We start from the raw sequence: 72,089 nt of genomic DNA, 5'->3' as shown, positions 1-72,089 counted from the left end.
GAAGAAATTCTTTATGGATGTAAAATATTTCATCTAGGACGAACCATTCTTACATAAGATGTGCAGACTACATCTATAAATGATGGTTGAACTTTTTGAAGTATTGGCGGGGGCGGGGGCAGGGGCAGGGGCAGGGGGGCGGGTGTAGATTTCATGGGCTCCTTGGTAAGTCCAAATTGAATGTCACAAATGAACTCCAAATTCATACAATGTTTGAAAACCCTCAACTACCCAAAGAAATGATATAACATATGGCCCAAGTCGAATCTCTCAAGGAAATTAATAGTAGGATGTTTGTTCAAGATTAAGGACAATTTTTGGTGTTTTCTTAATAGAAATGGGGTTGTTGAATTTTTGGTTTTAATTCTAATTTAAAGAAATGGATTGAACACTAGTAAGAAAAGTCTAATCTAAAGGAATGAAATGAAGGGATACACGAATTTGACAACTAACCAAGATTGAAACTACCTTAAATTTAAATCTAAGCTAGAAAAGACAATTGCAATTAATTAAAAATTATACTACAATGCTAAACAAAAATGAAATTCTTACCAAAGGCAAAGTTAAGAACTAATTGAACTAAATGGCAAACTCATTGAAACTAAATTACCAACTACAAGATTCAAAACAATTCAGTAAGGAAGAAACTAATCTACTTAATCCAAACATTAACACAATAAGATCTAATCCTATCCTACAAGTATGAAATGCAGAAATAAAGCTAAACTAATCCCAATTGCAACCAATTATGAACTCACAACTCTTGCCATCACACAAGAGCCCTCACTTGAAACCTCAAGGTTGAAATCCAAGGAAGAGGAAGAAGACTGTCACTCAACTTAGTTTAGGTCGGAAACTTGCAGATCTTGCCCGAAGAAAAACTCTCTAGCAGAACGCAAGCTTGGATCTGAAACTGAAATGGTGAAAATCTGGATATGAGATTCTTGTTGGATCGAAAGCGCTAGAAGGGGGGGGGGTGAATAGTGCTCGTGGCTTTCACTCGTTTCAGAATCGTAAAACGTTGGAGAGTTAGCAGCGGAAATAAAAAGAAATCACAAAGACACACAAGGGCACAGGGTATTTACTTGGTTTGGAGCCTTGTGCGACTCCTACTCCAAGGCCCACGTTCGTTGAACGTTTACTTTGGGCAACACCTACTATTTCGTAAAATGATTACAAATGAAGTACAATTGAATACAGAAAAATATACCGACAACAATAGAAATCGCAGATTCAGAGCTTCGGGTTGTCGGTGTCAAGTCGTAGCTTCGTCGAAAGGTCTCTTTAGCAGCTCGTAGCAGAAGGGTTGCTTGTTATGTGTTGTTTTGAGTTGTTGCCTCGACCCCCTTTTTATACTGTGCTGGAGGCGCCTCCAAGCCTGTCCAAGGCGCCTCCAGGCCGCCGAGTCGCATGGGTGGATCAGCGCAAACCTGGTCGCACCTTATCAGGTTTAAGGTGCCTTCAAGCCTCCTCAAGGCGCCTTCAAGCCCTGGTCCAAGGCGCCTCCAGCTCCTCTGGACAGCTGGCTTCGACTTGCACCCGAGGCGCCTCCAAGCCCCATGGAGGCGCCTCGGACACTGTTCATCCGAGGTCAAATGTGCTTCTTTGTTCCTGCAAAATGTGTTAGTCTCAAACACAAACCCTGCAAAACAAAGTTAGCACAGAAATATGATAAATGATATAATCGGCAGTCATCGAACTGTTCGGGTCTGACTTCGGATTTCCAACCGGAAACCCTAGGTCGGCCCGACGCCTACTGTTCCCTCTACGGGGAACGCGTCCTCACCTACTCCACTCAGGAGATTTACCTGATGCCAGTGCGATTCTCCAGATCGACTAGACTTTTGCTCAGCGTTTGAAGCTTCCGGACTTTCTACTGGACTTCCGCTTCCCGGCTGGTCCAGTCTTTCACCTGGTTCATGACACCATGACTTTCCACCTAGGGTTACCCCCTATGACTTTTGCCTTAAGCTCTCGACCTGCCAAGACTTTCCGCATAGGGTTACCACCCCCTATGACCTAGGGTTACCACCCCTTAGGGTTTTTCACCTGCCTAACCGCAGCTAGGACTTTTTCCTAAGTACACTTAGGACTTTTCCTACAAGCTCATTCCTACACATTAGATAACAATTAAACTTAACTTTGAATCCTTTTACCATTATCAAAACTTGAGTTCGATCGTCGGATGCTTCCGCACCAACAATCTCCCCCTTTTTGATTATGACAACCAAGATTTAAAGTTAAGAAAAAAAAATGCAATAATAGAAAAGCATAAATTTGCACAAGCATAATTAAAATACAGGCACATTAAAACTCCCCCTTAATAGAAGATCCCCCTTAAAATAATTTCTTTTAATTTTAAATTTTCTTTAATTTATTTTGAATTTCCTTATACTCTCCCCCTTTGCCATATATCAAAAATAAATAAGAGAGTAAAATTAGTATGGACATAAACACTTAGCTCTTTAAAATAAGTTTTCTTATAAATGTTTAGCTAAGTTAGAAAATTTGCCATAAGTTTGGAACCATAATTTTTTTTCTAAGGATTTTAAAATTTAAGTTTGAGAAATAATGTTTAATTTTTCAAATAATTTCCAAAGTATGCTTTTAAAAGATTTTTAAAATGATTTTTCAAAGCATTTTGAAAGATTTAAGTGAAATTAAGTTTTAAAAGATTTTTTAAAATGATTTTAAAAGATTTTTCAAATAATTTTGAAATTAAGTTTTAAAAGATTTTTAAATAATTTTAAAAGATTTTTCAAATAATTTTTCAATTAAGTTTTAAAATATTTTTCAAATAATTTTGAAATTAAGTTTTAAAAGATTTTTAAAATGATTTTTAAAAGATTTTTCAAATAATTTTGAAACTAAGTTTTAAAAGATTTTTAAAATGATTTTTAAAAGTTTTTTCAAATAATTTTGAAATTAAGTTTTAAAAGATTTTTAAAATGATTTTTAAAAGATTTTTCAAATTAAGTTTTAAAAGATTTTTAAAATGATTTAAAAAGATTTTTCAAATAATTTTGAAATTAAGTTTTAAAAGATTTTTAAAATAATTTTTAAAAGATTTTTCAAAGAATTTTGAAATTAAGTTTTAAAATATTTTTAAAATGATTTTAAAAGATTTTTCAAATAATTTTTAAAGAATTTTTAAAAGATTTTTCAAATAATTTTTAAAGAATTTTTAAAATGATTTTTCAAATAATTTTTAAAAGATTTTTCAAATAATTTTTAAAGAATTCTTAAAAGATTTTTCAAAGAATCTTTAAAGATTTTTTAAAATATTTTTTGAATAATTTTTAAAGAATTTTAAGATAAAGGTTGATTGGGTTTAGTTGATTTTAATTAAATTTGCTTAAATTTTGAACCATTTGAATTTATTTGAACCTAGATCCATCTCACCCGATTCTAAATTATCAATCAGATAATCTTAAGTAATTTTGTGAGATGGTTATCTTTAATTTAGTTATTTCTAAGGATTAATTTACATTTGAGTTAAACTTAGGTTTTCCAATTAGTCAATTAAATATGTCTTTCCATGATTGATTCCCAGGTCAGGGCGAGGCTTTAGGTATGAGATCATCCACCCCTTTCTAGACAGAATCGCTCAAAGAAATATATATTTAATTTTCTTTTTGAAACTCCTAGATTTAACTAGCAAGTGTAAATTACGCCTAGATCCTTAAGCTATCCTAGTCTAAGCATGTATATTACAAGGAAAATAAATAAACAAGCATCAATCAATTTTAGCTATTTATTGAGCTAGTTTTTCTATTTGCTCCCCCTGGATCATAGCCTCGATATGGTCTATCAAGGAAATGGATCTGATCCTTGGGGACCCAATAGTGACCAGGTCCAACTTGATTAACCAAGTTTGACTTGGGGACCCATGCTTGAATTATGTTTCTATTATTCCTATTTACTAACGACAAATATGATTTATACTTTGTTTTGGTCTTAAATCCAAGTCCGGATTTGTTGTAAACGGCTCGCTGTTTTCCAAGAATCAGATCCAGATTCTTGGAACCCAAGGTGAACTGTTCCAACGTGTCCTTGAGTTCTTTAATTTGAGTTTTCAAATTGAAATTTTCTTTCTCAAGTTGTTGGACTTGAGTTGAACTTCCAATTTGAACTGACTCAGTTAAAGAACTCAAGTCAGTCGCTCCCTTAAGGGCTGTTACCTTCTTTTGGAGCGACTTAACCCGGACGTTGGATTTAACCAACTTTTTAAGCAAGTACGGAATTAAATTTTCTGAGTCATCTAAGTTAATACTGGACATTAAAGCACTTACTGTGGGTTTTGGTTCTTCGAAAACGGATGCAGATTCGTGGCTTCGCTCGGACTCAGTGTCTGATTCACTTTCGGTTTCATCAAGGTTTACTTGTACTGGCAATGCGAGGAGGCCTGTCGATTCTTCTTCGTCGAACCCGGATTCATCTGAAGACTCGGACCATGTCACCTTTAACATCTGTTCCTCTGTCTTACTTGTACCTGCAACCATCATAATACCTTCCTCGGCCGAAGTAGTATCATTCTGCTAATCTAATTCAAATAAATCATTTATTAACTTATGCTTACTTACTTGAGCATCGAAAGTGCCCTCGTGTAGTTCAATCGACTTTTGCCACAACTCTTTTGTACTTGTGAAGGGGCCAATGCGGTTCAGTTCTTCATTGGTTAGGCTACATTGTAGCATGCAGGTCGCTTTGGCATTGACTTCAACTTTTTTCATTGTGCTAGAATCCCAGTTGATGCATGAGATAAGTTTTCCGGTGTCGTCACGTGGAAGTTCGAGTCCGGTCTGGATAATGATCCACATCTCGACTTGAGTCTTGAGGTGGTATTCCATCCGGTTCTTTCAATATCCAAAGTTCTCGCCAGAAAAGAGTGGTGGTCGGACGGTGCAAAATCCTTCTTGGAATGTCATTTTAAAAGAACCTTGCACACAAAAAATAGCAAAAATGTACCAGGACTTGATCCTGGATTAGTAGTGCGGTATGGAAGGATAGAAATAGAAATTCACGAATTTCGAAAAAAATAATAAAAAAATATTATTAAAAAAATTAAAAAATTATTATTTCAAATTTTTAAAATTGCGATATTTCGCTAATGCTGACTAATGGTGAAAAGATGAGAATGAGTTTTTTGAAAATAGTTTTGGAGGGAAAAAACGAAAGACGTAAGATTTTATTTTTACCCTATATGAATGAGAAAGCGACGAAAAAAAAATGCTCGAACGGTAGTTGTACCAATTCAGAGCAACCCCGCTCTGATACCAATTGTTGGATCGAAAGCGCTAGAGGGGGGGGGTCAATAGCGCTCGTGGCTTTCACTTGTTTCGGAATCGTAAAACGTTCGAGAGTTAGCAGCGGAAATAATAAAGAAATCACAAACACACACAAGGGCACAGAGTATTTATTTGGTTCGGAGCCTTGTGCGACTCCTACTCCAAGGCCTACGTTCGTTGAACGTTTACTTTGGGCAACACCTACTATTTCGTAAAATGATTACAAATGAAGTACAATTGAATACAGAAAAATATATCGACAACAATAGAAATCGCAGATTCAGAGCTTCGGGTTGTCGGTGTCAAGTCGTAGCTTCGTCGGAAGGTCTCTTTAGTAGCTCGTAGCAGAAGGGTTGGTTGTTATGTGTTGTTTTGAGCTGCTGCCTTGACCCCCTTTTTATACTGTGCTGGAGGTGCCTCCAAGCCTGTCCAAGGCGCCTCCAGGCCGCCGAGTCGCACGGGTGGATCAGCGCAAACCTGGTCGCACCTTATCAGGTTTAAGGCGCCTTCAAGCCTCCTCAAGGCGCCTTCAAGCCCTGGTCCAAGGCGCCTCTAGCTCCATCGGAGGTGCCTCCAGCTCCTCTGGACAGCTGGCTTCGACTTGCACCCGAGGCGCCTCCAAGCCCCATGGAAGCGCCTCGGACACTGTTCATCCGAGGTCAAATGTGCTTATTTGTTCCTGCAAAATGTGTTAGTCCCAAACACAAACCCTGCAAAACAAAATTAGCACAGAAATATGATAAATGATATAATCGACAGTCATCGAACTGTCCGGGTCTGACTTCGGATTTCCAACCGGAAACCCTAGGCCTACCCAACGCCTATTGTTCCCTCTACGGGGAACGCGTACTCACCTACTCCACTCAGGAGATTTACCTGATGCCAGTGCGATCCTCCAGATCGACTGGACTTTTGCTCAACATTCGAAGCTTCCGGACTTTCTGCTAGACTTTCGCTTCCCGACTGGTCCAGTCTTTCACTTGGTTCGCGACACCAGGACTTTCCACCTAGGGTTACCCCCTAGGACTTTTGCCTTAAGCTCTCGACCCGCTAAGACTTTCTGCATAGGGTTACCACCCCCTATGACCTAGGGTTACCACCCCCTAGGGTTTTCCACCTGCCTAACCGCAGGTAGGACTTTTGACTAAGTACACTTAGGACTTTTCCTACAAGCTCATTCATATACATTAGATAACAATTAAACTTAACTTTGAATCCCTTTGCCATTATCAAAACTTGAGTTCGATCGTCGGATGCTTCCGCACCAACAATTCCAATCTATGGGCAGCAATTATATGCTGATGGATTGTGGCTGGCGATCAGAACAGAGTCAAGAACCGCCAAGGAAACCTCCCTGATGTTCCCCAATGATGATCGAAGATCCCCTGCTATTAGCATCATTTAAACAGGGGCAGAAGTGAAGATTAGAATCACCAGCAGAACTCACCATCGAGACCTCTCCAATGAGTTTCCAGCTTCGGGAAGGTAGTTCAGAAGCTTCCATGGACTTCCTCCATGGTTTTGTCACTCAAGAAACAGTTACATCTAGGATCAGGGGTGCGCGTTTGTGAGAAGAAGAAGCCACGGAATGGCACGATGAAGAGTAGGCACAACCATTGTTCATATGCAATCTCTTTGGCCTTTATACCTTGGCTTGAACCAGAATTTTGAATTGGGTTTAGGTTTGGTTTAGGGAGAAATTAGGGATTTGGTTAGAGGGCTTGACTTGGGTTAATCTTAAGAAGTAGACTCGACTTTGATGGATTGGACCCAATTCAGATTCATTTGGTTCAATAAACCAACCTCCCTACAAATCAACGTGCAATTATTAGATAAAACTCCACAAAATATAAAGGAAATGCATCAAAGCCTTCCATGAATCTCAACTCATAAAATATAAGATAAAACATTGCTCATCGAAAGCCCTCTTGACGATTGATTAGTGATTGCCCATCGACAACACTGTCATTTGCGGGCCTTGTAGTAGGAGTCGCCGCATGCTCCGAACCAAGTAAATCTTGGAGTGTTAGCATTTCTCTTATTTTTCTTATTCTACCGCTTTCTCTCGATTGTTCTTCGATTGTTTTAAAACGAATGTGAAAGCCACGAGTGCTATTCACCTCTCCTCTAGCACACATCAATCCTACAATTGATATCAGAACTAGGTTGCTCTGAATTAGTGAAACAACCACTCGAGTAGGGGGTTCCTTTATTTTTTAAATTAGTAAAACACTCTTATTTTATTTTTCTCCAGCACTACTAATCCAAGACCAAGTCTTGGGACATTTGTCAATTTTTTTTGTGTGCACAAGATTTTTCTAAATGGCCCAATAAGAAAGCTATAGCACTGCTCATCCACCTTTCTTCTTCGATGAGGATTTTGGCTACTGGTAGAACCGAATGGAGTACCACCTCAAGACCTAAGTGGAAATATGGATTATAATTCAAACCGGATTCATATTTTCCATCGAAGATGGAGTACTCGTCCCTTGCGACAGATGGGACGTATGAACTTGTGAGAAGATCAAAGCTGATGCAAAGGCAACCCAGACCCTCTAGTGTGGCTTAACTAAAGAAGAATTGAACCGGGTCAACCCCTTCAACAGCGCCAAAGAACTATGGGAAACACTAATGGAGTTGCACGAGGGCACTCCGACACTAAGGTAAGCAAACGAGACTTAATTTTGAATAAACTATATAATATTAAAATACAGGATGTTGAGTCGGCGAGTCAACTCCATGCTTGGATCCAAGACCTACTCAACAGTCTCCACACAATCAGTCAGAAGGTAGAAAATCATGATATTATAAGGTATGCTCTCAATGCTTTTCCAAGGAACACTTTTTGAGCATCAATGGTGGATGCTTACAAAGTTTCCAAAGATCTCTCTCAAATTAGGTTAGATGAATTATTTTCAAAATTTGAATTACATGAGCATATTAATGCACTTCTGGCCGAGAAAGGTATTACGTTGGTTACAGGTACAAGCAAGATGAAGGAGACTAAGAAAAAGTACATGATCGAACCTGAGTTCAAAGATGAATCAGACTCAGAAGAAGATGATGAAATTACTGCTAAACTCATGAACCTAGTTCGGAAGCTATACAAGAAGAAGAAGAGATTCACCAAAAGAGAGATCAAGAAGGTGATCTAGTCAAAGACAACGCAACCAAATCCAAAAACCAAGTTTGAAGTCATTTTCTATGGCTGCAACAAAAGGGACATATCAAGGCAAATTGTGCAAACCAGAAGGAAACAAAGAAGCAATGGAAAAAGAAGGCGCTACAAGCAACGTGGGAGGAGTCTTCATCAGAATACTCCGACGAAGATCTTAGACAGACAATCCTCCTTGAACTTCCAGCTTGAGAACAAGTCATCGAGTTCAAATTTGAGACAGAATTGGAAGATGAGTCTGTGCCAAGCCACGGATCCATATCCAGTTCAAAAGGCTCCCAATCCACTATAAGAATTTCCTTAATTAGATTTCAAAACCTGATTTTGTACTTGTCCAGAAAACTAGCTAAATCCAACCTCTGGGTCAAATCACTCCAAGAGGAGGTCAAAGCCCTCAAGAAAATAACTAACTCAAGCTCCTTAATCGAATCGGCGCAAGTTGGAACTTCAACTCAAGTTCAACAACTTGAGGAAGAAAATTCTAACTTGAAAACTCAAGTCAAGGAACTTAGTGACTCGTTGGAATGATTCACTTTGAGTTTCAAGAACCTTGACCTAATTTTTGAGAAACAAAGGGCAGTATACAACCAATCTAGACTTGGATATAAGGCCAAACATAAATTTAAATCCTACCCATCTCTTGTTAATCGAACGAATAAAAAGGTAGTCCAAGCATGGGTCCCCAAGTCTAACTTGGTTAATCAAGTTGGACTCGATCAATATTGGATCCCCAATGATCAAATCCACTACCTTAGTTGACCTTATCAAGGATATGATCTATGGGGAGTCGATAGAAAGACCATCTTTATTATTAAATTAATTTGTTTGATGTTAGATTTAACTCTTTCCTTATACATGCTTAGATTAGGATAAATAAGGACTTAGGCTTGATCGACACTTGATTGTTATACCAAGGACTTTCAGAAAGAAAATTAAATATTTATTTTTTTTAAAGGCTTTGTTTAGAATTGGTTGTTGTTTTAATATCCAAGAAGGTCTAGTGTCTCGCCATAGTTTGAAAGTTAATTATTAAAATAAATATTTAATTGACTAACTGTTAAACTTTAGTTTAACTCAAATATAAATCAATCCTTATATTTGAATCTAAATTGAAGATAAAAGTAACCATTTCACAAAACAGATAAGATTTCTTGATTGACAATCTAGAAAAAGGGTGAGATGAATTTAGGTTTAAAATTAGTTAATTAAAACTTTAGACTAACTTAATCAATGGAAATATAATTCAAATTAACTAAACATAATAAAACTTAACCAAACTTAAACCGAATCTTAATTAAATTTTAAATTTTAATTTCAAAATCTTAAATACTTTCAAAGTTAATTAATTTTTAAAATTTAATTTTAAAATCTTAAATATTTTTAAAACTTTATTATTTTCAAATCTTAATTATTTTCAAATTCAAATTAAATATTTTATTCAAAATTAAATAATTTTTGAAATTCAAACTTATATATTTTTTAAATTCAAACTTAAATATTTTAAAATTTAAAATTATATATTTTTTTAAATTCAAATTTAGATATTTTAAATTTCAAACTTAAATATTTTTAAAATTTAAACTTAAATATTTTAAAATTCAAACTTATATATTTTTTAAATTTAAACTTAAATATTTTAAAATGCAAACTTAAATATTTTTAAAAATTAAACTTAAATATTTTAAAATTGAAATTTAAATATTTTTTAAATTTTAAACTTAAATATTTTTCAAATTTCAAACTTAAATATTTTTCAAAATTCAACTTCAAAATTAACTTAGCTTCATCTCACACAAACTCATAAGCTGAATATGTTTGATAATATAGAATGTGTGAGATGAAAAATTAGGAAAATAAATAATTACTTACATACTTTTAAACTTAAGTTTTCATGCTTGAACTCTAAGATCATAGTCATTAATTAAAGTATTAATCAAGGCATTAATTGAAATATTTAAGCTCATTATCCTTTACAAATTACTTAAACTTTTTAAGAGAGAGAAATAGAGAGTTATTTTTTTTTCTTTTCGGTTGATATTTCAAAAGATTTATAAGTTAAACTTTTTCAAAATCAATTACTTCCTGAAAATTTTAAAATAATTTTTTTGCTAAGTTTTTTTATAAGAAAAATCTTTTCAAGCTAAGTATTTAGCTAAATATTTTTCAAAGAAATCATCTTCAAAAGCTAATTATTTAGCTAAGTTTTTTTAAAACTCTTTTTAAAGCTAAATATTTAGCTAATTATTTTTCAAATAAATTGTGTTCAAAGCTAAGTATTTAGCTAAGCTTTATATGAAAATTTTTAAAAGCTAAGTATTTAGCTAAGATTTTATAAGCTAAATACATTTTTTTGAAAGTTAAGTTCTACTTTCAGGGGAAATTTAAAAGAAAAAGATTAAAAAATTAACCTTTCAAGATTAAAGGTTTTTTTACAACTTTTCTTTCCCGTTAATAATTTTTGATATATGTCAAGGGGGAGAAATATATTAAAAGTAAAGTCAAAAAGCTTTATTTTAAGAAAAAGATCTTTATGTTGAGAAAAAGTAATACTTAAGGGGGAGTAAGTAATATTTTATTTTTGCCTTGAAAAAAGCTCCTTGAAAAATGTTACTTGAAAATTTACTTGTTCTTCATGTCTTACTATTTTGTATATTTTTACTTAATTTTTGAACCAGGTTGTCATAATCAAAAAGGGATGATTGTTGGTGCAGGAAGCACCATACGATCGAACCTATGTTTTGATAATGACAAAATGATTCAAAGTTATGCTGTCTTGTTGTCTAATAAGTTGAACTAAGTGTGCAAGAAAGTCTTAAGTGATCTTAGGTAAAAAAAAGTCCTAGCTGCGGTTAAGCAGATGGAAAGTCCCAGCTGCGATTAGACAATGAAGTCTTGGTCAGGGGTACTAGACAAAGTCTTGGCGGAATGGTGGAATGGCGGTTCGAGGACTTTAGGCGAAATCCTAGAGTCGAGCACTCTAGGTGAAAATCTTAGGAGTCACGGGCACCAGGTGGAAGACTGGACGAGTCATGGAGCGGACATCCAGCATGAAGTCCTAAAGTCTCGGACACTGAGCAAAAGTCTAGACGGTCTGGAGGACCAGTCTGGCGAAAAGAAATTTCTCTTAAGAGGAGTAGGTGAGGACGAGTTCCTCGAAGAGGGAACAGTAGATGTTGATTCGACCTAGAGTTTCAACGAAACTCAAAGTCAGGATTGGATAGTTCTAAGGCTATCAAATCTTGTCATTCTTTACATATTATTTGCTTGGACTAACCTTATTTTACAGGAATTAAAGTTGGTAAAACATGGTGGTCTGGGTGCTCGGAGGGAGTCTGAACGCCGGACCACCAAAATCCATCTCTTCACCGAGCTGGAGTGTGAGGATTGGATGGGCCTACGTCATAGTCCGGGAGTTCGGAAGGGGTCTGAGCACTCGAAAGTGGATAATTTTTGCCGATCGACTTTTAACGAGAGCACGCTACATTAGCACGGTCCAAGCGCCCGGGAGGGGATCCAGACACCTGGAACAGGCTATAAAAGTAGCCTTAGACCAGTGGCTTTGGAATAACATTCTGAACATCTTCCGCTTTTGCGTGCTGCTCAGAAAATGCCTCCATGATGCTCGAAAACTGCTTTGACGATGACTACGCTGAAGATTACATTCTCTAAAGTCGATATTCTTTACTTTTCTAATTACTTGTAACTATTTGAAATTGTACTTGTACTCTTGATGATTAATTAGTCATTGTCCATCGAAAGCACTCTCACGTGTGAGTTTTGGAGTAGGAGTCGCCACAGGCTTCGAACCAAGTAAATATTGGCATGTTAGCCTTGCTCTTGTTTTTTCTTATTACGCTGCTTTCTCTCGATTGCTCTTTTTAAAATGAACGTGAAAGCCATGAGCTCTATTCATCCTCTCTAGCGCGCATCGATCCTACACTACCAAAATAAATCCGAAAGTATGAATAACACATCTCTCTGCAACCAACATCACGGGGTTGTCTTCCCATTAGAGGAAATTAATCTACAGTGTGCCACATTAGATATTGATCGATGCATATTGATTAACTATGGAAGTTCCTTGCCATTACACCACAACTGGGGCAAACCAATCAATTTTGTTGGAGCAAAAGGTTAAGTCGTTATCTTAGTGACCCCTCTAGGGTGGTCCCACAGTTTCTGGAAGGGAGTAAATCACGAGGGGCATTTACTTTAGCACAATAACCCTTTAGACGAGGGAGGTCAGATACCCAATAAGATTTTTTGTATCCGCTGAAAATTAATTCTAAGATCTATTAGAATAATCATCTATGTACGTACTAACTGTGATAATCCGTAGAAGCAAACTAGTGGATTTTGTGCTTAATATATATATAAAAAATTAATAAACTCAATTAGCCTCATTGACTAGCCCTGAGGGTGACCGGTCTGGCTCCACAGAATTTTTTTACCGGCCACTAGGATAAATTGGGAAGTGCTCGAGCGTAATCTTACTATTTTATTAAGAATCTAGATTCTTTACTAATAACTTTGGTGAAATCCAAAATGAAATTACGTTAATATCCTTTTTTCTATTCACACCGAAAATAATTCTAAGGTTTATTAGTAATTTCTACAAATGTATCAATCAGAGATGTAGAGTTCAAGACTCGGTGTATTAATGAGAATTTTTCTCATTAATTAATCAGGGATCTAGAGTTTGAGACTTATTATGACGTATTATTAAGATTTTTTGTTATTAATCAATTAGGAATCTAGAATTCAAGACTTAGCCGCGGCGTATTATTGAGAATTTTTCTCATTAATCAATTGGGAATTTAGAGTCTCTTTAATCACATATCTTAGGATTGACAACATTACGAGCAGAGAAGTTGTTATAAATACTTTGGGCTGACGATATTAAAAATAATAATTTTCTTGACTTTTTGGTTAAGATCAAATATTATATATTAAATTAAGTTTTTTATAAGCAATGAGTCCGTTATAATAATTACTATTAGAATTTTCAAGCGTTATCTTTGCATTGTACTATTACATGAATCTAACGTATCCCTGCTCAATTTATGTATGTACTTTTGTCTTTAATTAAATATAATATTTATTCTTATAAAATTTATATATATTTATGTGTTATATTATATATATAACGTGTGTGTATTAGTACTCGTACTTAAGAAGTATCTGAGGCATATTCAATCAGGGTGATTGGCCCCTTTTAAATACCATTTTAATTTGTATAATCCAGCTGGTCACATTGAAGCAGTTGAATCACTAATGCCAAAGCCAGCACAGCCATCAATCAACAATTGCAGATCAATAGACTAATAAATCAGCATGTGCAGTGACCTGGGCTCCGGGGCTGCGGTACAACATAAGGTTGTCAAAGTCAAATTGTCAGGTATTTGTAGGTCCAATTACAGGATGTTGATTTTTTGAACTGTCTATCACTCTAATCGATCGATGATTTTTTTTTTTTAAATATAATCGATTCCATGTTAGTCAATTCAATATTTATTATTATTATTATTATTATTATTTTTATCGACCTCGAAACAAGCTCAACATGGTGATTATTTGGTGTAGATTTATTTCACACAATCATCAAATGGTCTCCGAGATTTCATGTTTTTTTTATTCTTATTCTTAATGACATTTCTAATTAATGATCTGGTCAATTACGCAATCGTTCGAAAGATATTCCAATCTTAGTGTAAAGACAGGGTTCAGGTGGGGCCTTTCCTTCAACGTATCACGGTCTCTGAACGTGTTCCATGCTCAACGTTGAGCTTGTTTTATAAAATTTATCTATTTAACAAAATAGATTTTGACATTAAATATATATATTTTTAAAGTTATACTAATTTTCTGATTATATTTATGAGGGCAAATTTTGGGAATTAGTCCTCCTAAAATAATGCGTCGTTATTTTTACCGGATCAAACAACACATTCCGGTTTGCAGAGCTTCGTCGCCCCTTCTCCGCGTCGCTTACGTTCTCCCAAACCTTGGTTGATTTAAAGCCCTCTCCGTCTCGTTTCCGGTGCGGCGAGAGCAAAGCTGTTCCCTTTCGCTTCGTGAGTTTGGTTAGATCTTGTCTTCTAGAGCAGAATCTTCGTTATAGTGCGGAGAACTGACAAGAATAAAAATTAAAATCTTGCGCCGCCCGCTAAGTCGAGGAATCGACCACCATGCCTGGTGAATTCCACCAGCCGACGCATCGCGAACTTCTCTGCAATGCCTTCGCCGGGGCCTCCGCTGGTTTGTCTCTTGTGATCTTTTTATCCCTTTTCTTTCTCCCCAATTTTAGGTTTAGTTTTGGTGCTTTTTGGTGTTAGTCCACCTTGCGATGGTGTATATTTTTCTTCTTTGAATTTGCAAATGGGTTCTTGCGTACCAAAGCAATTATATTTCCCTTCTTCCTCTTTGTTAATTTAGGGTTTGATTTCGGATTGTCTAGTTAGGGTTTTCAATTTAGGTTTTTTTTTTTTTTTTTTTGTGGTGGTTTTATTTTCGCTTCTTGATATTTTTGATTAAGAGGAAGAATGGTGGCAGGGATAGTTGCCGCTACGTTTGTTTGTCCGCTGGATGTTATCAAGACGAGGCTACAGGTGCATGGATTTGCCACGCTTGCAGATTCTTCCCGCCGGGGTACACGCTTCCGTTTTTCTGTTCCGATACGTCTATTATTCTTCCTTCTTTTTGAAAGTGATTGCCTTTCATGTCTAAATTTATTCCTTTTAACAGATGAAACTGAGTAGTTAGCAGTTGAATCGGTTTAACTTGTCCCTATATGAATGAGATCATCCTGTAAACATTCTATTGAGATTGAGGCCGTTTTGTTATCACTTACTAGGATAGGATACTGCCTATGTTATCTTTGTCACGTAGGAAGAATGTTTCGACTTTGCCTAAAGTCTCCATAGGTTGAATGATAGATCAACCATAGTAAGCCTAGAATACTCAACTTTCCTTAAAGCTACATGGAAACAAATCATCTTACCCTAGGAAAAGATAATCCGTTGCACGCCTAATATGCATTTGAGATAAACATCCTCAAATGAAGATAAAAACCAACAAAGAACCTGCAGAAGCATGAAGAAAACAAATTTAGGAGCTTCATCTTTCACCCCAATCCACAGTCAAAAACAAACGTTTTGTAATTGTAGCAAATAATACATAACAATCAAATAAAAAAATGTACAGAATCATGGATACATAGGTCTACTTATTTCTCAAGTCTCTCCTATTAAAACTAAATGGAGAAACACATTTAACTTCAAAAATCTGTGAATAAGCAGCCTGTCTATGCCTTCTGGAAAATGTCGCAAATCCCTTTTATTGAGATGGTTTGTGCAGAACCCATGTGAAGGATAGGCGCAACAAAGTGCTTTATATTATTTGGCAATATTTGGCATTGTAAACAAGCATGGATTAATTGTAATGAATTGGAAGACAGTTATATCATGGAATTGATGCAGGCTTTCGTATAAATTCTGAACAATTGTTTGTGAGTTATATGATAGAAGGGATGAGATCTATGTAGTCCTCAAATAGTTGGGACAAAGGCTTCTTGATAGGACTTCAACCCATGATATTAGTATATACAAGGAATATATATTCTGAGATCCAGTGTACTTTTCCCTAATAAGTTGTTTTGGCCTCTTTTAAGGATTCAAAACTTCGCTCAAATCAGTTTCTAAATCTCACAAGATTATGTTACTGCATGGATCTCCTGTATGCGCCTTCCATGCATTCGTAACAGTTTTCTATTTATCATGTTAGTTTCTGTTTTTTGAATTAGTTATATTGCAGCTCCATTTGATAATTTATCATCCAATTTCTTTTTTCTTAATCTGGATGATCATTGATCAATAGGAAACCAGCTATTCGTATTTGAATTACATTATCATTTGCTTTTTATTCAGCCAGTGCATTGCTCAAGACTCACATGATTGATTTTCTTTTGCTCAAATTAGGAAGCATTATCATCGCAAGCCTAGAACAGATAATTAAAAAGGAAGGAGTTAGAGGAATGTATCATGGACTCTCTCCTACAATCATCGCATTACTTCCAAATTGGGCAGTAAGTATCTAAGGTTCTTCACATTCCTTCTTCCTTCATCTATACCTACTGGGCCTGCATAAAAAAAGATCAATATTAGTTGCCTGGATTGGCATTGACCAAAAATACACATTATTGCTAGTGGATTGTGATACTGAATGATAATTCATTTACTCTTTCACTTGATTAATGATCCTTAGTTATTGTTATTCATGATATGCAAATTGCATTAAAGATGATACACCAAAGATGGTGGAACAACTTTACAAACTTTAAATAATGCTTCTCTTTCAAAACTACCAACAAACAGCATGCATTCATTTGCATCTGAAATCATTGCACAAACTTTTTTGTTTAGCAGATGGATCAAAAGCAACTGCAAATCTTTTGTTTAGTTTTGTTTCTCCTTTTCTTGCACGTGATCATGTGGTTTTGATGGGCACTAATACTTGTATGACTTAATAATGTGTTGAATGTTGGAAAATTGTGGGTTAGATTTCTTTTATACTAATAAACTAAAACATTCCATTGTTTCCATTAATGTTTTGCTTGATTTGAAGGTAGCAAAAATCACCAACGTAGAATATGAAGATTCTGGTGCATCATATTCCTATGCAAGTTTCTATACAAGTGAAATATGTGAAAATGTTTATGCAAAGCATGTATTTCGTTTTGGTTATTCATTAAAATTTTCTGTTTTGGTTTCCATTGACTTGTTATACTTTTTTAAGATCTGACATCCTCATAATCAATTTAACTTGATCTTCAGGTATATTTTACAGTTTATAATAAGCTCAAAGGCTTACTTCATTCACAAGGTTGGCATAGGAGTTCCTTCTCTAATTTCCTGCTTATGATTTTAGATATTTGTTACTATCCTATTGTTCCTTTATAGAGATACTTAAATTGGCAAAAACAGAAAAATCAGTGTGATGTCTGACTTCTCTAATTTCAGATGCAGCTGATGTTGACAAGCCACTTTCAGTTGGAGCAAACATTGTTGCTGCCTCTGGTGCAGGAGTTGCAACCACAGTCGTTACAAATCCACTGTGGGTTGTTAAGACCAGACTACAAGTATGTTTTGATATTAAGCACCATATCTCTGGTTTTTTGTACACTTTTGGCAAAAAGTTAAATTTTTTCATTGTTGTCAACATTTTCTATGTCCAACATTTACCAATCTTGGTTAAACTTCAGGAAGTAGTTTCTGATTATGATGTTTTTTTTATGTTTGATATTTTTCTGCCATTAGACCCAGAGGATGAGCTCTGGAGTAGTTCCTTACAGAGGAATAATCTCTGCACTTGGAAGAATTTCCCGAGAAGAAGGTATACGAGGGCTATACAGGTAAGAACCGTTATCTTATGTAACTAATTCATGTCTTTTCTTTGGGATTACAATTCACATGATTATGGGATCTTTCTTTCTCTGTTTTTTTTTTTGTTTGCAGTGGTCTGCTTCCAGCTTTAGCTGGTATTAGCCATGTAGCCATACAGTTTCCACTATATGAAAATATCAAGTCATACTTGGGAAATAGGGGTACATTCTATCTTCATCTATTCGTTTGTATTTTTTTCTTTTTCATTATATTGTTCTGATCTAAAGGAATATTGTTGTAAAATTGATCAATCCCAGGCAATACATCTGTGGATAAGCTCAGTGCTGGAAATGTGGCTATTGCCTCTTCACTATCTAAAGTTCTTGCCTCCACTATGACTTATCCTCACGAGGTACTTCTTTCATCATATTCCTGAAATGTATTAGATTCAAGCATTGACTTCATTGTACCGATGGCTTAAAGGAAAAGTTGAAACAAATACTTGATTACTAGAGGAAATTCTTGTTACCTTTCCTTTTGATCAGTAATATACTAATATCCCCAATATTTACAGTATCTGGAAGTAAGAGATTTTTTTCCTCATCTGGACTAATTGTTGACTAGTTAGTTGCACTAGCTTAGGTAGTAGATTAGCCTACAGTCTACCAACTTTCTGCCTTGTTAAAGTCCTAATAAAGCATGCCTTGATAAAGAAACAATTTTTTTTTTCATATAGTTGAAGCTGCTTGTGACAAATTGTGGCAAATAATGACTGAATTTTTGGGCTGCATCTTCCTGTATGTTAAAAGTTTATGTACATGTTCTATCCACAGGTTGTGCGATCCAAGCTCCAAGGACAAGGACATTCTAGGAACTCTCCAGCGCAATATGCTGGTGCTGTGGACTGCGTTAAGAAAATCTTCCAAAAGGAAGGCGTGTCTGGGTTTTACCGTGGTTATGGAACAAATTTGTTAAGAACCACTCCAGCTGCTGTCATCACGTTCACCAGCTATGAGATGATTCAAAGATTTATGCACCAATTCAAGTTTGTTTCATCTGACGAGAGACAACCAGATTTACTTCCAATTTCTAATAGTCATATGAAATCATAGACCCGTGGCAATAAGATTTTGAGAAAAGAAAGGCAGACAATTAACAAGCAACAAAGATGCTGTTGACAAAGAGCATGCCCAGCATTTAATTGATAATTCTTTTGCATTGGACCTGGAGCATTGATTCTAATATTCCGGGTCAATGATTGTCAATACAGTTGAAGTGCAATACCTAATAAAGATGCATGGCCTGAGTTAGCAATATGCAAGGGTTCAGCCCTTAAAAATAGCATTATTTTAAAGATTAAAAATTTAAGGTAAAAAGCAGCTAAATCTGTATATTTTGCTATCATCAGGAATGCTGTTAGTAACCTAGTTTATAGTTTGTAAACATATTCTTTGAACGAGTCGATTGCTCATGTTGGATCCTAATTGTTCTAAACATTATCATACACGTTTAGCTTTCCGTCTATGTAGTTGATGTAACTTGCTCTCATTGTTTATGTTTAAAATTCAGTTGCAACCTTTACAAACTTCGATTGTTCAATAACAATGTCTAAGAAATGTGGTTCAAGTGTTATGGAGAACTATGCAAACACACCCTGAACTTAATATGCATAGAAAGAGCGTAATATAACATCAATGAGAAATACTAACATTTAGAACACTAGATCTATATCACGTAATCGCCATCCATGCAAGTAACACTGTTTTTTTTGACCCACTCGAAGTTCTGGTAACGAATATCAATCTACGCAATTTACAGAAGCAATCTTAATTTACAAAACCTTATCATAACACATAATAAATAAAACAACACATTTGCCTTCAGTTCAGCTTGCCAATCTTTTATTAATCGACCAAGCAAGCTATCAGGGGGACTAATTGGGCCTAATAAAACATATTGCCCACCACCACTAATAACAACCAGATCTTTTTCCACTAGGTGGAGTCGGCTGTATGAATCCTTTTACGTCATCGAACTTTATCTTCTACTATATTATCATTTATATTTAAATAAATTTTATCTTATTTTATTATTGCTAACTAAGTCTTTTTTTGGTCTTCCTCCTCATTTGATATGCATATTTATCATAGTTTCACATTATTTAACTGGAGCATTTATTGGTTGTCTAAGTACATGTTTATACCACTTTAAACGTGTCTCTCGAAGTTTTTCCTTAATAGATGCAACTCCAACTTTTTCTCTAATTTTCTCATTTCTTATTTTGTCCATCATCCTCGTATGTCCACACATTCACCTTAACATCTTCATATATGCAACTCTCATCTTTTGCTCATGCGCTCGAGTCCTAGCTCAACATTCAGCTCCATATAACATAGCAGACCTAACTACGATTTTATATAACTTACCTTTAAGTTTAAGAGTTACTTTACGGTCACATAAAACACTCGACGCTCTCCTCTATTTCAACCATCCTGCTTGTATTCTATGTAAGACATCTCTCTCAATCCCTCTATCATTTTGCAAAAATGATCCTAAATATTTAAATCTCTCGGTTCCGGGCAACTTGTCCTCTCATATCTTAACAATTGTCTCATTACTTCTAATATTGTTAAACTTAAATTTCATATATTCTGTCTTTAATTTACTAAGCTTAAAATCTTTCCCTTCTAGTGTTTCCCGGCAAGATTCTAGTTTAGCATTTACTCCTTCACGTGTTTCATCTACCAAAATAATATCATCTGTAAACAACATGCACTACAGTATTGTGTCTTGAATGTGCGCAGTGAATTCGTCTATAATTAGTGTAAAAAGATAGGGACTTAGAGCTGATCCTTGATGTAACCCTATCTTTATTAAAAATGCTTCAGTTACTCCGCTTGAAGTCTTTACTCTAGTTGTTACATCGTCATATATATTCTTAATTAGTTTAATATATGTTATGCTAATACCTCTCTTTTTTAAAATTTTTCATATAATTTCTCTTGGGACACTATCATAAGTTTTTTCTAAGTCAATGAATACCATAAGTAGATTTTATTTTTGCTCCCGATATTTTTCAATTCATTGTCTAAGAAGATGTATAGCTTCTATTATCGACTTTCCAGGCATGAACCCAAATTGATTTTCGGTCACCGTGGTCTCCTTCCTTAATATTTTTTCTATTACTTTTTCCCAAAGTTTCATAGTATGACTCATTAGTTTAATACCCCTATAGTTTGCACAATTTTATACGTCTCCCTTTTTCTTATATAAGGGAAGTAAAGTACTTATCCTCCATTGATCAAATATTTTTTCGTTTTCAATATCATGTTAAATAATTTTATAAGTCATTCAATACCTTGTTTCCCTAGACACTTCCATACCTCTATTGGAATATCATCTGATCCAATGACTTTTCCATTGTATATCTTATTTAAAGTTTGTTTTACTTCTTGAGTTTGAATTCTACAATAAAAATTAAAATTTTTATGCTCATTTGACCTACTTAAATTACCTAAGTTAAGTTGGTCACCTAAACCTTCATTAAAATGTTGATGAAAATACCTCTTCCACCGGTCTTTTATTTCTCCATTGTTTACTAATACTCTATTACATTCATCTTTAATACATTTTATTTGGCTAAAATATCTTGTTTTCCTTTCTATCACTTTAATTATTCTATAAATATCTCTTTCCCCTTCTTTTGTATCTAATTTTTGATATAATCATTCAAAAGTTTCATTTTTTGCTTCACTCACTAATTTCTTAGCTTCTTTCTTGGCTATTATATATTTTTTTAAGTTTTCCTCATTCTTACAAATATATAATTTTTTATAAGCTATTCGTTTTTCCTTCACTTTCTCTTGTACTTTCTCATTCTATCACCAAGATTCCTTACTTAGTGGTACATGTCTCTTTGACTCACCGAGTACACTCTTAGCTACTATTTTCAACTTTGATACCATCTTATCCGATGTTGTATTAGAGTCATTATATATGTCACCTAATACTTGTACTTCTACCTTCTCCTTAAATATATTTTAGTTCCCATCTTTTAACTTCTACCATTTAATTCGAGGAATCGTATATATTTTCTTTCTATTGATACTATGTTTGAGGCGTATATACAACACTACTAACATATATTGGGTAGTTAAGTTTTCTCTAAGGATGACTTTACAATATTTACAAATCTTTCTATTCTTCTTCCTAACCATAAGAAAATTAATTTGTGATTTATTATTCCCACTTTGAATGTGACTAAGTATTCTTCTCTTTTATTAAAAAATATATTAGCTAATATAAGATCATATGTTATTGTAAAATCTAATATAATTTTTTCCTTTCTCATTTCTCATTCCAAACCCATAACTCTCATGTACCCTCTCATATTCCTCATTTTTCACTCCGACATGTCATTTAGATCACCTCCTATTAAAATCATTTTATTTGGTAGAATATTTTGTAATATTTTTTCTAAGCATCCCAAAATCTTGATTTGGTAAGTTTATCTAATCCTACTTGTGGCGCATACACGTTAATTATGTTCATAATTTCTTTTGCCACTATTATCTTAAGGCATAAATAGAGAACAAGAATACTAAAACCAAAAATAGCTACAAACAAGCAAAACGGGAATTAGTGTTCATTCAATTACTACCGTGCCAATCAATTCAGAAAAATATTGGAACTGATCAACAAAAAAAATATGCAGAGATCTTAGAACACTTGTTAAGAATGCTAAAAATAAAATAGCCGGAAAAAAAGGAAGATTATGTTTGGTACATGAGCATATTGCTACCAACAAAAAACAGAAAGTGAGATTGTTAACCTTTTTAACCACATCTTAGTACTTTCTTGCAGTTTTAATGAAATAAAACAGTAATTTTTCTGATGCAAACACAATAAAAGAGAATAAAAAAGTAGTAAGTCCATAAAAGATGCCAATATATAGGAAATAACTTCTAAAAATAATAGAATGACAAAAGAAATGCACATTTAATTAGTCGCAGAACATACATGTCTTCCAAATTTTGCCAGCTCTGAAACCTTGGCTCTTTGTTTTCCTGGATAGCCAGCAAATATTGGCATATTGCCCAACATAATTAAACTGATGTACTACCCTAAGTATGTTGTCAAGCGCTCGTTCCTTTGCTTTGTTTCTTTGCTTTGTTTCAGTAGAAAAATAAGGAAGGGAAATAACAAGGATTTCATAGTCTTCAAATCGAGCAATCTTCGCTCTTGATGAATTGGGCACCAAGCTAATGGTTTTTCTCCAGTGTTGCATCTGCGCATCTATCAGTAATTAAACCCAAAGTGTACCTAGTTATGATAAGCCTCTCTGACCAAATACTGTACATACACCTGCAAAATATTTGAGCTTCCATGATTTCTGCACTCTCAAGTTAAATTTGGATGAACTTAAGCTAGTAATTACACTTTGAGGATTGCTTAGATCCCGCAATGGGTCACAACTTCACATGCAGGGTTCTAGAGAAGGCTGCACAGCATTCCTCGATACAAATTTTCTTGCACGATGCAGATCTTGGCATGAGCCACTGTTGTCTCTCAACCCTGTCTGACATCCCCACACCGAGTATCTGATCCATAAGTAAAACCATCTTAAGATCACAAAGCAAATGACATTTTGGAATTGAATTAATTGATCATGTTTTTTTTTGGAATCAATATGAACTAAATTAATTAACCATACAGTGCGATGGGAGTGAGCATCGATGACCAACAATGGTTAGATTTGCAATACATCATATATGAATTAAAGGATGCATATACAACAGGATCTAACTTCTATCGGTCTCTAAAGCACAATGCAAAACCAAAACAATAGCTAATGAATGACTGACCTGAATCCGTTGCAAAAGAGTATTGCTTTTTTACTTGACGTCGGAGTTCCTTCTAGTGTGGAATGGTCTTCTACAGGAGTGGGCGGCGACAATCCTTAGTTATCTCTCAATGAAAAAGAGAAGAGGCTCTAGAATATGCCCTAATTCATGAGCATCTTCCTTTATATACCAAGCCTATCCTATAGGGATTATCTATCTTAAAGCACATCACTCATTAATAGTCCATCAATATTAATAAACTGGATTATTGGATCTACACATTGAATCTACAGCCATTTAATCTAAACCCTTTTTACATGCATTGAAACATTATATCACTTAATTGAGTTTAGTTACTTTAATGACAATTAGGTGTGTGTGTTAATCAAGTATAAGCCCACCTTATGGAGATTAAGCCCACCCATGTGGACTTTATCCTAACTCAACATGCCAAACTTTATGGATTATATACCCCTTTAAATAATCTCGTCCATTAAATCAATTAATAAATGATTAAAGAAGTCATAACTACTACAATTGTAACATAACCTAATAGTAATCACAATACTAATATCATTAACGACATAGATTAAATGCGGATGTGTAGTATAAGAATGACACAAAATATGATCTATAAGTGTCATTCTCAATAAATCCTATTTATGACCCAAACCGGGTTCAAATCATATTTATCAAAACTTTATGCTAAACTGTAGTGGTAAATCATGATTCAACTTTATGACTCTAAATGGAGTCCACATTATATTTATAACAACCAAATACAATATACATATGTCAAAAGAAAGTCAAAATCATGTACATATATAGAAAAATTGTAGTATATATAATGAGCTAAAATATGTGTTCATGAACATAGAGCATCACACAAAATATAGATTCCTATATAATGAGTACTTTATTAAAAGGAAGAACCCTATGTTCAGCACATGCTGATGAAACACCTTGGATGGTAAACCCTTGGTGAGTGGATCCACTAACATGAAATTTGTCCTTATATGCTCTATCATTATTTGACCATTCTGAACTCTTTCTTTAACCGCTAAAACATTTGTCAATGTGTTTAGACTTTGATGAACTATGGTTGTTCCTGGAATACAATTCTGCAGTTTTTTTATCACAGTTGATCCTCAATGGCCAGTCAATGGCCTCAATGATCTGTAACCCTATGATAAGGTTCTACATCCATATCCCATGGTTGGAAGCTTCATCGTAAACTATAAACTCTATCTCTATAGTGGAAGTGGCTATTAGTGTCCGTTTGATGATTTTCCATGATATAACTCCTACTAACATGAAGACATAACCTGAGGTGAACTTCTTTCTATCCAAGCATATAGTAAAATTGGAGTCTGAATATCCAATGATCTCCAGATGACTTGATTTCTGATATATGAGCATGTAATCCGTCGTTCTTTACAAATGCAGCATAACCTTCTTTACGACTTTCTAATGCTCCGGTCCAGGGTTACTCAAATATCTGCCCAACATCTCCACAATGTACGCAAGATCCAAATGCATACATACCTGAGCATACATCAAACTCCCTACTGCTGATTCATAGGAGAATTACTGCATTTCCTTGATCTCAAGTTCATGACATAGACATTATTGCTAGCTAAGTCTATCATCTTTTGCCACCGGAGTATCACCAAAAGCACAATTTTACATTCCATACTGAATGAGCATCTTTTCTATATATGCTTTTCATGATAGTCTAAGTGTGTACCTTGAATGATCATGAATAATCTGTATGCCTAAGACAAAAGATGCTTCACCAAGATCCTTCATTTCAAATTCATCAGATAGAAATGACTTAGTTTCTAGTAGCAGACTCATATCATTGCCCGCAAGCAATATATCATCCATGTAAAGAACAAGTATAATAAACATGCTCCCACTGAACTTGATATATAGACATTGATCAACTAGATTCTCCTTAAAACCATATGAAAAAATCACTTGATTAAACTTCCGGTACCATTGACTAGATGTATGCTTTAAACTATAAGTATACTTCCTTAATTTACATACTAGGTGCTTAGAATCATCTGACTTAAAATTCTCCGGTTGCACCATGTATATAGTTTCTTTAATGTTTCCATTGAGAAGCGCATCCTTAATGTCCATTTGGTGTAGCTCTAAGTCATAATGAGCTATAAGTGCCATGATTACCTTAAGGGAGTCTTTCATTGAAACCAGCTAAAAGGTATTTTGGTAATCAATGTCCTCCTTTTGAATGAATCCCTTGGTGACTAGGTGTACTTATAATTTTTGACATTGCCATGTGAATCTCGTTTGATTTTAAATATCTATTTACAACTAACGAGTTTCACACCTTCAGGTAATCCTACGAGTTCCTAAATGCCATTGTTCACCTAAACTTTATCTCTTCCTTCATGGCATTAATCCATTTTTTCGGATGAGGGCATTGTTTGACTTCTTAGAATGATGTGAGATCATCTTCTAACCCAATGTCAAATTCATGTTCTTGGAGATATACATAATCACGGGACATCATGGATCTCCTCTCTCTAATGGATCTTCTTGTTGTCACTTGATCTTGAGGTGGTTGAAAGTTATTCTCAACCATAGGAAGGAATACCTCTATTTGTGATGATATACCTTCCAAATGAATTGGAGGTGACATGGGAATATCATGTCCAACTACTCCTTTCGATTGTGCAGCTTCAACTATGTGTGGAATGGTAACCATTTCACTATTAACTGAATCAATAGTTATCATATTAAGATCACTAATGTTCTCCTCAAATGATATTTTCCTAGTTTTATCACTCCCACTATCCTCAATGAATTTTATATTATCTGTTTCGAAAAAGGATCTACTTAAGGGGTTATGGAACTTGAAATTTCTTGAGTTTTTAGAGTATCATACAAAATGACAACTAATGGCTCTTGAGTCCAATTTCTTTTAGTTAGGCCTATAAGGCCTAGCCTCAGCTGGATAATCCCAGACATGTAGATGCTTTAAACTAGACGGACTACTTGTCCACAACTTGTATGAGATTTTTATTACTACCTTACTAGGAACTCTGTTGAGTAGATAAACTACAGTCTTGAGTGTTTCACTCTACAAGGACTTCGGTAGAGAAGAAAATGTAATCATACTTCTCACCATGTCCTTAAGATAAGTTTCATTACTCTGCTATACCATTCTACTGAGGTGTCCCAAGCATGGTATATTACGCCATGATACCACACTCAGGAAGGTAATCCGCAAATAGCCCAAGACGTTGTTCACCTGATCCGTCAGATCTAGCATAGTATTCACCACCATGAACTAATTTTACAGCATTATCTTCTTACCAAGTTGATTTTCAACTTCAGCTTTGAAGGTTTTGAACATGTCCAGGGATTGTGACTTCTCATGAATAAGGTATAAGTATCCGTATCGGGAACAATCATCTATAAAGCTTATAAAGTATGCTTGACTATTCTAAGAAACCTTAGGGAATGTTCTACATATATCTGTATGTATAAGTTCTAAGACTCTATTACTCCGCCTTTAACTCGTATTACTTTTGTTAATTGTTTTCCCCTTGATACACTTAATGCAAATTCTAAAAATATGATATATTAAGGGGATCTAGAATTCCTAGTGACATTAATCTTTCTAGGCATTGTTTAGAGATATGCCCTAAACGCTTATGCCATAATATGGATGAATTCTCATTTATCATACCACGTTTCACACCTATACTATGCATCACAAGATTATTTGTATGAGTTTCAGTATCCAATTTATATAGTTTGTCAATCAAGGAACCAGTACCACACAAGATAGAATTTTGAAAAATACTAAACTTTTCATTTCTAAATCAACAAGTGTATCCGAATTTGTCCAAACATGAAATAGAAATTAAGTTCCGTTTAAAAGATGACACTACAAATATATTTTTCAAATTCAAAAGTGTATTGTTCCCCAAACAAACTCTAAAGACATCTATTGTCTCTACTTTTGTCTTCTTGCCCATTCCCGTATAGATGAATCTTTCGACATTAATTGACATTCGACTCATGAGGCAACTCTGCATAGTTACACTTACGTGAGTAGTTACACTAATATCTATCCACCAAATGTTATTAGGTACAGTAGCTTGGTTGACTTATGAACTAGCAAAGTTGAGAAGTATATCTTTCGTGGCATACTAGTTAGCATATCTAGGGCAACCCTTCTTCAGATGACCTTTCTTTTTATAAAAGAAATAAGTTAGGCCCGAATGTTGTTGCTTTTGCACCTTATGCCCTGAAGCTCCAGTCACTACAAGTTCTTTACCCTTACTCTTACCATTACTCTTCTTCTTTTTCTTGTTTGAATACTATGATGAGGATGCATAATGAGCACTTTGAGATGTGTCACCTCTTAATCTCTCTTTTTCCTGTACATACTGAGCTATAAGCTCATTTAGTGTCCATTTTTCCTTTTGAGTATTTTAATTAATCTTAAAAGGAGTGAACTATGTAGGCAGAAAGATTAAGATAAGATTCACAAGGACACTTTCAAACATGTTTAACTTTAGTGTCTTAAGCCATGTAACCAAGTTGGACATCTCCATGATGTACTCCCTAATATCACCCTTCCCTGTGTATCGCATAGACACTAACTTCGTGAGAAGTGTAGTAGTCTTGACCTTTTCGTTTGAGGTAAATCGGTTCGCTAATTCCTTAAGGAACGTCTTAGCATCCTCCTTTTCAGTTATTGAACCTCTAAGTAATTCTGAAATTTACATTCTCATGATCATTAGACTCATGCAATTAGATTGCTCTCACTTGTTAAAGTTCACCTTTTGATCTACAGTGGAATCATCAGTCAAAGGTGCAGGACGATCATGTCTAAATGCAAAGTCTAGATCCATGTAGCCTAATAAAACTGTATATTATGATCTTTCCATTGTCTAAAGTTTGTGTCATAAGCACGGAGATGTTGTTCAAATTAGCAGATATTGAGAGTACTATATAAACAAAAATAAAGAACATAACTCAATTTAATAAACAAGGCATGTATCTTTATAGTCGTGCAATAACAAAATGCAAAAAATAAAATATGCAACTATATGAACATTAATAGAGATTCCTAGTGCAACATTACATTAAGTCTTTAGACTAAATTGTAACTTGCTATTGGTACTCTCTAAATAACTCATGATCACCTTCATCTGCCATACAACTTATCTTCCTTTGGGGTCGACACATTATGCGTATGATACTTTATTCATGAGCTTCCTTAGTTAACTTATGTTTTCTAGCATTATTCACAATGCTTCTAACTGGCCATATAGTGTCCCTTTCTTTAGGCCGACACACCATGTGCATGATCAAGAAGTTTAGCTTAATTTGTGAGCTTCTTTAAACATATATCTGACATAAGAATGATTTTCCTTTGGATCAATCACTTTTAGCATGGACATACATCCCTCTACACTAATACTTCTAGCCACCCCAATAGTTCTCGCTTTGGCGATAGTATAGGTTTGACTAAGTAGTAAGATCGAATAAAAATCCAGGAAGAAATTACTAAAAACTTAGCTAAATTTAATTATCAATCTATTGGTATTAGATATCAATCGATTGTTGACACCTTTATCAATCGATCATGAATGGATGTGAATAGATTTAGACACGTACCAATCAATTGATCAATCAATTAAACACACATGAATTGATCCACTGATCGATCTAGAAGTCTTTTGTTCGCTCGTTTATCCACCCCAATTGATCAACTGATTGATTGACTAATGCCAATCGATTAGTCAATTGTGTTGGTGTGGGAAGCATCCGACGATCGAACCTTAGTTTTAATAATGACAAAGGGATTCAAAGTTAAGTTTAGTTGTTATCTAATGTGTATGACCGAGTGTTTCAGGAAAGTCCTAGCTGCGGTTAGGCAAGGTGAAAACCCTAGGGGGTGGTAACCCTAGGTGGAGAAAACTCCTAGCTGCGGGGCGGTAACCCTAGGTCATAGGGGGTGGTAACCCTATGCGGGAAGTTTTGGCGGGTCAACGCTTCGGGCAAAAATCCTAGGGGGTGCTAACCCTAGGTTAAAATCCTGGTGTCACGAACTGGGTAGAAGTCTGGATGGGTTGAGGACCGGACATCCAGCATGAAGACCAGAATCATCGGACGCTGAGCAAAAGTCCAATCGATCTAGAGGATCGTACTGGCAACAGGTAAATCTCCTGAGAGGAGTAGGTGAGGACGCATTCCCCGTAGAGGGAACAGTAGGCGTCGGGTCGACCTAGGGTTTCCGGTCGGAAACCCGAAGTCAGACCCGGACAGTCCGGTGACTGTCAAATTTATTTATATATATTATCTTTGGTGTTCTAACTTTGTTTTGCAGGAAACTAATCTTTTTGTGCAGGGTTAGGACTGACCAGGATTGGTTGACCGAACCTTGGGATCGGTCGACCGAACCCACAAGCCAGCAAATCAGATCTCCAGAGGTTGGACCGGGTTTGACCAAGGGATCGATCGACCGGACCTTGTGATCGGTCGACCGAACCTGGGATAAGTGTCGACTGGATCAGGCCGAGGTGAGCGGGTCAGAGGAGACTGATCGGTCGACCGGATATTGCGATCGGTCGACCGAACCCAGGGGATAGAGCTTGACCAGATTGAAGCGGAGCGACGGATCATCGGATCAGATGCAGTGGAGATCATCTGATCGGTCGACCGAACGTGAGGATCGGTCGACCGATCCGCTTCGGGTCAAAGCTGATCCCAAGACTTGGGGATCTGGATCAGCGTCTGTAGAGCTATAAAAGGGAGCCTTGGGGTGCAACTTCGGAAATCAATCACAGAAGCGAACTTTCTACTTCCTGCTGCTACCAAGTCGATCCTAAAGTGCTGTAATATCATCCCGACGACCCGGAGCTCAGTTCTTCCATCTTTCCATTGTCGTCAGTATATTTTATTGTTATTAATTATTGTACTTCAAATTGTAATCATTTAACGAGCCTATAGTTGTTGCCCACCGAAAGCGATCAAGGATCACGGGCCTTCGAGTAGGAGTCGAGCTAGGCTCCGAACGAAGTAATTATACTGTGTCTTCTGTGTGTTTGCATTTACTTTTCGCTGCGTTTCTACTCTTAGTTTTAAATCGTTAAAATAGCCACAGACGCTATTCACCCCCCCTCTAGCGCTTTCGATCCAACAATTGGTATCAGAGCGGGGTAGCGTTGATCTGATGCAACCACCAATCACGCATCTTTTTCGTGGTTATTTTCAATTTTTTGGAGTCGATCGGAATTAGTATAGTTACTATTTTCCGATCTGTTTCTCGTTTGAATCGATTTTTGCTCGAAGCTGGTGCAACACCACTTGAGTACATCTTATTTCCTTATTCCCGCACTACTAATCCAAGACCAAGTCTTGGAATAGATTTTTGTGTTTTTGTCATGCAAGGTATCAATGGCCCAACAAGAGGGTTATAGCACTGTCCGTCCCCCTCTCTTCACCGGAGAGGACTTTGGTTACTGGAAGGGCAGAATGGAGAACTTCCTGAAGATCCAGTTCGAGACGTGGATGATCGTCAAGACTGGTTTGGATCTGCCAACAGATAAAGATGGCAATCCTACACCCTGCGAGGACTGGGAACCTGCATTAAGCAAGAAGGTGGAGGCAAATGCCAGAGCAACTTGTACCCTCCAGTGCGGACTAACAAAGGAGGAGCTAAACCGCGTCGGTCCATTCTCGAGCGCCAAGGAGCTATGGGAGAAGTTGATCGAGCTTCACGAAGGGACCTCCGATACCAAAGTAAGTAAGCGAGATTTATTATTCAATAAATTGTATAACTTAGAAATGCAGGAAAATGAGATAGCAAGCCATCTTCACGCACACATTCAGGACCTCCTAAACGACCTTCACGCAATCAGCCAAAGAATAGAAAACCGCGACATAATAAGGTACGCACTTAGCGCTTTTCCAAGGAACACCTTGTGGGCATCCATGGTTGATGCTTACAAGGTTTCTAAGGACCTCTCTTCAATCAAATTAGACGAACTTTTTTCAGAATTAGAATTGCATGAACAGACTAATGCATGCACGGTCGAGAAAGGTGTTGCTTTGGTTGCAGGTACCAGCAGAACGCGTGAACCAATGTCGAGGCGCAAAACTAAGCCCAAGTCCAAAGATGAATCAGATGCAGAGGACAATGACGAAGGTGTTTCAGAACTAATAAAGCTCATACGGAAGATATGCAAGTCGAAAAAGGTGAATCAAACAAATACGAAGGACAAGTCTGAAGTCACCTGTTACGGCTGTAACCAAAAGGGGCACTACAAGCCAGATTGTCCAAACAAGAAGAAAAGAAGGAAGGTATTACAGGCAACCTGGTCTGAGTCATCAAATGAATCCGAGTCCGATGAAGAAGAACCAATAAGCTTCCTCGCGTTGCCAGCACAAGTAAATATTGACGAAACTGAGTCCGAATTCGAGTCTGAAACCGAGAGCGAGTCAGAAATTGAGTCCGAGCGAAGGCACGGATCCGTATCCTTTTCCGAAGGACCGAACCCCACTGTAAGTGCCCTACTTGCCGAAACTCAATTTGATTTGCAAAAATTAATTCCTTACTTGCTTAAGAAATTGGCTAAATCCAATGTTCGTGTCAAGTCACTCCAAAAGGAGGTAACAACCCTTAAGGAAGTGACAGACTTGAGTCCTTTAAATGAGCCTATTCAAATTGGAAGTTCAACTCAAGTCCAACAACTTGAGGAAGAAAATTCCAATTTGAAAACTCAAATTAAAGAACTCAAGGACATATTGGAACGATTCCCTATGGGTTCCAAGAATTTGGATCTGATTCTTGGAAAACAACGAGCCGTTTACAACAAATCCGGACTTGGATTTAAAACCAAGAACAAATATAAATCATATCTATCTTTAGTAAATAGAAATAATAAAACCATAGTTCAAGCATGGGTCCCCAAGTCAAATTTGGTTAATCAAGTTGGACTTGGACTATATTGGGTCCCCAAGGATCAAATCCATTACCTTGATAAACCCTATCGAGGCTATGATCCAGGGGGAGCCAGTAGAAAGACCATCTTTACCAAGAGATAGATTGATGCTTGTTTATTTATTCTTATTGACATTATGCATGTTTAGATTTAGGATAGCTTAAGGACCTAGGAATAATTTACACTTGTTAGTTAATCTAGGGGTTTCAAAAAGAAAATTAAATATATATTTTCTTTGAACGGTTCTGTCTAGGAAGGGGTGGATGATCCCATACCCAAGAAAGCCTAGAGCCTCGCCCTGACCTGGAAACCAATCATTGAAATATATATTTAATTGACTAATTAAAAAACCTAATTTTAACTCAAATGTAAATTAATCCTTATAAATAACCTAAATTACAGATAACCATCTCACAAAATAATATAAGATTACTTGATTGATAATTTAGAATCGGGTGAGATGGATCTAGGTCAAACTCAGTCTTAAATAAATTCAATTTAATCAAATGAATTAATTATTTAAAAAATCTTTTAAATCAATTTCAAAATCTTTGAAATTTCTTTTAAAAAATCATTTTAAAAATCCTTTGAAAAATTATCATTTGAAAAATTATTTTAAAAATAATTTTAAAAATCCTTTGAAAAATTATCATTTGAAAAATTATTTTTTTTTAAAAAAATTATTTTAAAATCCTTTGAAAAATTATCATTTGAAAAAAATTTTAAAAATCATTTTAAAATCCTTTGAAAAATTATAATTTGAAAAATTATTTTAAAAATCATTTTAAAAATCCTTTGAAAAATTATCATTTGAAAAATTATTTTAAAAAAATTATTTTAAATCCTTTGAAAAATTATCATTTGAAAAATTATTTTAAAAATCATTTTAAAAATCCTTTGAAAAATTATCCTTTGAAAAATTATTTTAAAAATTATTTTAAAAATTATTTTAAAAATTATTTTAAAAATTATTTTAAAAATCCTTTGAAAATTAATTTCAAAATCATTTGAAAAATACTTTGAAAATTAATTTCAAAACTTATTTTAAAAATCTTTCAAAAATTAATTTCAAAATCCTTTGAAAAGTAATTTCAAAATCCTTTGGAGATTAATCTCAAAATCATTTGAAAAATCCTTTGAAAATTAATTTTAAAACTTACTTAAAAAATCCTTTGAAAAACTGTTTGAAAAACTTCTTTAAAAAAAATATTTGAAAAATTATTTTGGAAACTTATTTCAAAATCCTTTGAAAAATAAATTTCAAAATGCTTTTAAAAATCTTTTAAAGTGATTTGGAAAATCCTTAAAAAGCATTGAAAAAATACTTTGAAAATTATTTAAAATTATTTCTCAAACTTAGAATTTAGAAGAAGTTTTGTTAGACTTTAATGTTTACAGGAAAATTAATTTGAAAAGCTAAATGTTTACTTCAGTACTCATTTTTTTTCCCTCTTTATTTTGATATATGACAAAGGGGGAGAGTATAAGGAAATTCAAAGGAAACTAAAATACAAAAATTCAAAACTAAAAGAAATCTGTTTAAGGGGGAGCTTCAATGTGCTTAGGCGTTATTTATGTTTGTACTCATTTATATTTACCTTTATTACAATTTTTCACTTAACTTTGAATTTTGATTGTCATAATCAAAAATAGGGAGATTGTTGGTGCGGGAAGCATCCGACGATCGAACCTTAGTTTTGATAATGGCAAAGGGATTCAAAGTTAAGTTTAGTTGTTATCTAATGTGTAAGACCGAGTGTTTCAGGAAAGTCATAGCTGCGGTTAAGCAAGGTGAAAACCCTAGGGGGTGGTAACCCTAGGTCCTAAGGGGTGGTAACCCCAGGTGGAGAAAAGTCCTAGCTGCGGTTAGGCAAAGGGAAAACCCTAGGGGGCGGTAATCCTAGGTCATAGGGGGTGATAACCCTATGTGGGAAGTCTTGGCGGGTCGACGCTTCGGGCAAAAATCCTAGGGGGTGGTAACCCTAGGTTAAAATCCTGGTGTTGCGAACTGGGTAGAAGTCTGGATGGGTCGAGGTCCAGACATCCAGCATGAAGACCGGAAGCATCGGACGCTGAGCAAAAGTCCAGTCGATCTGGAGGATCGTACTGGCAATAGGTAAATCTCCTGAGAGGAGTAGGTGAGGACGCGCTCCCCGTAGAAGGAACAGTAAACGTCGGGTCGACCTAGGGTTTCTGGTCGGAAACCCGAAGTCAGACCCGGACAGTCCGGTGACTGTCAAATTTATTTCTATATATTATCTTTGGTGTTCTAACTCTGTTTTGCAGGAAACTAATCTTTTTGTGTAGGGTTAGGACTGACCAGGATCGGTCGACCGAACCTTGAGATCGGTCGACCGAACCCATAAGTCAGCAGATCAGATCTCCAGAGGTTGGACCGGGTTCGACCAAGGGATCGGTCCACCGGACCTCGTGATCGGTCGGCCGAACCTGGGATAAGTGTCGACTGGATCAGGCCGAGGTGAGCGGGTCAGAGGAGATTGATCGGTCGACCGGATATTGCGATTGGTCGACCGAACCCAGGGGATAGAGCTTGACCAGATCGAAGTGGAGCGACGGATCATCAAATCAGATGCAGTGGAGATCATTTGATCGGTCGACCGAACGTGAGGATCGGTCGACCGATCCGCTTCGGGTCAAAGCTGATCCCAAGACTTGGGGATCTGGATCAGCGTCTGCAGAGCTATAAAAGGGAGCCTTGGGGTGCAACTTCGGAAATCAATCACAGAAGCGAACTTTTTACTTCCTGCTGCTACCAAGTTGATCCCAAAGTACTGCAATATCATCTCGACGACCCAGAGCTCAGTTCTTCCATCTTTCCATTGTCGTCAGTATATTTTATTGTTATTAATTATTGTACTTCAAATTGTAATCATTTAACGAGCCTATAGTTGTTGCCCACCGAAAGCGATCAAGGATCGCGGGCCTTCGAGTAGGAGTCGAGCTAGGCTCTGAACGAAGTAATTCTACTGTGTCTTCTGTGTGTTTGCATTTACTTTTCGCTGCATTTCTACTCTTAGTTTTAAATCGTTAAAATAGCCATAAACACTATTCACCCCCCCCTAGCGCTTTCGATCCAACAAATTGATTAAGAAACCTTCTGTGGATAACCCAAGGAACTCGATTGGTCAATCAATGAACCCCAATCGATTAGCCGATCAATTCAGAAGCTTTATGTTTATTCTTCACGAACTTCAATCGATTAGTTATCCCAATCGATCAGTCGATTGATCCAGAAGTTCTTTATTGAATTCCTTGCAACCTTCAATCGATTGGTGACCCTAATCGATTGGTGACTCCAATCGATAAGCTGATTGATCCAGAGCCTTTCTGTTGGTTTCTTGTCGTGATCGAGCAATCTGAATCAATTAATTCCTCCTGCTGATCAATTGGTAAATACCAATTGATCAGCTGATCGATTCTGGACCTTTTGTTCAAGAATTTAAGCATCCCAATTTATTGAGCATTATGCCAATCGATTGGCGAACACTAATCAATTGACCGATCGATTCGAGAAGCTTCTGATCGTGAATCCGCGACTCCCAATCGATTGATATCAGAAAATGCCTATTTCTTAAAGCAATTTTTTGCCCTAAAATTGCGCCACCAATCTCATTCTTCGCAGAGAATGCAAAAAACTTTATTTATAGGTTAAATCCTAATCTATCCATGCTACATTCAACGCATATACATCAATTTCGCTCATTCATATGGAATCAAATGCAAAAAGTGATGTATTTATACCACAATGTTGAAAAATAATCCTTATGCCTTAAAATTGATAATAAGTCAATCTTAAGCTCTAATACCAATTGTTAGATTTGTAATACATCATATATGAACTAAAGGATACATCTATAACATGATCTAGCTTCTATCAGTCTTTAAAGCACAATACAAAACTAAAATAGTAACTCATGAATATATGACCTAAATCTATCGCAAAAGAGTATTGCTTCTTACTTGACGCCAGAGTTCTTATTAGTGTGGAATAATCTTCTACAGGAGTGGGCGACGACAATTCTTAGTTTTCTCTCAATCAGAAAGAGAAGAGATTGGAGAGACTCTAGAACATACCCTAATTCATGAGCATTTTCCTTTATATGACAAGCCCTTCCTATAGGGACTATCCATCTTAAAGTTCATCCCTCATTAACAATCCATTAATATTAATGAATTGGGTTATTGGACCTACACATTGAATCCACATCCATTTAATCTAAACTCTCTTTACATGTATTAAAGTATTAGATCACTTAATTGAGTTTAGTTAATTTAATGATAATTAGATATGTGCTAATCAAGTGTAATCCCATCTTATAGAGATTAAGTCTATCCAATTGGATTTAGTTTACCTATATGGAGTTAATCCTACAATAGCTTTAACAAGTAGTGCTGGATGTTGTAGAATTTTTGCATCTGAGAATTTTTGGCAGAAAGCTCCAACTTTTCCAATCTCCCACTACAACAAAAAGTTAAAAGATAACACCCCAAAGACAACAGTTTTAAGAGAAACTGTTGCAAATTTACTCAAAGACAATGGTTTTTGACAAAACCGTTGTCTTTGAACTCCCCATTAAATATAAAAGACAACGATTTTATGAAAACTGTTGTCATTGAGCGACTCCTTTTTAAATTAACAATACTTTTTACAATGGTTTCTAAAACCATTGTCTTTAAGCGCGTTTTTAGGAGCTACAACAATAGTTTTGATAAAATCATTGTATTTGACTTTGGTCATTTTCCCTCGTAGGTTTGCTTTCCCTCTCTCCGAATGTATTTTCGATGCCGTGTTTTCCCCTTCGTGTTCCCAAACCCTAGCCATTTTTCTTTCCCTCTCCTCATACAATCTCTTCACACCATCCTGTCGACCACACGACAGTAAGGGGTGCTGCCTCCGCTGGATCTTCCTCCACGACGGTGTGCTCTCCTCTCGTCAAGTTGCTAATTTAGTTCTTGTTCATTTTTTCGATCCATTCGCTTTTCCCCTTTAGACTTCAGATTTTCCATCATTTTCAGCGGTAAAAATCTCAACTTGTTTACATCTTTTTTCCCAGATCCTTAGATGGGAGCTCAACACAGCACGAGGCCGCACAATCTAGCTGTTGCAGATGCCGACGTTGACGGAGGAGATGGCCACGCGCACCTCCCGTGTCTGGTGGAGATGATGCCTTACGAGGAGGCCTGCCGCCTCGATCCCGAGCTCGAGACCTTTGACTCCACGCTCTAGCAGCGCACCGATTGTGTCATCTCCACCCTCACCGACGGCGTCCAGGTCCGGTCCCTCTCCCTCGATTCCCTTAGGGAGATCATCGGTTGCCTCCTTGAGATGAATAGGAGGTGGTCACGGTCATCCTTGATTGCAAGCGTGATGTGTGGAAGAACACCGAGCTCTTCGACCTCGTTGAGGATTACATCCAGAATAGCCTCCAAACTCTCAACTTCTACACTATCCTTGAAAAGTGCCTCACTAAAGCTCGCGACAACCAACTCATCCTCCAAGTTGCGCTACAGTGCTTCGCCGAGGAGGAGGAGGACCACAAAGGCGACAATGCGAGGAACTCTCGTACTCTGATGGAGCTGAGGCACTTCAAGGTGGCCGACGATCCCTTCACGGAAGAGTTCTTCAAGGCTTTCTGGTCCATCCACCACTAGCAGCTCCAGATGCTCGACAAAATGCATATGAGAAAGAATAATCTTGACAAGAAGCTCAAATCCATCAAGTCCTGGAGGAAAGTCTTGAGCATCATCTTCACGACCACATTGACCACCTTCTTGATCTGCTCAATAGTTGTCGCTGCCATAGCCGCCCCACCTGTTGCTGTAGTCGTGGCCGCAGCTGCAACCATCCCAATTGGATAGATGAGGAAGTGTATCGATTCGCTGCTCAAGGATTACCAGAATGCTTTGATTAATTAAAAAATATTTAAATGCGCATTATTCATTGACAATTTTTTTGTTAACATAGGGATGTCAGGTTTTAGTTGAGATCCAATTGTTTCTTTTTTTAAAAGGCATGAAGGGATGTTCAATCGAACTATCATATTATTAGAAGTAGGTATCGAGCCAGTGTAAGTCCATTTGCATGTCTAAATATCATTTTGTTTCTCATTCAGCCACCATATTTTATTATCATCTTTTTTATGCCAGATATGTATTTGATGATCAACCTCCAAAGCTGAAGAAACAAGAACTTGCCAAAAGGCTAGTCTTTACAGTTTTGTCATTGCCCCCTCCTTTTTTTTTGTTGTAAGATAATGATAATCTTTAAGCTTATTTTGTTCTTTAGATATTCAAAGAGGGAAGATGCAACTAACCATCTGAACACAACAATTGAGGTCATTGCTTGTGCATAACAAGTACCTTTATTGGGACTCTTTAGTGTGCTAGAATTTCTTTTGCTATCTTAGTTGGTTATATTTGCTGTTTGCAGACTTGTGATCTAGAGGGAATTGAAAAGTACAACAAAAGAACTGTCAAGGTAATCTTTGATATTGCTATTTTATTGGAAATTACCATGAGGATCTTATTGATTATATGCAATCAGCATGAAGTTAGCATGCTGATTATTTGTTTTCTTCATATGTAACATAGAGTTTCTTTAAATATATTTTGAACTTTCAAATTACTTTCTTGAAGAATTTGATTCCAGTAGTTGACTGTAGAGTTTTTTCACAAGTAACCAAGCAACATAATGAAGATTGTAAACATGACACAATTTTACTTTCTCTTGCAAACATTTCCTAAAGCCGCATGCAATTGCTTATAACAAAATGACTGAAAAACTGCTAAGGTTGCAATTCACTTAGTAATTTATGATAACATCTAATGTACATTTGATGGGGCTTCATTCAGTTCTAAAGACCATTACATCTCATGTGAATTTGTGCAGAATAAAAGTACTGGAGAGTTCAGCTTCTTGACATGTTTTATGAATTTTGTTGGCTCTATAGGTATGTTCTCCCAAGTGATTCTTGAAAAGAGATTTAACCATTTAATTCTTTTGTGTCATCTTTCATTTAATTCATGTGGGGCAATTCCTTAGCAACTGTGATTTTGTTAACCTTTTGGCAAATGCATCTTACTGTAAACTAGTGTGTGTGTGAAGATTTAAAGATCAACAAATATTTGTTCAGTCTAGAAAATGATGTTTACTGAGAATCTCATGGACTACCAGATCCTCAACTTCTTGATAGTTCTTGTGCTATTGCTCATGTTCTATTGTGGAACTTTTATACACAGTATACTTTTTCTTTATCTTGCAGTGAGAGTCTTCACCAGCATTTAGGAAAAATGCTCCAGTTAGTAGTATCTCACTGCTGCTTATTATCAATCCTAGTGGCTAGTTGCTTGGATGTAGATGCTCCTTTCGTCTCCTTACCTAAGTCAATCTATCTGGTATACCTGCAATCAACATGATGACACTCTAATATGGATTAGTTCTATTTTGTGCATAATCTAATTATCATTGGTGACTAGTCACTTAGGTGGAGAAGCTCTAGTTCTTAAACTCTAAATCATTTTTTTTCTCCTTGGCTCAAGCCACATCAAAAGGGTAGTTAAAAAAATTACAAGGGCAACAACTAAGCTGTAGCTCAGACACATTGTAGTACTTTCTCATCTTCAATTTGTTGCCCTTAATTCATGCTAAGTCATTATGGGTTCGGTCATTAGCATTGTGATAAATGACACAATATTAGGGCAAATAATTTTATCCCAAAAATCAGAGGCAAAAAAGGAGAAGAAAGATAATTAGATCAAAGAGCATCTTCAGCTAACATGCCCCTTCTCTTTGTTAGGAGATCACACTCCAATGGACAATGGTGCTACTAAAAAGCTTGTTGTCTGCCAAATCTCCTAAATTTCGGTGAGAACTCATCTCACCACTTATTGCTCGATTGGAGACATCTCTTACTTATCAGTTATTATTACTTTGTTTCAAAGCTTTCCAAAATGTCCAACTTTATATGCCTCACATATTACAAAAAATTGTAACATGTTATTTCTGCTCTCTGTGATGGAATTTGAAGTTTCAAAGGTATATTTATTCTGCTTATTGCTAATTGAATTACTGTATTTATTCTCATCCTTATTTTTCAGGTTCTTGAAGAGCTAAGACTCACTATGGATCAATTCATTGATTTGTGTATTCTCTCTGGATGTGATTGTTATGATAACATTAAAGGTAAACTTTCTTATGAGATATTGTACATTCAACAAGTTTAACATACAAGGCTAGTACTCTATTGCATACTGTTTACGAAATTTGATAACTAGTGTGTAACGACCACCCTTCTTACTACTACTACTCTCTAAGGATGACCGTTACTTAACTACTAACTCTACTTAACCGGTATGATTAAAAATCACATGGAAACCCTACCGAAAAATTCCGACAGAGTCTCCCCTGTTCCGGTGACCTTATTCAACAATACAGGCAATATATACTCAGCCACAAGCGGCTGGAACACATATCAATCAACCACACAGTATAATAAATCCAAAATAAAGAAAACAACACAAGAAACCATCACACAATATTACAATTCTTCTACTATGTCCTAATCATATCAAAATAACAAATACTATCTCAAATACTCCTAACATAGCAAAAGACAATAAAAACTAAACTAAAACTTCTTTCCTAGTCCCAAGGCTTCCATAGTCCTGGCATCACACATCCTTCGAACACCTCCTTGTCGCCTTCCTTTCTATATCTTTTCCTTTCCTGTATCTGCAGTAAGAGGAAGTGTAGTCTATAAGCAAAATTTGCTTAGTAAGCGCTATCTAACTCACAAAATCTCGATATGCATGAGGATATACTGAAATCTAAAACTGAATGCTCAAAAGGAAATCTACTCATGCTCATCTACTAGTGAAAGAAACATACTGAAAGGATAAACATGTAGAGTAAATCTATACAATCATGCTAGCATAAAGAACTAAGCTTACTGAATTCTAAACACCTTCTGAATCTTATTTCACTTGTTTAAAGACTTATTCTTTAAATACTTTATACTTATGTAAAACTTGCTTTACTTGTTCAAAACTTATACTTGTAATACTTTAAAAAAATAATCAACTTCTTCTTGGGCCCGACAACTGTGCTTTTACTTTTGTAACGACCCGACCCATTCGGTGGCCCATTTGGCGGCCCATTTGGCGACCCTATGGTCGTCGACCGTCGACCGTCGGCCGAGCCGTTACTACTAGGTTATCTAAACCTAGGGACAACTATGGGAGCCCAGCCCAAGGACAGAGAGTCCAGTACAGTGCCACTGATAAAAGTAAAATACTTGTTATCTTTTAATACTTCTATATAATGCCTCGGCATTTTCTTTAACACCTTGTGTGCCAAAATCCCTAAGGTCTTGACTTTGGGATCTACTTAAGGCCTTGACCTTTTTCTTTCTTTTCTTTATCTTTCTTATACTTGTTCAAGTAAAATACTAGCCTCTTCAAACATGCTATAACAGATTAAAACAAAGGAAAACAAATATGAAGTCTTTAGACATGCTATAGCAAAAATAAATCAAAGAAAGAAAAATCTGCATTCTTTAAAAGGAAAACTGCGTATACTTAGAGAGTAGGTATTCATGCTTGTTAAAATAGAGAAGAAACTAAAACTGCAATGCTAATAAACAGGGCTGATCATGTTTGTTAAAATAGCAAAGAAAACTAATACTATGTACTTAGATTCAAGGCTGTTCATGCCCTCTAAATAGCACAAAAAAGTCTAAACAGAAAATACTAAACATAGGGCTGTTCGTGCCCATTAATGGCACAAAAAGATCTAAACTTGTATGCTAAATATAAGGGTTGTTCCAACTAGTTAAGGAAGCATAAGAAACTAAATCTAAAACTGAAATCTTATACTTAGATACAAAGTTAACAAAAGGAAAACTAAAGAGAACTAAATCTGGAACTTGAGCACGAAGAGGAAAACTAAAACTACACGGTAAGAAAAACTAAATCTTATACTTGCTAAACTGCAAATTGAAAAGAACTAGATTGCTTTTAGGAATCTAAAATTCTACACTTCTATTTTCTTTCAACTGCTGCTCCCAAAACTATTGCCGTTCATGTCAATTGCTTAGCATGAACAAAACTAAAACCTACTATGTATCTCAACAGAAAACTAACTATGTACTTGGAGTAAGGGTTGTTCGTGCCACTACATAGTACAAAAGGGTCTAAACAGATGCTAAATATATATATGTATAGGGCTGTTCGTGCCCACTAACTAGCACCAAAAACTATGACCGAATTTAGCTAACTTGTTGAAGGAAAACTAAATTAACTAACCTGTTGAATTTATAACAAAAGGAATAAAACTTGCTGATTTGCAACCTAAGAAATCAACTTGCTTGCTATCAGAATTGAGAAGCCTAACTATTTGTCAAACCCAATGAAACCCCTTCTCATCTTCCTACAAGAACATCACGGCAGGGAAACAAAGGAAGTGAATGCTGTGCCAAATAGAATTTTACAGCATAAATCTGAAATCTGTAGAAACCAAAACATATGCCTAACAAACCAATTAATTCCTTTCCTTGAGATTCTCGGCAGCAGGTTTCACAAGAAATCAACCTCACGGCAACAAGCCCTAAACGGAAATCCCTATAGCAAAATTCGAAAACAAGGAAGAAACGAGAACCCGGAGCTACTCTACTGCAGGTGAGGAAGCGCTTACCTTCGTTTCCTTGACTCACAGCCGAAGGAGGAACCTTCTAGTGCTTCTAGGGTTCGGGCAACTTGAGATTTCTGGCCTCCTCTCGTGGTCACCGACCCTACTCGACGAAAGGATCACGACGGTGAAGAACCACCCCGAGTTAGCCACCCGCCGGGCGCCGGAATCGTGCCCTAGCCGCGGCTTGTTTCCGCTCGAGCTGCCTTTGTCGCGCGAGAGAGGAAGGGATCGGGAGGGAAAAGGATTAGGTTTAGGTCACGGGAAAATTAAGCCTTAAGTTTCTCTTTTTAATAACCCGATATTCTGTTAACTTCCTTAAATAAAATTTCCTACCTTTTCTAAACAGAACCGGTGGCTGGATCACTTGGTCAACCGGGATTTGACCGAGCCAAAGGCCGCAGGTTCAAATTCCCAGCCGAGCCTTTTATTCTCCTTTTATTCTGCTATTAACTATTTATTACTTAAATACAATTCGATCCTTATTTGATCAAGTAATAACTGCTAGCCCAGTTGGTTAGTCGGGTTTTGCTCGGGTCAGGGGTTGCCGGTTCAAGCCCCAGCTTGGACTTTTTTTTGTCGAAACTTCTTTCGTTTAGTAAAAATACCAAATGACCTCCAAAAATTACATAAAAATATTCTATAAATTTCTAAAAATCCCTAGAATTTTTCTAAAGCATTTCTAGATTTTAATAAGGTCTTTTAGGACTCCAAATCATGAAATTTGGGGTGTTACATAGTGTTCATTTAAATCTCTAGTATGATAATGCTTGTGTAGTTGAATATGGTGTCAGTGTTGCAACTGTTCCATGTCTATGTTTCTTGGACTTGATATAGTGTTCAACACGAGTATGATCGCAATCTCTGACATGACTATTTTTACAAATTGTACATGTGTTCAATATGATTAGTGATTGTTCACTCTTAGTGTCACTATTTGAGTGCCAATATCCAAGTATCTATATCCAACATAGATTGGGGCAGTTATTTCACGCTTTTAAAATTTCTATTTTTTTAAATGTTTGGTTGAAGGAAAAAAAAACTCTTTTTCTGCATTTGATGTTTCATGAAATAAATTATATACATACCTTTGCCCAATATCTCATTCTTGCATTTATATCATGAGCAGAATTGGCTGACATTTCCCTTATTAAATGTCTCTCTTTGTTCTCATCTTTTGCTTTGATATGTCAATACCTAATATACATCTATGTGTTATCTTGCTGATTGAACATTTTGTAAATTTAGTTATAAGTAAAGTTATGGTGTCCTTATAATTTTATTTTTGTTTTGTCTATTAAACTTTGGCTCTGGGAAATAAGCTCGTCGTATAGTGATTCGGCTGAGTTAGTAGATGGATTCTGTAGCATGTTGACTGGAATTATGAGCATGTTTGGTATATAAAGACATTTTTCCAGGAACAAAGCATATATCAAATTCATTGTCTGTTTTCAACATTTGTCTAGACAAGTTCTTGTCATTTTGTCAATCCTGCCTATAACTCAGCAAGATCGCATCCTAAATTGATATTTGAATAGCTGATTTGTTATGACCTCCTGTAGGCTCCAAGTTTAGATGCATTTTTTGTAGGTTTTGATGATTTCTTATTGCCGCCACGAGTATCTTTTAAGAATGTCCTCGACTAATTATTTATAAACTCAATGGTAAGGTCAATGAAATTCATTGATTGAATATAAACTTATTCTGCGAATTTAAAGCTACGTTCATAAGTTTTCCAATGGAAGTTACCAAGACAACTCTAAGTTGGTTAAATTGCTTGTATTGCATAAGTTTGTATTGTATAAGTTTTATTTCTTAGAGACTATAAGTTTGTATTGAATAAGTTTTTTCTCTTCCGTTTTGCAGACATTGAGTGTTGTCCTGGAATTCTGGAAATCCTTCTCTCATGTCTAGATATTAGAGCTATGCGAAATTTATTCTCTAGTTACAGTTCATGCAGTACTTACTACAATTCTCTTTTTTCTTATATTTTATATTTTTCTTTGATAAGTTTTGTTTAATTTTTCTCGTACAGGTACGTAACTCAAGCAATTCGTGAGGCTTGAGATTTTCAATGCAAGGAGTTGTTGGACCGTGAGATTCGATAGAGGGGGGGGGTGAATATCGATAAACAAAATCGTTCGAAAAGAGTTATGCGCAGCGGAAATAAAAGGACAATGCTAACACAAGCTGGTTTTACTTGGTTCGGAGCCTGTGTCGACTCCTACTCCAAGGCCCGCAGACAAGGGTGCTTTCGATGGGCAATTACTAGCAGTTCGAAAATTGTTACAAATTAAAGTACAGGAATGCTAATGGAAATAAAGTAAATACCGACAAAAATTTAACCAAAAAAAAAAGGAGCGTGTTGTCAGAGCTTTGTTAGCGTCGCAGGAGCGCAGAGCAGCAGAGCAAGCAGTAGAAGACTTTCTTTCAGTTGTGTTTTAAAGCTCCCCTCTGACCCTCCTTTTATATGAGGCTCGGGGCGCTCCGAATCCCTTCCGGGCGCCCTGGTGAGACGTGGCAGGTCCAACCAACGAGCTCCACGTGGCGACGCGCGATCTGGATAAAATTCTCCTCCCGGGCGCCCGGATCCCTTCTGGGCGCTCGGACCTCCGGGCGCCCGGACCTCCGGGCGCCCGGATCCCTTTCTCCAGAAGACAGCTTTCCTGTAAGACAAGGTTAGTCCGAGGCAAATAGATAAGGTATATCCTGCAAAACAAAGTGTTAGCACAGTTTATATGTTCAATATAAAGGTATGACTTAGATTCCGTCTTTTCGAGACTAGAATCTAGTCACGATCTCGACTTAGATATCTGAAATGGATCTAAGCCGGATCGACGCCTAATATTTCCTTCCCGGGAACGCGTCCTCACAGTCACTCCCCTCCAGTGACTTACCTTACTTACCTGCCAGACGTTCGGTCAGCCCTTCGACCCGTCTGGACTTCTCGCCAAGCGTCTGGTCAGCCCGTCGACCCGCTTGGACTTCTCGCCAGCTATCCGGTCAGCCTGTCGACCTAGCTAGACTTCTCGCCAAGCGTCCTGTCAGCCCGTTGACCCGCTTGGACTTCTCGCCAAGCGTCCGGTCAGCCCGTCGACCCCCTTGGACTTCTCGCCAACTATCCGGTCAGCTCGTTGACCTAGCTGGACTTCTCCTGCACACTCGGTCAGAGTGTTAGATCACAACAAACCTAACTTAACCTGATTTGTCATTCATCAAAACCTGAGTTAGACCGTTAGTGCTAACCGCACCAACAATCTCCCCCATTTTGATGGAACGACAACCTGGTTAAATTAGTAAAAATATGCGAGTAAAGAAGTTTAAACAGTTTGTTCTAGTATGAGGTTTAAGTTAGTTTTTAATTTTATTTTGTTTTTCTAACTTAACCACCTATCCCTCCCCCTTTGGCATTTATCAAATAAGGAAGACAAATTAACCATTCAACAATACAGAATGCATAAAAAATTGTAGGAAATGATGTTAGGTTAACTTGGGGGAGTAATTTAGCTTTTGTTTCTTAACTTTAGTAAAATAACTAAGTTTTGAAAAATAACTTAGTATAGTTTGAGTAAAAATAATTTTTGCAATATTAAATGGGTTTGCAAACTCAAAGAGTAAAAGCTAGTTTTAAAGTATACGTCTAATTTTCAAACATAAGTATCCAAGTTTCAAGAAATTGAATTTTCAAAATAAGTTTCAACTTGGAATTCTTTACAAACATGAGTTTTTCAAAATCAAAGTTTCAAAATTAAGTTTGAGAATCTACTTAAATTTATTTTTCAAGTCTAAGTTTGTAAAATCCAGATTTTCAAAACCTTAGTTTATAAAATCCAATTTAAAAACTTAGTTTTATAAAAGCTAGTTTTTTAAAAATAGATTTATCAAGTTAGATTTCTAAAGATCAGGTTTTAGAAAATTTTTAAGAAAAGACTATAAATTAAGAAAATTTTTATAATAGATTGATTTAATCCTCCCCCTAAACCTGACATTTAAAATAAAGCTTTTGAAAATATTTGCTAAGAATATTTAATATAATATTTTCAAAGTAATTTTTTTTTAAATAAATTGAGGTAGAATTTTCTAAAGAGATTTATTTTAAAGAGAAAAAAAATGACATTTAAGGGGATAAAAAAAAAACCTCCCCCTGAATTTGATACTGCTTTAATTTATTAATCTTCTTTATTATATTATCCCCCTTAATATAATTCTAAAGTTTGAGTGTGTTAAATTTTAAAACCCTAACACATTTATCTACCTAAGTGTTCTAGGGGATTTAGTAACACATGATTATCTCTGTATCCTTGGTATAACTATTTCTTTGAGTTTGATAAATTCAATAATTAATTTTAAATTCAGGTGCTTAACTTTAGTTTAATGTTAAATAAGATAAGAATTTATTAATTCAATAACAGTTAACCATTATCAATAATTTATTGATTAGTTTTTACTTGATTTAATAATTTAATACTCAGTGAAATAATTTAAATTTCGTATTAATTGATTAAGTTGGTCAATGAAAGTGTTAGTTATAATTATTATTATTGTAACGACCCAATTTTCCCTATTTCGAGTTCTAAAAGTCCTTATAAAAATCTAGAAATGCTTTAGAAAAATTCTAGAGATTTTTAGGAATTTTTAGAGTATTTGTACGTAATTTTTGGAGTTCGTTTGGTATTTTTACTGAACGAAAGAAGTTTCGACAAAAAATGTCCAAGCCGAGATTTGAACCGTGAACCTCGGGTGAAGCAGAGGTTCGCTTAACCAACAGACCAGCCGCGGGTTTGTTAATAAAACCCGAATCAAGTTGTATTTAAGCAGGAGTAGTTAATAGAAATATTGGAGTTATAAAGGGAGAACTTAGGGCTTGATTAGCCGTGACCTAAAACTCCCGAACCTCTCTTCTCTCCTCTCACGCTCGCGACGGCGCGCAGCTGTGCTCTCGGGCGAAAGAGGCGACGGAACTAGGGATCGTCTCCGGCGCCGGCCAGGGTTTCCGAGAGGTTTCCTTCACCTCCTTGAGGCCGGCTCGTCGAGGGGAGCACGCGGGCACAGAAGGATCGCCGGATTTGAAGCTTCATCCGAACCCTAGATTTCTCCCTTCCGGTTGTAAGTCCTAAAAGCAAGGGTGAGTTGCTACTCACCTGCAGTAGGAGTTGTTCCGAGCTTTGTTTTCTCCTTCTTTGCTTTGAAACATGCTGTACAGAGATTTGAGTTTGCTAAGAGTTTTGATTCCTTTCTTTGTTTCCGGAAGGCTGTATAAATCGGGATTCCTAGAGCAATAAGGGTAGTTCTTGAATCTTTAGTTCGACCTTTATTTCCTGTAAAATGTGAGGCTTTTGAAGTTCTGCCGCAGCATGTTTTGCCCTAAAAGTTCTCTGTTGCTTTATGAAAGTCTCGGTGGTGAACATGTTTACATGGAATTTTAGTTTCAGTAGGTTTCAAATTTATTGTAGTTAGATTTCTCTTGTTAAAACATGCTGTTCGGAATTTAGTGTTGTAGTTTAGTTAATTTTGGCTTTCTCTTGTCATTGCTGCCGTAGCTAGCTTAAGAGAATTCAGATGTGGATCCAAATCCTTTTGTTCATGAATTCTTGTGGGCATGATCAGTAAATTAGAAGGGTTACAGATTTCAGATTCCTGTTGTTGGGCAAGGAACAAGAAAGAGTTTAGTTTTCTTTTAAAGCATATAGTTTGATTTTGTAGTCTACTGCAGAATGGTATGTTATGTTACAATACATGAAGAACAGTTATGTTTTCCTAGTTTTCAGTAGCAAATCTTTGTTTAGTTGCAAGGTGTGTACAATGCCACAATGTGGGTGAAGATGCCGTGGGATACTTGATTGTAGTTTAGTTCTTAAAGTATGTAATTAAAGGTACTGCAGATTTTTGGTTAGTAATATAGCACAGTTTTTGTTAAGCATGATAGGGCAGAATGTTATGTGGAATTTAGTAACATAGTATGCAGATTTTGTTAAGCTTATAATATGCAGAATTTAGTAGTATAGTGCAGAATTTTAGTATAGTTAGATCTCTTTGTATGCTTAAGTTGTTTTACTTTCATAGCATGCTTAAGTTGTTCTAGTTTCCTAATTGCTAATGGAATAACATGAGCAGTTCTATTTTTATAGCATGCAGATTTTTATAAGTAAAGTATGCAGATTTTTAATAAGCAGATTTTCATAAGTATTGCATGCAGATTTTAGATAAGCTTAGTATGCAGATTTTGATAAACTTAAGATGCAGATTTTTATTAAGCTTTACATGCAGATTTATGTTAAGCTTTGTATACAGATTTTCAGTACGTAGAGTGTGTTCTAGTGCACCCCAAGTGCTTGATAAAATGCTTAGCTCAATATAATGCTACAGTAGGCATTTTAATAGCTCAATTAATGTAGTAGAAGCATTTAAAATAACTTATTTAGTCTTGCTTCAGCTTATATGGGACTACGGTCCAATGGGTGGGCTCCCACAGTCGCCTCTAGGTTCAGATAACCTAGTTCTAGGTTCAGATAACCTAGTTAAAGCAAGGTAAGAAATTAAGCTATGAAATCAGTATTTTATTTTCAGCAGTGGCACTGTACTAGATTAGATATCCATTGGGTTGGGCTCCCACAGTCGTCCCTAGGTTTAGATAACCTAGCAAACCCTACTAGACTCGGAACTTGCAATCCCGGGTTTAGTTAGGGATGCGCGCACAGCAAGTACAGTTGCCGGGCCCATCAGCAGCATGATTATTATTTTAATCTATTATGTAAATAGTTTTCAAAACTTCACAAATTAGTTATGTGAATACAAGTTAGACTCAGTTTAGCATTAATTAGTTTAGCTAGATATCAATTCAGTTTCTTATTGATACACATGATAGTTCTATGATTAGCTATACATGTTTAGTATTTCAGTTAGTATGATTCCTTTATTGGTTTATGAGCATGATTAGCTATACATGTTTAGTATTTCAGTTAGTTAGATTTCTTTGCTATTTATGAGCATGATTATCTTTACATGTTAGCTTTTCAGTTAGTTTCTTTGCTATTTATGAGCATGAGTAGCTTTACATGTTAGCATTCAGTTTTAGCATGTTTTTATTTATATACATGCATATCGAGTTTTTGTGAGTAGAATAGTGCTCACTAAGCTTTTAGGTTATAGATACTATTTTCCTCCTACTGCAGATAAAGGAAAAAGCTAAAGTATAAGGAAGAAGACGACAAGGAGATGCTGTGACGGTGTGTGATGTGTGGACTATGGAGATCCTTGAGATTTAGCTAAAGAACTCACTTAGTTTAAGAATTTGTTTAGCTTAATTTCTTATTAAGTTGATAAGAAAATTTTGTAGTAGGAAGTTATGTTTCCGCTTTTCATTACTTACATGATTTGATTTATTAAACTGCGTAGTTGTGACAATATATGTTCCAGCCGCCTGTGGCTGAGTATACTCTGTATATATTTACGGATATGGTCACCGGTACAGGGGAGACTCTGCCGAAATTTTTCGGTAGGGTTTCCATGTGATATTTTTATCATACCGGTTAAGTAGAGTTAGTAGTCAAGTAACGGTCATCCTTAGAGTGTAGTAGTAGTAAGAAAGGTGGTCGTTACAATTATTTTTTATTTACTTCCTTTCAAGTAGGATTAATGTAGTTTGAAGTTAGCATGAAGTTAAAGTTATTAAACATAATTAAGTAAGGTTTAATTCAAGTTAATTTTAGTTCTCAACTAAAGCTAGACTTAAACAATTAAGTTATACATAATTAGGTTGAAAGTTTTAAGTTTTTAAGATAGGTGTCTAAGTTTTGAATAAATTTAAAAAGATTTAGTATTATTATTATTATTATTTATTTATTATTTATTATTTTTTTAAAAGGGATTTCTAATGGGATTTCTAAAACAGTGTTTAAAAGGAATTTAAAATGATTTTTATAATATGTTTCATGGCAATTAACATGATTCAGTTTAGATTTAAATTAATATTAATGGTTAATTTAAGTTAAATTTTTTTTTTAACTTTAATTATAATTTCAATATTACGTTTTAATTTAAGTTTTAATTTTCAATTAAGTTAAATTAAAAAAATAATTTTAAGATTAAAATAATGTTTAAAAATAAGTTTAAAGTCTAAAAAATAATTTTTAAAGTGAAAAAAAAAATTTATTATTAAAGTGAAAATTATGAAAATAATTGATACCATTTTTTTTTAAGTTAACAAAATTTTATTAAAGTGAAAAATAATATTTAAAAGAATTTTTCAAAATGATTTAAAGTTTTTTTTTTAAAAAAACATTTAAAAGGATAAAAATAAAAATTTTTTAAAGGATTTTAAAAATAATTTAAAATAATTTTTAACTTAAAATAATTTTTCAAATAATTTTTTTTAATTTAAAATAATTTTTAAAAGAATTTTAAATAATTTTTTAAAAGATTTTTTAAAATGATTTTTAAAGATTTTTAAAATAATTTTTAAAAGTCTTTTTAAAATGTTTTTTTTCTTTTTTTTTTAAAGTTTTTAAAATAATTTTTTAAAGAGTTTTTAAGATGATTTTAAAAGTTTTAAAATAATTTTTAAAATTCTTTTTAAAATGATTTTTAAAAGTTTTAAAAATAATTTTTTAAAATACTTTTTAAAATTAATTTTTAAAGAATTTTTAAAATAATTTTTAAACAATTTTTAAACAATTTTTAAAATAATTTTTAAAATAGTTTTAAAATAATTTTTAAAATAGTTTTAAAAGAATTTTTAAAATAGTTTTTAAAGAATTTTTAAAATAATTTTAAAATAATTTTTAAAATAATTTTTAAAGAATTTTTAAAATATTTTTAAAGATTTTTTTAAAATAGTTTTTAAAGAATTTTTTAAAATAGTTTCAAAAGTATTTTAAAATAATTTTTAAAATGATTTTTAAAGAATTGTTAAAATGATTTTTAAATAATTTTTAAAATGATTTTTAAATAATTTTTAAAATATTTTTTAAAAAAATTTTAAAATAATTTTAAAGAATTTTTAAAATAGTTTAAAAAGTATTTTAAAATAATTTTTAAAGAATTTTTAAAATGATTTTAAAAGAATTTTTAAAATGATTTTTAATTTTTTTTAAGAATAATTATTTAAAGAAATTTTAAAATAGTTTTTAAAGAATTTTTAAAATAATTTTTAAAATGATTTTTAAAGAATTTTTAAAATAATTTTTTTAAAAGAATTTTTAAAATAATTTTTTAAAGAAGTTTCAAAATAATATTTTAAATAATTTTTTTAACAATTTTTAAAATATTTTTTAAAGAATTTTTAAAATTATTTTTAAAATAGGTTTTAAAGAATTTTTGAAATAATTTTTAAAAGGATTTTTAAAGAATTTTTAAAATAATTTTTTTAAAGAATTTTTAAAATAGTTTTTTTTTAAAGAATTTTTAAAATAATTTTTTAAACTAATTTTTTAAATATTTTTTTTTTGGTTTAAAAAAAAATTAAGTTTAATTTTAATTTAATTTAATTTTCATTTTAATTTTAATTTAATTTAATTTAATTTAATTTTAATTTTAATTTTAATTTAATTAATTTTAATTTTAATTTTAATTTAATTTAATTTAATTTTAATTTAATTTTAATTTTAATTTTAATTTAATTTTAATTTTTATTTAATTTAATTTAATTTAATTTAATTTTAATTTTAATTTTAATTTAAGTCCTTAGTCATCTCACCCAATCTATATTTTCAATCAGGAAATCCTATAATTTTGTGAGATGAATTAGGTTCAATTTTAGGGTTTGTTTTTAACTTGTGTTAGATTCAGGTTTAACTTTGGGTTCAACAAATAGCCGTTCTCTGGATAAACTTCTGGGCTATGGTGAGTCACCTGGACATCATTAGAGTAACCATGCCTTCGAGGTTTTCCAAATAGTCCTATCCACTGAACTTAATACAAAACCTTGGTCTAACTAGTTAGGATCCGTAAGGGGTAGCTTTGGCTAGTTCCACTTAGGCAAATGCACCAGGTTGAAGCTATATATTCCTAGACATGCATAGACTAAGCTTCCCTAACGTACTATCATCCAAAACTTCACCAGTACCGTGGGTCAAGTTAAACTTGGTTCCTTTCTACTTAGTCCTTGTTACCCTACCGGGTATGTTGGTTTGAGTTACCCTGTCGGGTAGGTTAGTTTTGGAGGTGCCAGCTATTTTAGAGCCTCCCCCTGAATTATTGGCCTTAATTTTATTTTAAGATTCTTGTATAATTAGAGTTGGTTTTAGTTAAGTTTTAATTAAATTTAAGTTTTTAATTTTGAATTAATTAAATTGGTTAAATTATCTTTTTTTAAAAGGGTATATTTAATATTTAAATTTTATTTCAATTTCAATTTTATTGGGTTAATTGAATTATCTTTCTTTAATAGCTTATTTTTAAAGTTTAAATTTTTATTTATTTTTAAATTTGAATTAATTAGATTATATTTTTTAAAGGTTTATCTTTTAGTCTTTTATTAGCTGTTAATTTTAAATTTTCCAAATTATCTTTGTTTAATATGTTATCTTTAATATTTAATTTTAAATTTGTTAAATTTATTTTTGTTTTTTATCAGAGTGTTTGGGTTTATCCTTATATTTTCTTTATCTTTTAAGTTGATATAATCAGTGAAATTTATTAGATAAGTTTTATCTTTAATATTTAATTTTTTGTTAATTAGATTATCTGATAAGACTTTCTAGATTAATATTGTCTAGATTAAATAATTTATTAATTTTATCTAGATCAATATTGACATTGTCATCCTTTTTGTTTGAATTTTCAAGTTTGTTTAGGTTTAAATTCGAATTTTTAGATTTATTAATTATTTTCAGATTTTCTGTATTTTCTAAATTAATTATATTTGTTTTATCAGAAAATATCCTAGGGATATTTTTGCAAGTAATGTCATGTACACTATTTTCACATATACTTTCAGACATATCCAAATTAACATGCATATATTTTAAACTTTTACTAGCAAAGGTGTTTTGGTAAATATTACTAACCTTGAACGCAACCCCTAATTCAGCAGGCTTCTCCGTTGGATCTGACTCGAGTCCGGATTCGACTTTAACTTGATCTTCTAGCTCCATTGGCGTCTTGTGAAGCTTATCAACTGAGTCCACAGCTCATATGCATTCTTATATTTTTCTAGTCTGCATAAGATATTGTTAGGTAAAATATTACAAATAATTTTACTTACATTTTTATTCAATTCCGAGTCCTGAGAAGGTTTCCTCAATATTAGCACATAATCAAAATCTAAGCTTCCTAAGAAGCATTCCATTAATCGCTTCCAGTAGTTGAAATCTTGATTATATGGTGGTGGTTCATGAGGGTTCCGTCCTTCTAGAAGAGTCATTATTCTTGCACACAGAGAAACAAACAAAAAAAATCCTAAGACTTAGTCTTGGATTAGCAGTGCTAGAAAAAATAATATTTCACTATTTTCGAAAAAATAATAAAATATTATTAAAATATTAATAAAAAATATTATTTCAAATTTTTGAAAATGTAAGAAGAGATGGCGATGTATTTTTCAAAAACAGTTTTGGAGGGAAAAAACAAAAGGCGTAAGGTTTTATTTTAAAGACAAACGATATCTAATTTTTCTTTCAAAAAGTCCCCCCTTTGCCTGATTGGTGGTTGCATCAAATCAGAGCGGTACCTGCTCTAATACCACTTGTTGGACCGTGAGATTCGATAGAGGGGGGGTGAATATCGATAAACAAAATCGTTCGAAAAGAGTTACGCGCAGCGGAAATAAAAGGACAATGCTAACACAAGCTGGTTTTACTTGGTTCGGAGCCTGTGTCGACTCCTACTCCAAGGCCTACACACAAGGGTGCTTTCGATGGGCAATTACTAGCAGTTCGAAAATTGTTACAAATTAAAGTACAGGAATGCTAATGGAAATAAAGTAAATACCGAAAAGAATTTAACCAAAAAAAAAAGGAGCGTGTTGTCGGAGCTTTGTTAGCGTCGCAGGAGCGCAGAGTAGCAGAGCAAGCAGTAGAAGACTTTCTTTCAGTTGTGTTTTGAAGCTCTCCTCTGACCCTCCTTTTATATGAGGGTCAGGGCGCCCCGGATCCCTTCCAAGCGCCCTGGTGAGACGTGGCAGGTCCAACCAACGAGCTCCACGTGGCGACGCGCGATCTGGATAAAATTCACCTCCCGGGCACCCGGATCCCCTCCGGGCGCCCGGACCACCTTTCTCTAAAAGACAGCTTTCCGGCAAGACAAGGTTAGTCCGAGGCAAATAGATAAGGTATATCCTACAAAACAAAGTGTTAGCACAGTTTATAGGTTTAATATAAAAAGTATGACTTAGATTCCGTCTTTCCGAGACCGGAATCTAGTCACAATCTCGACTTAGATATCCGAAATGGATCTAAGCCAGATCGACGCACAATTTGAATTTTACATGTAATCCTCACTCATAAAAAATTTTGTTTTCACTCCCTACATGTAAAGTTTTATTTGCTTCAACTCCCTCATGCAAATATTGTAACCTAATTGCCCCTCAGATTTTTTAGGTATAAAAGGTCCAAAAATGAGTATAATCCCTCTTAAATTCAACACTTTACATTAGAATCGAGTATATCTTTTATTAAATTGAGCATATTTTTTTTCCTGTTTTAATATAATTCCTCCTAATTTAGCACCATATAAAAAAAATCTAGTATATTTTCTATCCAATTAAGTATCATTTAAAGAAAATCTAGTATATTTTCTATCCAAATGAGTATCATTTAAAGAAAATCTAGTATATTCGAATATATTTTCTATTAAAATTGTACTTCATATTTTTTAAGTATAAATAGTCTAAAAATGAGTATAATTCCTATTAAATTCAGCATTTTAAACTGGAATCGAGTATATTTTCTATTAAATTGAGTATAACTTTTTTCCTATTTAATATAATTCCTCCTAAATTCAGTACCATTTGAAAAAAAATCTAATATATTTTTCATCCAATTGAGTATCATTTAAAGAAAATCTAGTATATTTTACATCCAATTGAGTACCATTTAAAGAAAATCTAATATATTTTCCATCTAATTGAGGTGGAAAAAGAATCGTACTCAATTTGAAAGAAAATATACTAGATTCTAGTTTAATGTACTGAATTTAAGAGGATTTATACTCATTTTTAGACTTTTTATACTTAAAATATCAAGGACAATTAGGTAAGTATATTAGACTAAGGAGTGAAAAATAAAATTTTTTCCAATGGGGAGTACATGTAAAGTTGTGTTTGTCAATAGAGACTACATGTAAATTTTCCCTTAAAATAGACACATATATAGATTCCAAATCCTAATACATAAAAAAAAAAAAAGGGAAAAAATCTAATATATATATATATATCTCAATTCCTAACTTGTAAAGAAAGAAAAGAGATCCTAATAGAAAAAAAATCTCAAAATCTAAAAAAAAAAAATTTAAACATACTCAAAATCTAAAAATAGAAATTATCAAAATATCCTAAACAAAAAAAAATTCAAAAATTACAAAAAAGAATAATTTCCTAAAAATAGTAAAAAAGATTTAACGAATCCTTCTCATCAGTTGTCTTGGGTTGAAAATAACTTATCCTCAAGTTTAGAGTAGTATCAAGTGGTTGCCCAAGAAGAAAACCCTCTAGTATTAAATCGGCAAAATCTATTAATAGATGCTAGAGTTTGGGAATCCTCGATGATCCAAATATAATTTTATTTCCAAACTTGAGAAGTTAAAAATCAATTTTGCACATATCAATTCCATCCGTTGATATCTAAACATGTTTTACAATCACTATAACAAAAGTTACTTTTCGCAGGACATCATCAATAACACGTAGTTAAAGCGTGCCATTAATAATAGTTTTTACGGCACGTCCAATTATGTACGTTACGGATAGTATAATATTTATACAAATGATGATGTACAGAAAAAGTATGTTGTCAAAAAACTTTTCTACGTGCAAGTGTGTTGTTAAAATTTAATAGTAATGATGTGCGAAACACGCTGTTAATAATTATTATATATATATAAATGACGATGTGTAAAAATACACGCTACCAATAAATATTATAAAATTTTAATAATATGTAATATGCACCGTTAATAGTTTTCAAACGTTTTTAATGTTTTCCATCGAAACATCTTATGACCTCCCTAATTATTTTTCACCAAAACTTTTTATGCGAAAATCCTCCTGTAATTATTTTTCTGGCAAAGCTCCTCACTCCTGAGAACCAAACTCCTCATGCGTGAAAACCCTCACACGAACCTCTCACATGCCTAGCCTAAAATAACGCCCTCCTCATGCAACTCCCTCCATTGAAGTTTCTCTGCGCCAACCCTAAACTTCTCTGCCGAACATCTCCGCCATCCTCTCTTAGCTGAAGCCCTCTTCGTTGAAACCCTCTCAGTCGAAGACCTCCACTAAATTGAAGAACACCTGCTTCCTGCCCGTCGTTGATGAGCCTCCACCTCCTTCCAGGTACGCAACCTGCATAACCTTCATCTATCCAATTCGAGCTCATCTGCCACTATTCAATCTGTCGTTGTCGATTCCTTCTAGGTACTACTTTCTCCCCCTCAGTTCATGAAGATACAAGCTCATCTATCCAATTCGAGCTCATCTGCCACTATTCAATCTATCGTTATCGATTTTTTTCTATTGCTTATTGATTTTAGGAATCTCCCATAGAGGAGGATAAAGGAAGACAATGAAACGATATGCTGTTAGGGTTTTTAATATTCACCATCTTTTTTCGATTTAGGGATCCATCTCAGTTTAATCCTTCGACCTCTCTTTGCAGGTAAAGGCTCTTGCTTTTAGAATTTGTTTAAGTTTTTTTTGTGTGCTTGAGAAAACCAACAATGTTGCCTTGTGAAATTTTGTCAATCCTTGTTTTAACTTCGCTAGAACCAGGAAAACTGCTAGTGAATAATTTGTTAGTTAGTGGTGTATTCAAAAATGATAAAGAATGGTTTTTGGTATACTTTTCTGAAGAAACTTTCACCATATTAGTAACACTTTTCTTTCTCATTGGAGCAAAATGCATTGTAAAGTGCTTAAGTTCTAATTCTAATGTAAGGACTAGACTTATTTTTTTTCTTCTTAACATAATTGTTTCATCCATGTTATTGTTGCTTCCTCACTTTTTATTGTTTGCATAGAATAATTTTCTACTAATAATTCCTTGTTTTGTGTTTGGCTATACAACATTTTATTAGGAACCATTTGAGTGCTATAGCATATCAGATATGGAAGATGGCCTTGGTTTGAAAAGAAAACAACTTATTGCTATTGCTCTTCTTGCTGGCAATGACCATGATTTACATGGGGTTCCTAGGTTTGATGTTCATAGTGTTGTTTGCTTTGTATAGTTGTATTCTGATGATGCCATTTTGGATCGGTAGGTGCTAGATTGATGTTTGGCTTTGATTTACCTATGTAGATGGTGTTTATTTTTCTAAAAGTTAATTTCAACATGTTTTATAGATTTTTGTAGTGGGAACTTGGGTTTTTGATTAGTAATCACTCAAGCTTGATCTTACTCAGCTTCTATTCCTTCATTATTTTTTAATCATTTGTCTTTTCATGAAAGATTAATGCTCATAGAATATAAAAAAGAATGCTTAAGTCTTTAATCTAGAATGGTTCAATAGGTGATTGTTTCATATAACAAGGATCCAATTCCTATGACGCTGTACAAGTGGAGCCATTATTACACTCGAGGAAAATAGAATTGTACTTGATGATAAGTTGACTCAAGTGCCGAAAGATGCAACTTCTCTTATGCTCATTTGTACCATGACTATTTATGTTTCACTTATACTACTTTTCCAATTTTATCAAAGATGCGCTAGTCGATGAAACCCGGAAGCGAGAACTGGCATATGCCTTCATGCACATTTCAAAACCGGTTATATGGTAATTTCTAGTTCCCATTCTATCCAGACTGATAAATCTCTATGAACAAGTACAACTTTTGCTTCCATCCACTAGTGTTCTACAAATTTATAGTCTCATATGGCACGGTATCATCAGAATGTCCTTTCAGTAACTGTAGAACTATGAGGGAGTGAATATTGACTTATTTAATTTGAGTTAGGTTAATTATAGTTGATATGACAAGTTAATTGGGTGAGTTACATAACTTAGAGGATCTAGACAAGCAATGAAAGGAAGAATAAAAGAGAGGGAGAGCGTGGGTGAGAGCTATGACTGTTAGAGTGTATACTGAAAGTCTAAGCTTTTGTAAATATTTATTTTGAATAAAGAATTATATTTGGTCAAATTATCTACATTTGTTTGTAGTTGTTCAATTAATTTATATTGTAGATAACATAGTATGTGGTGTCACATATAGAAGATGATGTTATCAGTACTTTATAAATTATAAACAGTAGCTCACGATCAAAATGGAAAGGAACAAACCATTAGAAGATCGTAGTGTAATTAGGTATTAGTTTATCTTAACTATATAATTACACTAGTACACTTAGAGTGTATTGAGTAGGACCATCAGAGGTCGTTTCTTTTGTACTGACTTTATAAAGGAACAAGACCTCAGTTATTATGGAAGTGTGTACTCTTAATCCTAATATAATAACAAGCACATATATTTAATATTTATTTCTTTAATTTATCAATGGGTGAGATTTAGTTCAATAAATCAATAAACTCGATAAGTTGGGAAATGATATCACTTATAGTGTGTGTTGTTGATTATAGAAGGAAATTGTGTCCTAGTGATCTAGGTTGATAATGTCCCCAAGAAGAGCTCATAAAGATTGTCATGTTAAACCCTGCAGATGGAGTTAGTCCGACATGACGATAACGTTGAGTGATACTATTCTTGGACTAAGATATTAATTAAATGAGTTGTCAGTAACTCACTTAATTAGTGGACATTCGATATCTTAAACACAGCGAGAATAACACATTCATAATAAGAAGGAGCCCAAAAAAATGTAATTTGGGATTGGTGCGGTAGTTCAATAATAGTTCTCTAGTGGAATGAATTATTATTGAAAAATTAAGTTGTGTGTTCGGGGTGAACACGGGATGCTTAATTTTATTGGGAGACCAAAACCAATTCCTCCTCTCGGTCCCTATCGTAGCCTCTTATTTATAGAGTACTATACCCGTCTATACCCACCTTCATACCCATGTTGTAGGGGCCGACCAAGCTAGCTTATGGATCAAGCTAGGGCCAGCCAAGCCTTGGTCCATGGGTGGCCGACCCTAGCTTGAACCCAAGCTTAGGTGGCCGGCCCTATTAAATTAAAAAAGAATTTTAATTTTAAAATTTTCTTATGTGAAAGATATAATTTATTGGAGAGATTAAAAATTAAAATATCTCTTTTATAATGTTCTACAAAAGATTAAAGAAAGAGATTAAATCTCTTTCCTTATTTGTAGATTGGAAAGATATTTTATTTTTCTCCTTTGTAAATTATTCACATGATGAAAATTAAAATTATAGAGATTTCTTTTTATCAACCATGAAGGGATTTTAAAGGGAAATTTTATTTTTTAAAATTTTCGAAAACAAATAAGGAATTTTAATTGTTGATTGAAAGTTGCCTTGTTTGCTCTCCATGAGGTGGCCGCCCATGATATGATTAATTAGGAAATTTTATTTAATTTTTATTAATTAATTCATGTCAAGAAAAGTTAAGGAAATTTTATTGTAATTAAATTTCCTTATTTGCCAAAGCTAAGGATTATAAAAGAGGGGGTTTTGGGAGCCTTCAAGGTGAACAACCTCTATTATTTTCTCCCTCTTTTCTTCCTTGGTGTGGCCGGCTCATCCCTTTCTCTTCTCTCCATCCTTGTGGCCGAAACTTTCTTTCCTCTTGGAGATCAAGTGGTGGCCGGTTTCTAGCTTGGAGAAGAAGGAGAGAAAGCTTGCATCCCTTGGAGCATTGGTGGTGTTTTCTCTTCATCCTTGGAGGTGTTCTTTTTGTGGCCGAACCTTGCAAGGAGGAGAAGAAGGTGCTTTGGTGGTTTCTCATCTCGGAAGATCGTTGCTCATACAACGTCCGAGGTTAGAAGAGGAATACGGTAAAAGACCTAGAGGTTTTTGTTTGCAAAAGAAAAGGTATACTAGTATTTAATTTCCGCATCATACTAGTTTTATTCCTTTGTAAAAATATCAAATACAAGAGGCATACGATTCTAGTATTTCGAATTTATTTTCGATGTTGTGTTCTTTTATTTTTCTTTTCCTTGTGATTTGATTATTTTTTTTGGTTGACCTAAAGTTATTTAAGGAAATTAAATATTAGCTTTCCTTAAAAGACTTTGTCTAGGCGGTGGTGGTTGTTCCCATATCAAAGAAGGTCATGTGCCTCGTCATGCACTTCTGGAAGCCAATTTTGAAAATTAATATTTAATGGAATTAATAAGCTAGGTGATTTTGATCGAACGTGTTAAGTTCCGCAGGAGATCAAAGTTTAAAGCTAAAAGAACAAATAAATTAAACTTTGGATCAAACGTGTTAAGTTTCGTAGGCGATCCAAGTTTAATTTAAAAGAACACATGGTAGCTAGGAAAAAGTTCAGACCTTTGTATAAAATTTTTATACAATGGAACCATTAGACTTTCTGAATAGCAACCAACAATGACAACATACCTTTAGACTTTATCATGAAATTTCTCTACTGTAGGTATCATACACCTTGTATTTCAGCATCATGCAGTGAGGCATTCAATACAGTACACTTTTTTTTTGAAATTTTACTTTTAACAATGCAAGTGACTTATATACAAAATAGTTTTTAGTGTTGTTGATTTAAATGCTACTTCATCTCTCTTATTAGCGGTTACCATCTCAAGGGCATAATTGGATTGCAGTCTTTATCTTCCAGTGGAAAACTCTTATAGGTTAGAAATTGAATTTAATGTCTGCAAGCTTTCAATTAATGCAACACCAACGAGTGTTTGCTTTGGCTACAAATTCACAACTTCCATATAACTTCTTCATGTTTTGCAGGGTACCATATCAACAAGAGAATGGAGTTTGTATTTGCAAGCCATAATTTTGATGTGTGGGATGCTTGGACTCTGTGTGGTTCTATCTTGGAACAATGTAAACTACACAACTATAAAAAATCATCAGTATGCACCTATTCGCATTATTTGTACAAGGATAGGGGCAACCTATTAACTTCATCTATTTGATACTCAATATATGACATAAAGCTTGAATTTATTCACCCATTTTATGATAAGTTTTCATATTGAGTGTCTTCTCTTGTTGGCATTACAAACCACAAACTAATTTGTGGAACTCATAATAACCAGTTCAAAACTTTGTTAATTAAATATTATTTTGCTACAAAATCTTGATGCTTTATATAATCATAATCCTTGATTTGTACTTTCTCTAATCACCTTCAATTTATAACCCACTAGTATAAATTATGTTTCCTGCTACTCGATTTTAATGATATTTTGTTTGTTGTACAAGTTGCCCTCGAGGTAAACATAGAGATCCTTGCAATGGTTAATGAAGACGGTGTTACTAGATGGATTGATTTAGTTGTTTACGATAAAAGAGGCTTGGAAAGAATCGGATATCCTTGGCTTTCGATGAAACCATGGATGGTATTGGCTATTTGGTGAAGGCTTAATTTGTATTAGGAAATGTTTAAATTCTTAATGGATCAAATTTCTAATGTTGTATTAGTTTTATATGTAAATTGATACAAATGTTTATTAGATGAATAAAAATTATGGATTCGTATTTTGATTGGATTTTAAAATTTTTTATTTCTATTTTAAGTGATGAATGAATTGGGATGATGTCTAAATTTTAAATTTGAATTATATATTTTAAATAAATATTGGCGATAATTGTAGGTGGTTAATTGCAGTGTGCATTATGTGCTGCAAATACTCTTAACCACAACGCGTGGTGCATGCTGTGAATGCTCTTAACCGCAGCGCACGACGCTCGCTGTGAATGCTCTTAACCGCAGCACGCAACGCATGCTACAAATTCTCTTAACTGAAGCACACATTATGTGCTGTGAATGCTCTTAATATCTTATGACTTTCAACAATTTGCAGTTGTGCAATATGCAATGCACACTGTGGATAGCATATTTGCACTCTACGGAAAGTATATTTGTTGTAGTGCATAGAGTATCCTTCATGTAGTGGACTCTGTATTTGAAGAGACCATGCATAAGAGTTTGACCAAGTTGATCTCAATTTTCTCCTCTAACAAATCCTAGTTTCCTCATAAGGCCAACCCTCAACAACAAACATATCCTAGGAATAACAATCATTTGTTGAGAATGCATGGGCTTCTTGTATAATAAGGCCTCACCAAACAATGCAGTCAACAAACTCAAAAGTTTTGGTCTATCATTAGTTGAAAAGGCGATGTCATACATTGGCCTCGGTAAGTGTGAAAAGTTTGCATCACTATCACCATCTTTAACATCTTGCCTATAGGACTCAAGAACGGAGATCATCCCCTCAATATCCCCTCGGTCGGGGTTGAAGGATAAGGTCGTGTTCACTGGCAAGGATGAAGACAGGTTGCCATCGAATCCTGAGAGATGCTGCGACTGGTGCTTTTGGAGACTAGGAGGGGATTGGAATTAAGGAGTTGCATGGAGATGTTGTGCAACTGAGTTAGTAGCGATGTATTTATAGGCCCCGTCATATCGTTGAGTTCAAAGGAGTGAGATGTTGTTGCTAAGTTATTCAAGCCCTAAGTCGCACGGGGAGAGGAAGTTCTGGTGATTTCGTTGATGAGTAGCTGTTGAGATACTTCCAATCCAAGTAAATCAATGTTGACATCAATGTCCCTACTACTCAGCGAAACCTTCAGTTTACTGCTAGGTAATTGCAAGAATGGAAGCGTCATGACACTGTTGGATTAAATTCTTCCATATCGATATAGCTTGGTCGATTCTTCAATTTTTAATGCCATCGGAAACTTAAAGTAACACTAGGATTTTACTTGGTATCTACCTCTTTGAGATGACTAATCAAATAGTCCACTCCTCACACTCACAACTCCACTATGAATGCCTCATTCTTAAAAACTTTCTATAGGCAGAGAAGTCTTGTACAAGCTCGAATGTGAGAATATAAATAAGAAACAAAAATAAGATTACAAAGGAAATAAAAAAAAGCCTTTACAACATGAACATTGCTTTGCTTGCTCTTTTTTTAGTTTGGATTGCCTCTTTGTATTATGAAATGTAGCAACATTTGTCTCTCAAAAACCCAAGAACCTGTTGGTGCGGTTAGTACTAAAGGTCTAATTCAAGTTTTGATGAATGATAAAATAGGTTAAGTTGGTTTTTGTGGTGATCTAACACTCTGATCGAATGTGCAGGAGAAGCCCAGACAGGTCGACGGGCTGACCTGATGTCTGACACGAAGTCCAAACGGGTCGATGGGCTGACCGGACGTTTGGCACGAAGTCTAGTTAGGTCGACAGGCTGACCGGATAGCTGGCATGAAGTCCAGACTGATCGAAGGGCTGACTAGATGTCTGACAGGTAAGTGGAGGTAAGTCACTGGAGGGGAGTGACTATGAGGACGCATTCCCGAGAAGAGAACATTAGGCGTCGATCCGACTTAGACCCATTTCGGATATCTAAGTCGAGATCGTGACTAGATTCCGGTCTCGAGTTGACGGAATCTAATTAATATTCTGTTTGATTTTTAACTGTGCTAATACTCTAGTTTGCAGGATATATATCTTATATTTGCCTCCGGACTAACGTTTTTTTTGCAGGAAGGAATCTGTTGGAAAATGAGGGTCCGAGCGCCAGGATGGTTCCGAGCGCCTGGAGGTCCGGGCGCTTGGGAGGGATCCGAGCGCCTGGGAGGGATCCGAGCGCCCGAAGGTGAACTTTTATCCGCAACATCATTTCGCCACGTGAACGCCCTGGTTGGCTCGGCTATGCCATATTCAGGGCACCCTAGAGGTTCCAAGCGCCTTGAACCTCCTATATAAGGAGGGTAGAAGCTCAAAACACAACTCACGATCTGCTCTTCTGTACTCCTGCGACACTGCGAAAGCTCTCCGACAAATTGCTAATCTATTTGTATTGTTTTTCTTATTGTCGGTTGTTTTATTTTCTAATAATTTCTGTACTTCTTTTGTAATCCATATTTCGAATTATTAGTGATTTCCCATCGAAAGCACCCTTGTGTGCGGGCCTTGGAGTAGGAGTCGACACAAGCTCCGAACCAAGTAAAAAATTACTTGTGTCATTCTTTTTACTATTGTAGGATCGAAAAGAATTTAGATATCTCCACAATGGCATGATATTGTCCACTTTAAGCCTAAACCCTCATGATTTTACTCTTGGGCTCTACTCAAAAGACCTCATTCTAATGGAGATATCTTTTCTCTTATAAATCCATGATCTTTCCCATGTGTTTTCAATGTGGTACTATGTTTACAACCTTGCAACCCCAACAATCCCCCCTCAAACAAAGGACTACAGGCTTCCCATGTCTGATCCTTGACCCACTAGGTCTTCATGCCCCTCGGTCCACCCGACCTAGTAGGACTTCCTTGCCTAGTCACAACTAGGACTTCCTGCCTGGTGTCTGGTCCTCTTGATCCGAACATAGGAGCCCCCACTTTCTTTGTTCGAGGTCAATATTGTACCCATATAGCTCAATCAGACCATAGCTCTTGTGCATAGTCGGCGGTTAAATCTTTTGGCAGTCTGGGCTCTGATACCAATTGAAGGATCGAAAAGAATTTAGATATCTCCACAATGTCATGATATTATCCACTTTGGGCCTAAGCCCTCATGGTTTTGCTCTTGGGCTCTACTCAAAATGCTTCATTTCAATTGAGATATCTTTTCTCTTATAAATCATGATCTTTCTCATGTGTTTTCAATGTGGGACTATGTTTGCAACCTTGCAACCCTAACAGAACCTGCTTGTTCAAAGCTTCATGGAACCCCAATTTTTAGGGCTTCTCTCAGGCTAAAAAATGTTTCCCATGTTAGAGTGTATACTAAAAGCCTAGCTTTTGGTAAACATTTATTTTTGAAATAAAAGAATCACATTGATCAAATGTCTACATTTATATGCTAAGTGTAGTTGTTCAATTAATTTATATTGTAGATAACATAGTGTGTGGTGTTACACATAGAAGATCATGTTATCAGTTACTTATAAATTATAAACAGTAGTTCACGACTAAGATGATAGGAACAAACCATTGGAATAGTCGTAGTATAATTTTGTATTAGTTTATCTTGACTATAAAATTACACTAGTACACTCTGAGTGTATTGAGCAGGACCATTTGAGGTAGTTTCTTTTTATACTGACTAAATAAAAGAACAAGACCTCTGTTATTATGGAAGTGTGTGCTCTTAATCCTAATATAATAACAAGCACATATACTTAATATTTATTTCTTTAATTTATCAAAGGGTGCGATTTAGTTCGATAAATTAATAGGTCCGATAAGTTAGGAAATGATATTACTTATAGTGTGTGTTGTTTATTATAGAAGGAAACTATGTCTTAGTAATCTAGGTTGATAATGTCCCCAAGAGGAGCTCATAAGGATTGTCGTGTAAACCCTACAGGTGGACTTAGTCCGACATGACAATAAGGTTGAGTGATACTACTATTGGACTTAGATATTAATTAAGTGAGTTGTCAGTAACTCATTTAATTAGTGGACATTCGATTTCTTAAACACAGGGAGACTAACACACTCATGATAAGAAGGAACCCATATAGTAATATGAGATTGGTGCGGTAGTTCAATAATAACTCTTTAGTGGTATGAGTTATTATTGATGAACTCGAGTTGGGTGTTCGGGGCGAACACGAGAAACTCAAGTTCATCGGGAGACCAAAACCAATTCCTTCTCTCGGTCTCTGTCGTAGCCTCTTATTTATAAAGTCTTATACCCACCCATACCCACCTTCTTACCCACCTTAAGGTGGTCGGCCAAGCCTAGCTTGGAGCCTAAGCTAGGGTCGGCCAAACCAAGGTGAGTTGGTGGCCGGCCCTAGCTTGACTCCAAGCTTAGGTGGCCGACAACAATTAAATAAAAGAGATTTTATTTTTAAAATCTTTTCTTATGTGGAAACCATGATTTAAAAGAAAATTTTAAAATTAAATCTTTCCTTTTATAAGTGTCTACAAATTATTAAGAGAAAGGTTTGATATCTTTCCTTATTTGTAGTTAAAAGGAATATTTTAATTTTAGCGAAAACTTTCCTTTTTGTAATCATCCACATGTTTTAATAGAGAGATTTTAATTTATAAAAGTTTTCTTTTATAACCAACCATGAAGGAAATTTTTAAAAGAGAAATTTTTATTTTAAAAATTTTCGGAAACAAATTAAGAAGTTTTAATTTTTGTTTAAAACTTTCCTTATTTGGAGGACAATGAGGTGGCCGACCATTAGAGGATTAAAAGGAAATTTTTTATTAAAATTTTCTTTTGATACATTAGCAAGGAATATAAGGAAGTTTTAATTATAAAACTTTCCTTATTTGCCAAGACCAAGGAATATAAAAGAGAGGGTAGAGATGCCTCACCTCACAACAACATATCTATTATTTCCTCTCCTCTCTTCCTTGGTGTGGCCGGCCCTCATCCTCTCCTCCTTTTCTTCTTCTTTGGCCGGCGATATCAACTCTCTAGGAGACTCTTGGTGGCTGGATTTTGCTTAGAGAAGTAGAGAAAGGAGGCTTTGTTTCTTTGCATCCCTTGGGCTTGGTTGGTGGCTGAAAGTTCTTCATCTCTTGAAGATTGTTGGTGGCCGAAACTTGCTTGGAGAAGAAGGAAGCTTGGGTGGATTCTCGTTTCGGTAGATCGTCGCCCACACGACGTCCAAGATAAGAAGAGGAATACGACAGAAGATCGTGAGGTCTATAAGCTATAAAAGGTATAACTAGTTATTAGTTCCGCATCATAACTAGTTTATCTTTTTGTTTAGATCTTGAAATATCAAACACAAGTAGGTTAATTTGATTAAATTAATTAATTAGATTTGTTAGGTTTAATTAAATTTGACTAAGTTCATCCTAGGTCCATCTCACCCATTTCTAAGCTATCAATCAGGAAACCTTATGTAGTTTTGTGAGATAGTTATCTTTTCATTTAGATTATGTCTAAGGATTAATTTGCATTTGAGTTAGACTTAGGTTTTTCAATTAGTCAATTATATACACATTTCAAGGATCGGCTCTCAGGCTGTGGTGAGACACTAGACCTTCTTGGGTATGAGATCATCCACCACTTCTAGACAGAGCCTTTCAAAGAAATTATATATTTAATTTTCCTTTTGAAACTCCTAGGACTAATCAATCAAGTGTAAGTTACGCCTAGGTCCTTAATCTATCCTAATCTAAGCATGCATATTATGAAGAAAAGAAAATAACAATCATCAAACAATTCTATTTATTTATAAAGATAGTTTTTCTATTGGCTCCCCTTGGATCATAGCCTCGATATGGTCTATCAAGGTAATACATCTAATCCTTGGGGACCCAATAATGACCTAGTCCAACTTGATTGACCAAGTTAGACTTAGGTACCCATGCTTGGACTACCTTTCTATTTGGTCTGTTAACAAGTGAAAGATATGAACGATATTTCCTTTTAGTCTTAAATCCTAGTCCGGATCGATTATATACGGCCTTCTGTTTTCCAAGAATCAAATCAAGATTCTTGGAACCTAATGTAAATCATTCCAATGTGATCTTCAAATCCTTCACTTGAGTTTTCAGGCTGGAATTCTCTTCCTCAAGCTTTTAAACTTGAGTTGAGGTTTCAATTTGATAGGGGCAGTTAAGGATTCGGAGTTAGTCACTTCTTTAAGGGATGTTACCTCCTTTAGAAGTGATTTGATCCGAATGTTGGACTTAGCTAATTTACGCATAAGATAATTAACTAAGTTATGTAACCGAGAGATACTTACAACGGGGTTCGGCCCTTCAGAAATTGATACAGATCTGTGACTTCTCTCGGACTCAGCTTCCAATTCGTCCTCGCTTTTGAATTCGTTGATTTGGTCCCGGGCTGTCAATGCAAGGAAGCTCGTCTGTTCGAGCTCTTCATCGTAAGACTCTTCTGAAGAAGACTCGTCCCAAGTTGCCTTCAAGACTTTCTTCTTTCTTTGTTTCTTTGCCTCCTTTTGATTCAGGCAGTTGGCTTTGATATGTCCCTTTTGGTTGCAGCTGTAGCAGGTGACTTCGAACTTCATCTTGGAACTTGGTTGAACTTCCTTGGACTGGATCACCTTCTTGATGTCCTTCTTGTTGAAGCCCTTCTTCTTTTTGTAGAGCTTTCTCACCAGATTGATGAGTTCAGTTGTGATCTCGTCGTCGTCATCGTTCGAGTCTGGTTCTTCTTCTGACTCCGGTTCAGTTCTGCGTCTTGCTTTTGGTTCACGTGCTCTGCTTGTACCTACAATTAAAGTTATATCCTTCTCGGTCAATCGAGTGTTAATTTGTTCATGCAATTCAAATTCAGTAAATATTTCGTCCAGTTTAATTAAAGATACATCCTTAGATACCTTGTAAGTATCTACCATGGATGCCCATAAGGTATTCCTCAGAAAGGCATTTAGGGTGTACCTTAGGATGTCGCGGTTCTCCACTTTTTGTCTGATTGCGTAGAGTCCGTTGAGCAGATCTTGTATACGGGCATGTTGTTGGCTAGCCGTCTCACCTTCCTGTATTTTAATATTATATAATTTATTAAGTAGTAAGTCACGCTTACTTACCTTTGTGTCGGGCGTGCCCTCATGCAACTCGATTAACTTTTGCTACAATTCTTTAGCGCTCGAGAATGGGCCGACGCGGTTCAACTCCTCCTTGGTTAGGCTGCACTGAAGTGTACAAGTTGCTTTAGCGTTTGCTTCTACCTTCTTTATCAAAGATGCATCCCAGTTGGGAGTTCAAGGCCAGTCTTGATGATCATCTAGACTTCAAAATGTGTTTGAAGGTATGATTCTATTTGGCCCTTCCAATAGCCAAAGTCTTCTCCTGTGGAGAGCGGAGGTCGGGCTGTACTGTAGCCTTCTTGAAGAACCATAGAAACTTGCACAAGGAAAACAACAAAAAGAAGCTTATCCCAGGACTTGATCCTGGATTAGTAGTGCAGGTTAAAAGAAAAACTAACACGTGATCTCGAGTGATGTTGCACCAACTTCGAGAAAAATTTGATTACGGAAAAAATAGATCAGAAGGCGGTAATAATACCAATTCCGATCGACTCTGAAAAACTAAAAATCACCAAGAAAAGATGCTTGATTGGTGGTTGCACCAAATCGAAGCGACCCCGCTCTGATACCAATTGTTGGATCGAGATGTGCTAGATGGGGGGTGAATAACGCTCATGGCTTTCACCTTTCGTATTCGAAAAATTATCAAGTAAATGCAGCAAAAATATAAAACATAACACAGAAAGACCCAAGTGTTTTTACTTAGTTCGGAGCCTTGGGTGACTCCTACTCCAAGGCTCATGCTCGTTTAGCATTTACTTTGGGCAACAACTATAATCACGAAATAGTACAAGAGATTATTACAATTTAATTGTACTGAAAGACTATACCGACACAAGGGAATTGAAAAACTGAAGATCTTGGTCATCGGTGTCTTGTTGTAGCTCAACCAGATCATCTTGTTTGCAGTGCGCTGAAGAAAGATTGCTCAGTCTGTGATTGATTATGCTGCTAGTTGAGACTGCCTTATAAAGGCTATTGAGGGCGCCTTCAAGCTCCTTGAGGGAGCCTCCATCACCGCTGGATCCGCAGTGTGGATTAGCTCTGAAACAGTCTTAATCTATCCACTTGAGGGCGCCTCCAACCTCCTGGAGGGTGCCTTCAATGTCGTCTGAGGTGCCTCAGTACTCCATGAGAGCCCCTCCAGCTTCGTTGCGTGCACTCCTCAGCCTTTGCACCCGAGGCGCTTCCAAGCTCCATGGAGGGCGCCTCGGGTACTGTTCATCCGAGGTAAAGCTTGCTCCTTTATCCCTGCAAGATATGTTAGTCCTAAAAATACCCTGCAACACAAAGTTAACACATAATAACATGTACAAAGATGTTTGACAGTCACTGAACTATCAGGTTCTAACTTCGGATTTCCGACCGAAAATCGTAGGTCGAATCGACGCCTATTGTTCCCTCAGCGGGGAATGCATCCTCACCTATTCCACTCAGGAGAGTATACCTGTTGCCAGTCTAGTCCTCCAGACCGATTGGACTTTTTCTTAGTGCCCATGTCTTCAAGTCTTTCCAGTGGACGCCCACTCCACGACCCGTCCAGACTTTCCACTTGGTTCGCGACACCAGGACTTTCCACCTAGAGTATCCGACTCTAGGACTTTTTCCCAAATACCTCGACCTGCCAAGGCTATCCGCTTAGGGTTACCATCCCTTAGGACCTAGGATTACCGCCCCCTAGGATTTTCCACCTGCCTAACCGCAGATAGGACATTTGTCTAAGATACCTTAGGACTTTTCCTGCAAACTCATTTAACCACATTAGATAACAAATAACCTTAACTTCGAATCCTTTGCCATTATCAAAACTCAGGTTCGATTGTCGGATGCTTCCCGCACCAACAGAATTTGCATGCTTACATTTAAGTTTACGATTATGCCATGTCTAAGTTGTTATGCACGCTCTTGATATGTTGATACACAAGTCTATGCTTAAGCTTATGTTATGAA

The 72,089-nt window shown here is 35.2% G+C and overlaps 1 protein-coding gene and 1 pseudogene across 1 annotated transcript; both read left to right on the top strand.

Moving 5' to 3' along the window:
- Positions 1-14,381: 14,381 nt before the first annotated feature.
- Positions 14,382-19,327, top strand: LOC122029870 (nicotinamide adenine dinucleotide transporter 1, chloroplastic-like). The gene is made up of 9 exons (XM_042589013.1): positions 14,382-14,721; positions 15,016-15,111; positions 16,440-16,546; positions 17,295-17,343; positions 17,481-17,599; positions 17,778-17,872; positions 17,976-18,064; positions 18,161-18,255; positions 18,677-19,327. Exons 1-9 carry the CDS (start codon positions 14,652-14,654, stop codon positions 18,953-18,955), a joined length of 999 nt encoding a protein of 332 aa, XP_042444947.1. The 5' UTR covers positions 14,382-14,651; the 3' UTR covers positions 18,956-19,327.
- Positions 19,328-37,762: 18,435 nt separating this feature from the next.
- LOC122028943 lies at positions 37,763-38,616 on the top strand (annotated as a pseudogene).
- Positions 38,617-72,089: the final 33,473 nt, after the last annotated feature.

Source organism: Zingiber officinale, chromosome 10B, assembly GCF_018446385.1.
Source record: "Zingiber officinale cultivar Zhangliang chromosome 10B, Zo_v1.1, whole genome shotgun sequence".
Taxonomy (NCBI): Eukaryota; Viridiplantae; Streptophyta; class Magnoliopsida; order Zingiberales; family Zingiberaceae; genus Zingiber; species Zingiber officinale.
The sequence above is the reverse complement of the archived record's forward strand: the minus strand, read 5'-3'. Positions and strand labels throughout refer to the sequence as shown.

Coding starts and splice junctions, on each gene's coding strand:
- LOC122029870 (XM_042589013.1), top strand. CDS start 14,652: ATGCCTGGTGAATTCCACCAGCCGACGCATCGCGAACTTCTCTGCAAT. Junction 17,873..17,975: donor GGTATACGAGGGCTATACAG/GTAAGAACCGTT, acceptor TTTTGTTTGCAG/TGGTCTGCTTCCAGCTTTAG. Junction 18,256..18,676: donor CTATGACTTATCCTCACGAG/GTACTTCTTTCA, acceptor TTCTATCCACAG/GTTGTGCGATCCAAGCTCCA.